We start from the raw sequence: 72,089 nt of genomic DNA on the forward strand, positions 1-72,089 counted from the left end.
CAACAAAGGCTACATCAAAGGTTAAAGGAACTGACCAAAGTGTTGCCTCTATTGAGCAACCTACCAAGGGTCATCAAGCCTCACAAGCCATTGTTTTAGTTCAACCGATGAAAGGTAAAGAAAAGAAGATGAAAAAGCATAGTTTCAAATTGGATTTGTCAAAACCAATAGTGTTGCCCAATGTTGATATATCCAAATTAAAAGGGAAAGCACTCATTGAATTCGGTGAACTATGCAAAGCCAAAGCCGAATAGGAGAAGCAAATGGCTATTCAAAAGAAAAAGAAAGTACTTCAGAAGGTGAAAGCACTCTTAACCGATATGCTACCTAAAGCTATAGTAACCAAAGATGCAGTCATCCACATTCAACTAGATGAACTCCTAACAAAGATAGAGACATCTAGAGTAGATGCATCCGAATATTTGAGCAAGTTAAAAGACAAGGAACTCACTGCAAAAATGATTGAAGAGGTACAGAAAGCTATTGCCATTGGCAAAGTTAAACTTGTTGAATTTATTGTTGAGTTGTCCCCTCAACTCAAGCACATTCTTTTTTTATTTCAGAAACTCTGTACATTCTCTCTATTCATTAAGGACATAAAAAATAAAACAGAAGTCATTGAGAAAGAGATCACCGATCTCTCTAATAAGTTGACCACTGAGCCACATTCCATTCAAATTTTTTATACCAAGCTACAATAGCTCATGGCTCAACAATTGGAACTAAGGAATGAAGAACACAAGATAAGGATGGACATAATGACACTTAAAACATTATTCCTTCCTCATCTTTCATCCATCCAAGAGCAGATCAACAAAGCTACCTCCCTATCCACTTAGCAAGAGGGAAGCACCTTAGATGGACTAACCTCATTGTTAGCTGAAATTACCACTCAGAATTCACTTATGGACAGTGTTAAGGATGCCCTCTCTATCGTGCTTTCCGATGCAAAGACAAAGTACAAATCCATTTTTGACCAGTTGCCACCACTGAATGGTAACTAAGTTTAGATGTTTGTCAAAAAGGGGGAGTGAGTATAGCATTAAAGTATACAGGGGGAGTATATACCGAGCAAAATAGAGTATTCAAATGCAGAGTCAATTTTGACAGGGAACAAAGAACAGAATAGTGAACCGAGTAGTTAACACATAACATTGATCATCGAGCATGCAAAATCAGAAGTTTTGTACAACATATTGATAAGGGGAGTATATCTGAATATACTATTTCATTAACTAATGTATATACTATTTGTTTAGTCAAATTTTGCATGTATATAGATTTTTGTGTTATGACTTTGAAAGTAGTTTTGTCAAACAACCCAACTAATGTCAAAAGGGGAGATTGTTACTACTTATTAAGTTGCCATTAGCTTTATATCCAAAGTCATTCTATATACTCTAGTCGGTTACCTCTACCGAAACATTCAGTCGGTACGCACAGAATAGTTGGTTAAAGAAGAAAGTATTCATAGAGCCCAGTATACACTAAGTTGTCTACTGAGTAACATTCCATGTCTACCAAGTAGCAACAATGATACACCGAGTTGATATACATCGAGTGAAACATTTTACCAGATTCATTGAACCTAGACACACATGTGGAAACATGTTACAAGATTGAGGAACATAGAACCCTTATCACATTGGAAATTGCACTTAAGGACTATGTATGATTTTGAGGTCATCTAATTAATTAAATATTTTTGTATGGTTATTCATTTGATAAATCATGTTTGTAAGATCGAAGCAATGAAACAGATCACCGATATAAGAGATCTATATATACAACATGGACTAAGGATAAAAGTGAGACAGAGAGAGAGAGATATAGAGGTGTATGAAGCAAGACATGTGTGATACATAAGAAAGCACTGAGTATTATGACTGTTACAGAGACACAAAGGTCACCGAGAAGGATTTCAGAGAACAGTCAAAGAATAGAGTAAATAGAAGGGTTTATCGAGTTACTTCATGGGTTACTGAGGTATGCTATAAGAAAGATAATATCATTTTGAGCACATATAATCTGCTATAACATTTCAGATATAAAGTTGCAGATATTTGTAATGATTTATTGTAATATTTTGAAGTTGTAAGAGAAACCTTTAATAGGGTAAAAGACTCTAACAAAGTCTATAAATTGTAAAGCCTTTAACCTAGTGCAACATTTAGAATAAGTGTTGTAAAATCCTTTAGCAAGGTAGATCTAATGATCTTGATACTCCTAACAGGGTAAGCTATCAGAAATAGCTGAACATGTAGCTCTAACCGAGCACTCTTTATTATTGCAATAGTGAAGTTGTGGGTGCCATCCCCACTGCAGTTTTTCTCTCTAACCAAGAGTTTTTGTGTGACCAATATATATGTGTTATGGAGTGAATCATGTATGATTCTTATTTATTTGTTTTAGCTTTATGTTATGTTGCAGTAGTTATTGGTTTATGCATAACAGTAAAGATATTGTTGTTAAAAATTTTTGAAGTACTGATTCACCCCTCCCCTCTCAATACATTAGATTTCCATATTGGGCCTAACACTAAGTTCATGGTTATCTTTTCATCATACAATATTTGTAGCACATCTTGCAAATGATTAATATGATCTACCCTATCCTTACTAAAAATGAGAATATCATCTAGCTATACCACCACAAATTTACCTATGAAGTCCTTCATCACCTCATTCATGAGTATCAAGAAGGTTCTTGGAGCATTGGATAAGCCAAATGGCATTACAAGCCATTCATAAAGACCCTCTATAGTCTTAAATGTAGTTTTCCACTCATCACCCTCCATAATCCTAATTTGGTGGTATCCACCTTTAAGGTCAATCTTGGTAAAGTATTTGGCTTCCCCTAAATAATCCATTAGGTCTTCTATTCTAGGAATTGGAAACCTATATCTGATGGTGATCCTATTTATAGCTCTAGAATCAGTACACAATCTCCAAGTACCACCTTTCTTTGGAGCTAACACGGTAGGGACAACACAAGGGCTAATGCTTTTCCTAATTAGGCCTTGGTCTAAAAGCTCTTGGATTTGCTTGGCAATCTCAAAATTTTGTTGGGGAGTCATTTTGTAAGCTGCCTTGTTAGGTAAGGATGCTCTGGGAAAAAAGTCTATTTGATGGCTTATGGTTCTTTTAGGATGTAAGGTGGCCGGTTGTCCATCACTCACTATGCCTTTGAACTTATTCAACAAGTCTTGAACCTCTATTGGAAAATATGCCTACTCTTTCTTGTCTTCCTCTTTAGGCTTCATTACTAGTGCAAACCCTATACCTTCATCTTCCTCAAGTGTCTTCAAGAACTATTTTTCACTCACAAAAAGAACATTAGGACATGCTGCCCTCTTTTCACCTTCTTCAAGGATAGATTGGATCTTGAAAGTGACTACATCTTTCTTGAATGATTATGCATTCTTGGCTCCATCATTAATAGCTTGTCTATCAAATTGCCATGGTATTCCCAATAGAAGATGTCATGCATCCATGGGTAGGACATCACATAATACCTTGTCCTTATACCTCCCAATGGTAAAATCCACCCATGCTTTCTCATTAACTAGGACATGTTGGTCTTTGTTCAACCAAGTGACTCTATATGGGTTTTTGTGAGGTATACTTTGAAATTTGAGCTTACTCACTGCCTCTTCTGACATAATGTTGTTTGCTGACCCTGAATCAATGATCACTTTGCAAACTTTGTCCATTATCTTTCATTTAATCCTGAATAAGGACCTTCTTTGGCTTGGCTTTTCTTTGACTAGTTCTTTAATCAAAGTTCTCCTTATCATCAAGTTGTCACCTACCTCTGATTATAAGGCAACCTCTGAAGTCTTGCTGCTTGAAAACTCTTTTTCAAGATAGTTCACTCTCCTTTTACCACCTTGTGATGATGACCCCTTCTCTGGACACCTATATGCTAGAAGACCAAGTTGATTGCAATGGTAATACTTCATTGTTGCAAAATATGAGGAACCTCTACCTTTTCCACTAGATCTTCCTCTAAATCCATTGTTTCACCCCCTTCCCTTATTTAATCCTCCTTTACTAGTGCCACTCTCTTGTTGCTCAATGAGTTTAGACTCACCTTGTGTTCTTTGTTCAGAACTTCGTCCTCCAAAGCCTCCCCTATGGCCTCTTCTTGGATGTTCCACCGTAGACCATTTAGGTACCTAGAAACTTTGACACTCTCTTCTTCCACCACATGAGATCTAAGGCTAAGTTTATGGAACTCCTTTATATAACTACTAACATCAAGGTCTTTTTGTCTTAATTTTTGTCTCTTCCTATTAATTTGCACTTAATAGTCATCAGGGAGATAGACTTCTTTGATTTTGACTAACATCCCTATCCAAAAAGAGATGGGTGCTTTGCCCATTTTATTTCTCTCATCTTGCACAAATTTCCACCATGTGAGAGAAGATCCTCTCATCCTTGACTTGGCTACTTTGAATCTTTGGGCTTCACTTATGCCTTCACATTCAAAATGGTTCTTCATTCCTTCTATCCATTCTAGGACCACTTCTGCCTCCATCTTGCCACTGAACAATGGCAATCCTTCTAGTGATTTACTACTTAAGGCCTTCAATGCCTTTAGGAAAGGTTCTTGTTCTAGGATAGGGTCAGGTTCAAGTACTTTGTCTATCTCTGACACTTATTTACCCTTCCCTTCTACTCCTTCAACCTTTAGCAACACTTCATCTACCTTGGTTTCAACCTCACTAAGCTTACTCTCCAATTCAAGCAACTTCTCCTTCAGGAGTCTATTTTCTTCCTCTTGATCATCCACTTTCTTTTCTAACTATGCATTGGTCACCATGATGTTGTCTCCTATAGATTCCACTAAGGACATCTACTCACCTAGCCCAAATCTTATAGGCTCTGATACCAATTTGATGGGGTTCACCTAGCTTGCTCACAATTCACCTTTGCTCAATTCCACCAACTCTCTAGGTATAGCTCTGCTCTAAGACCTCCAAGTCCTTCTCAATCTCTTCTAGGTCATTCTTCTTGTCAATCTCAAGGTGTTTTCCTCAAGTGTTTAACTAGGAACTGTTAGGTCCCGGAGACAACTAAGAGGGGGGGTGAATCAGTTGTCTAATAAATTCAAACCAAAAACCAATTAACCAACTTAATGCTTAATACTAGTAAACCAGTTAAGTATGCCGATAGACAGTGTTAACAGTAAATTGCTATACCAGTAAAGATTAATGCATGAAACATAAACATAAAGTTATCCACAACACATAACACCAATATTTGTACGTGGAAACCCTGTAAGGGGAAAAACCACGGTGGGAAACCTTACCCACAATCAGATGATACTATTGCAGATAGTAAGTGTACATAAATGGGGTCTGCACATGCAGAAAGGCCAACAACCTAGAGCTCATTGCTCAATCACAAAATGGGAGTCGCACTGACTACAGTTGGATGGTTAAATCCAATAAGAATGTACTGCACAAAATAGCATCTTCATATGCTGGATTCAGTACCGATGTAATGCTAATATGCTTCTACAAAAACTTGGCTTCACCTTCAAATGATGTCTTTGTGTATACCTCTGCTTAATCTCACATATACCTTCTCACAATTCTTTTTTGCATTCCACATTCGATCTTACAAATAAGATCTTACATTTATACCATAACCTAAGACCAATTTTTGTAGGTCGGCTCTACAAGATATTACAATAAATTTTTTTTACAAACAATATAATATCTGATGCAATAACCAATTAAACATGTCAGCTTAATGCATTTACAACAATAATAAATCATCTCCATAGCGTGCCATGTTGATCTGGAAAAGATAAACCTGCCGGTGTAACCCTATGTAACCTTGGACCTATTTGCCGGTAAAAGCAAATATGCAAATATGAATATACCAATAATTAATTCTTCAAAACAAAGTGTCCACATGATGTCTTCGACATTACCAAGTGTCTTCCATATCATTCCAAGTGTCGGTGATCATTATATCCTGTCAGTGAACCATATACCAGTAACTGTGCAATAGTTACCTGCTTGCCGGTGAATGTTGCTGGATCTTCAAAGTGCTAGTGTTCTAGTAGGTGTTGACATCAATAACAAAACCATACCAAAATACCAACAATCTGCCCCTTTGGCATTGATGGCAACACAAGATGGAAAAACCATCAAAGTGCCAAAACAGAAATGCCAAATACCAAAAACCAATAATCTCTCCCCCTGGGAGCAACATGTGTTTATCCAAAGTTTCATTTTCAATACCAATCTTTCTACCAATCTCTCCTCAAAAGATAATGTGTTTTTCCATAGATATCTCTCCCCCTTTGACATCAAATGCCAAAGTTACAAAAATCAAGCTCATATACAAAATACCAATCAATTCAATATACCAACTACTCCCCCTAAGAAGTAGCTTCCTCATCAAAGACCGAAGTAAAAGATTTGTCTTTCAATTCTATCGGTTGATGATAATCATCAACTCTCTAAGTCTCTACCAGTGGTGGTATGACTCCAAGCTGATCTCTGAGATATTCAAAAGTATCCTTAGGCAAAGGTTTTGTGAAAATATCTACAAGTTGTTCTTTACTATTCACATAAACCAATTTTATCTCCTTTTCTTCAACTTTTTCCCTTAGAAAATTCAATTTGATAGAAACATGTTTTGTTTTAGAGTGTAATACCGGATTCGTAGATATATCAATTGCTACAATGTTATCACAATATATAGTAATAGGTTCCTTTCATTTTACCTTTATGTCTTTCAACATTTGCTTAAGCCATAGTATCTGTGTATAGTTAGTTGCTGCTGCAACATATTCTGATTCTGCTGTTGATAAAGATGTACAACTCTGTTTCTTACTCAACCAAGAAACTAATCTCTTTCCAAGAAATAATGCTCCTCCAGTGGTTCTTTTTCTATCATCCACATCTCCTACCCAATTTGCATCTGTGTATGCACATAGATCAAAATTTTCATCTCTAGGATACCGTAATCCAAGATTTATTGTGCCTTGTAAGTACCGAAAAATCCTTTTTACTGCTGATTCATGATTTTTCCTAGGATTACTTTGAAATCTAGAAACAATACATACTACATTCATAATATCAGGCCTGGTTTGTGTCAAATATAGTAAACCTCCTATCATAGATTTGTATCTAGTTGGATTAACAGGTGTAGATTCATCCCTTTGAGATAATTTGTCACTTGTAGTCATAGGTGTCCTTACCGGTTTAGAGTTCTCCATCCCAAATTTCTTTAGTAATTCTTTCAAGTACTTGGATTGACTAAAAAATATACCTTTATCAGTCTGTGAAATCTGCAATCCTAAAAAGAATTTTATTTCTCCAATCATAGACATTTCAAATTCTTGTTGCATTTTAATAGAAAATTCCTTACATAATCCATCTTCTCCTCCAAAGATTATATCATTAACAAATACTTCTATAATCAAGATGTCATCATTAGTTATTTTGTAATATAATTGATGTCTGCATTTCCTTTAGTAAAACCAATCTTTAAAAGATACTTATCCAACCTTGCATACCAAGCTCTTGGGGCTTGTTTCAATCCATACGGAGCTTTTCTTAACCTACAAACCATATCATTGTCATCTGTCAAAGAAAATCCATCAAGTTGTTCAATATAGACATCCTCTTCAAGATCTCCATTTAAGAATGCACATTTAATATCCATTTGATAAACATTGTAGTCCTTGTGAGCTGCAAAAGCCAAGAATAATTTGATTGCCTCAATTCTAGCTACTGGTGCAAAGGTTTCATTGTAATCAACTCCTTCTTTCTGAGAATATCCCTTACACACTAGTCTTGCTTTGTTTCTGACAACCTTACCATCTTCATTTAGTTTGTTTCTAAATACCCATTTGGTTCCAATTACATTTTTATCTTTAGGTCAGGGAACTAATGTCCAAGTATTATTTTTCTCAATTTGTCCTAATTCTTCTTCCATAGCTTTAATCCAAAATTTATCTTCACATGCCTCATTGATAGATGATGGTTCAATTTGAGAAATAAGACACACCTCTTCATTTGCCAATCTTCCTCTTGTCATAACTCCTTTAAATTTATTTCCAATTATCTGATCCTCAGAATGATTTAATCTTACATACCGGGGTGTCTTAGTTTGCTGTTGTTCTTCAATTACTGTGGAATCCTCTGATGGTACCAGGGTAACTGGATCTTCATTCTGTACTAGTGGATTTAGTGTAGGTTCATTTGTCACAATTTCTATTGCCGGTTCAGAGTCTATATACCTTGAAGTTCCTCTGAATTGTTCATCAATCTTTACATTTGTACTCCCAACAATTTTCTGCAATCTTTTATTAAAACATCTATATGCCTTGCTCTTAGATGAATAACCAAGAAATATTCCTTCATCACTTCTAGGATCAAATTTGCCAATATACTCATCTCTTCTAATATAACATTTACTTCCAAAAATTCTGAAATACTTAAGAGTAGGAGTATTACCAAACCATAGTTCATGAGGGGTCTTACCGGTTTCACCTTTGATGTGAACTTTGTTGAATGTTTAGACAACAGTGCTAATTGCTTCTCTCCAATACACATATGGTAAATTTGCTTCAGATAACATACTTCTTGCTGCATCCAAGATAGTTCTATTTTTCCTTTCAACAACTCCATTCTATTGTGGTGTCCGAGGTGCTGATAACTGTCTTTTGACTCCATTCACTTCACAAGATGTATTAAAGTCTTTAGATGTGAATTCTCCTCCTTAATCTGATCTTAAACATTTGATTTTCTTACCAGTTTCATTTTCAACCATTGCTTTGAACAGTTTGAACTTTCCAAGTGCTTCTGATTTTTCTCTGAGAAAAGTAACCCAACACATTCTAGAATAATCATCAATAATTAGCATGAAATATCTATCACCTTGTAAGCTTTTAGTTCTAGCTGGACCACATAAATCAGTGTGAATTAAATCAAGAGCATTATTGGATTTTTCTGGAATACTTTTGAAACTACCTCTAACTTGTTTTCCAAATTGACATTCCTTACAAATTGTATTCTGAGGTTTCACAATTTTAGGTAGATCTCTAACTGCCTTAGATGTACTGATTTTTACCATGCAATCAAAGTTTACATGACATAGTCTCTTATGCCATAACCAACTTTCATCTATATGTGCAATCAAGCATGTCTTTTCACTATTATTCAAATGAAAGATATTACCTCTAGTCTGATTACCGGTTGCAATTTCCAAACCAGTTCTATTCATGATTTTGCATTTTCCATTTTTAAATTGTAACTGAAATCCCTTCTCAACTAATTGACCAACACTTAAAAGATTATGCTTCAATCCTTCAACATAGTAGACATTGTCAGTGTTATGCTTACCATCAAGTGATATTGAACCCTTACCTTTGATTGAACAGGCTTTGTCATCTCCAAATCTTACTAAACCTCCATTGTATTCTTGAAAGTTCAAGAATTTACCTTTGTCTCCTGTCATATGATGTGAGCATCCTAAGTCAATGATCCATTCATCCTTTAATTCAATTTTAGCTTCTAGGGCTCGTCCTACCGGTTGAGCAGTAGGTGCCGGTTGATCTTCTATTATAGCAACAAAAACCCATCCATTGTCTGTTGGATCCTCATCAGAATCATCAGTTACACCTTCATCAGCAATGTAACAAGATTTGTCTTTGTTCTTCTTAAATCTGTATCTCTGATATTCAGGATTAGGCTTATATGTTCTTCTAGCTTCTTCTCTTAGTCTAGCATGTCTATCAAGGAATCTCGAAGCCATATGACCAATCTTATTGCAGTTGAAACATTTAAAGGGTGCTTTACCTTCATACTTACTTCCAACTAGACCTTTTGGTATTTTTCTTGCAAATAGTGCTTCAAGCTCTTCAAGCTCTTCATTCTCCTTCCTAGTTTCTTCAAGTTCTCTTGCATAAATAGCTTTCCAGTCTGATTTGTCAAATGATGGAGCAGATGATGTTGATTCTTTAAAGGCCAAATCTATCTTTATAGTAGCAACAGGACCAAACTCCTCAATTTCAAAAGCTGAGAGTTTTCCAATCAATTTATCCCTAGTTACTGATGTATTAGGCATTGTTCTCAACTCATTTATAGGAGTAACCTTCATTTTATATGCCAGTGGAAATCCTTTTAAGATTTTTAAAACAATTTCATCCTTACTCAAGGTTCCTCCACAACATTTAATACCTAAAACAATTTCATTTACTCTTTCCATAAAAGCAAAAATTCTTTCATCTTCTTCCATTTTCAGATGTTCATACCTGACTCGGAAGCTTTCAAGTTTTGCAATATTGACTGTGGAATCTCCTTCATTCAGTATTTCCAAATGATCCCAAATAGCTTTAGCAGTAGACCTATCTGATAATCCCATGATTTGTTGATCTGATAATACGCTCAAAAGTGCTTCTCTTGCTTTGCAATCATTCTCCTCATCTTTAGCTAAGGTAGTTGGAGCAGTCTAACTAGCTACAACAATAGTATAACCATTCTTTGTAACTTCCCAGATGTCTTTAACAATGCAATTCAGATGTGTCTCCATCCTGATCTTCCATATCCCATAGTTGGTTCCATCAAGTTTAGGACTGTCCTTCCTGAAATAATTAGTAGTCATTGGATCTCCTCAAGTTGTTAAACTTCTGCAAAAGAGGACTAAGCTCTGATACCAATTGTTAGGTCCCGAAGACAACTGGGAGGGGGGGTGAATCAGTTGTCTAATAAATTCAAACCAAAAACCAATTAACCAACTTAATGCTTAATACCAGTAAACTAGTTAAGTATGCCGATAGACAGTGTTAACAGTAAATTGCTATACCGGTAAAGATTAATGCATGAAACATAAACATAAAGTTATCCACAACACATAACACCAATATTTGTACGTGGAAACCCTATAAGGGGAAAAACCACAGTGGGAAACCTTACCCACAATCAGGTGATACTAATACAGATAGTAAGTGTACATAAATGGGGTCTGCACATGCAGAAAGGCCAACAGCCTAGAGCTCATTGCTCAATCACAAAATGGGAGTCACACTGACTACAATTGGATGGTTAAATTCAATAAGAATGTATTGCACAAAATAGCATCTTCATATGCTGGATTTAGTACCAGTGTAATGCTGATATGCTTCTACAAAAACCTGGCTTCACCTTCAAATGATGTCTTCGTGTATACCTCTGCTTAATCTCGCATATACCTTCTCACAATTCTTTTTCACATTCCACATTCGATCTTACAAATAAGATCTTACATTTATACCATAACCTAAGACCAATGTTTTGTAGGTCAGCTCTACAAGATATTGCAATAAAAACATTTTACAAACAATATAATATCTGATGCAATAACCGATTAAACATGTCGGCTTAATGGATTTACAACAATAATAAATCATCTCCATAGAGAGCCATGCTGATCTCGAAAAGATAAACCTGTCGGTGTAACCCTATGTAACCCTGGACCTATTTGCTGGTAAAAGAAAATATGCAAATATGAATATACCAATAATTAATTCTTCAAAACAAAGTGTCCACATGATGTCTTCAACATTACCAAGTGTCTTCCATATCATTCCAAGTGCCGGTGATCATTATATCCTGTCGATGAACCATATACCAGTAACTGTGCAATAGTTACTTGCTTGCCGGTGAATGTTGCTGGATCTCCAAAGTGCTAGTGTTCTAGTAGGTGTTGACATCAATGACAAAACCATACCAAAATACCAACAGGAACCCTACCAATTCACAATGTTTCCCATGTGCTCATTATGGTTATCTTGGCTTCAACTTGTCAATTTGACCTCCTACTATTGTGAGTTGATGCAGAGGTGTGGAGGTGTCTTCTAAAATTATTTGAATACCTTTTGGGTCCATTTGAGGTTTGTATCCATTTTCTTTCTTACCGATTTCACCATTTTGCCTAGAAAAGGGCTACAAGGAATGAGCCCTATTAGGCCTCCAAAATCTGGTTTTCTAGGGCTTAGAGGAAAATGGTTCAAAAGACCCTACAACAAGGTTTGATATTCTTCAATGATACACCCATCCCCAAGTTATTTTTGGTTTTTTTGGTTTCTCAACCCACCGTACAATGCCCTAACCCAAAAATGAGGGTTTTGAAGGGTTTCTAGGCCTCCTAACTGACAGTGACTGGTCAAGTTTGGAAAATGAGCATCAAATGGTTTTTTCAGGGCTTCCCCTTGCATAGGAACTCTTTATGAACTTCATGGACCCCTCCAAAAGGTTAGATTGTGGTTTGGCAATCACCCCTGCACTTTACACTCCAAATTCACGCTGTCTCCTCTAGCCGGGTTGCTCCTGGACTCGCGTAGAACAAGGTGACAGACATATCAAATTTCATCTTCGGAACTTGTCCCTGCATATGTACACTATACAAGTGGTTTCCTTCCATTTCCCAATAGGCCATGATGGTAGCATGGAGGGATTTCATGGGCCAACCATTTTACACAAAAGTGCTATTTATAAGCCAAAACTGGCTGTTTGCAAACAAAGCAATGAAAACACTAATACAACCTAAGTTCAAAGATTGAAATGAATCTAATAACCCTAAAACACACCAAATAAACTCAATCCATTACTGGATCAGTGGATTCAATCCATGTGTATTCACAATATGAGAAAAATAAGCCAAAATGATGTCAAACAATCCGAAAATGAGTAGTTTCAGATTGTTGATCTTACAAAAACAAAACTCCAAACTTGGTAACTGTGCAAGAGGAGGTTTTTATAGTCTTCCCCATGGGTGGAGGAATTATAGGGCATTGGGCTATTCCTAATTCCATCGCTAAGCAATTTAGGACAAAAATTGTCATGACAACTTTCAAAAATTGTCATGACAACTTTCAAAAGTTGTCATGACAACTTTTTGCAACTTTGCAATTTTTGCACTTTTTGCTTTTCTAATCTATGAAACCCATTCTAAGTCATTACTCATGAATTTTTAAGCATCCCTAAGACTATTTTAGACCTCCCTAATTCTTATACCAAGTTTTTCCACTTTTGACCATCAAGAAGGTCAATGCACAAAATGAAAACCTAGGAAGGAACTAACTCAACTAGGCCTACATTTTACTCAAAACACTCACTCTTGGACCCTCCTGAGTCCTTATTAAATACCTAACTTGGCTAAGGTCAGTACAAGACAAAATTGAGAAATACATATAAGCCTAAGTCCTAGGTGCTCCTGCACCACTGTGGTGCGTCCCTCACGGGTACACCCCTTCTACATGCAGCCCACCTTCCATTCAGCCCTGCGCCTTGCCCTTCAGTTCAGCCCTGCATACAACCATCCATGAAAATGTTGAAACATTAGCATATTTTCTTTTATTAAAGAAAACCCTAACCCAATTTAAGGTTAGGGTGAAAAGAGAGTAAATTAGAAAGGATGCCTAATTATAGGGATAATAAAAGAATAAAATATTAATAAGGGTTTCAAAATTTGAAATAAGATATTGGGGGCGAAAATTCCCCATTAAAAATAAAGTAATTTTATTATAGCTTAGGGGGATTTATATTTTATATCATAGGTTAATTGATTTTATAAGAGAATAATTGGGGTTTATATATATATATATATATATATATATATATATATATATATATATATATATATATATATATATATATATATATATATATATATAATTTTCATTATCATTTATTAATGGGTATTTTAATTATAAGGATTATTTAAACACCTAATGGGGTAATTTAATTGTATATGATTTATTTATATTTATAAGGGTTGATTTAATTATAAAAGCTTATCTATAGGAAGATTTATTTTCTAAGTTAACTTAATAATGTTATTTTGATGACGTTGGAGACGTTTCAAATATCTGCCTATTTAATTATTATTAGTGCAATGAATTGTATTAATGTTAATTTAGTGAATTTTGGAGTTATTTAAATATTGTAAGGGATTAATAATAACTCATAATATAATTAAGATTGGAGGATTTTAATTGGGCAAATTAATTAATTATAAAGGTTGTGATGACTTTATAGGGTTAAATTATTAAGTTTAGATAATGGTAATTAGTGTAATTGTTAAGTAAATTAGAATATAATTTGTTTATTAAAATCTCTTAGGAGTTGGGAATTAGTCCTAAGTCTCCTAATTAAATAAAATAAATTATCTCTCACTTTAGAAACCCATTCTTAATGACACTTGAACTATCCTTTAGTGAAAACTAATTAAGTTATCTCACCTTTTGAACTTAGAATATCAAGTATTATAGTGTAGTTAAAAAAAATTGTTGTTGCATTTTTGCCCAAAAGTTTGGGTATGAAAATTGGATACTATCTTTATTATTGTTCTTTGATTTGGATCAATTTATGAGATGTTGTGAAATTGATGTTATGTGTCTGATGTGTATTTCCTTTCATATACTTATATATGCATGTGGTTTTGGACTACTGATGTGTGAAATGAGATGTGCAAGAAATTAATCCATGTGACCATGGAAATACATGGATAACTAAGGCCAAACCTATGTGCGATAGTAAAGCCAAGGTTTGTTTATTTGGAGAGACAATACCTCATATGTGATGTGTTTAATTTCATATTAGTGAATGCTTGAGTGTATGTTCAAATTTGTAATTGTTAATTTTAATTATTCCCTAAAAAGGACATGTCAAGTGCATTTTGTGATGTGTATTTTATGGTTTCAGTTGACACTTGTGATGTGTTATGAGTTGGCATATGACATGTCCTTAGGAGAGAAATTGTAAACCCTATGCATTTTTCAAATATCTTGTTGTGGTCCCAAAAGATAACTTCGTTAGAGTCTTTAGTTTGGTCAAATCAAGTTTGACCCGTAGATAAACTTTAGGCCAGTTTTTGGGGGGTCAAACTAACTCCTAGGGTTGAGGTTAGGTCACTTTTGAAGGCCCACTTGATATACCTATGGGTAAGCAACATTTTTAGCCATGTAACCACTCACATGTGAATGCCAAGTCACTTCAAAAGTAGGTTTTCCAAGATGGACGAAAATTCAACTTTTTGAAGATTAACCTTTGGTATGACAACCTTTCATTTCAGTTATTGATGCACTTCCCCACCTTACACTTACCTTTTTAGTTTCCATTTTTAGAAACCATGTAAGAGGTTGGGAAGACCAACCTATGGGATCTCACATCCTTTCCAAGGAAGTTGGAAAGTGTGAGGAGAGCCTACTTAGGGAAGAAATTCAAACTTGGAATTTTGATCACCCACTCTCCAATCTTGGAGACTAAGTTTTTGGAGTAGGAATTTAGATTGAAGAAAGAAATTTTGGCTAAGTAAGGATACTTGTAGGGGGAATTGGGCAGCTCTTCTACAACACACATACCATTGGCAGGAGTAAAGGTTGGTGTAATGCTTCTCATATTTTAGTTGCATGCATGTTGCCTATGTGATATTATGATTTTTGTTTGTGAAATGAGTGTGTTTCCATATCTATGAACTATGTTTTTGATTTGTTAGTTTATTTTCATTTGGGATTTCTTCGATTTATGCTCATGGAAGTCAAGACTAAACTCACCCTTGGGAGGGAAGAGTAGTCTTGGGGTGAAGGGTTTTGGGACAATATTTGGGTGTAGAGTCTCTCTTCTAGGAAGAGAGGGATAAACAAGAATCTAGGATCCTTGCTGCTGTTATTTTGTATTAAATTTGGGGTTCATAAGGGGAGTTTTGGCTTGAAGCCTTAGGGGGTCATAAGATATGGTTTTGGTCATGTGAGAGAGTAAGTAGGAGGTCATTTTAGCCTTGTGAAGGCATTTGAATGTAATGGTTTTATTGCAGATCTCCCCTTAGATTCTTGGTCCACCTTCACCCCTTTTTTGAGTCACTTGGTGACTATGTGCTAGCCTTGGGTTGGGAGTTAAGTGTGAATATGTTTTCCCTTGTGAAATCTGAAAGTGTGTTTGTGTTTTGAGTATGCTTGTATCCCATTTGGTACTTGGTTATCCTAGCTCGAGGGTGGCCTCTTGTAGGCCTAGGTTGGGAGGTGAGCCTCCATGGTCACAACCAAAGCTACATTTGCTTGCAGGTTTGCAACTTGTTTAAAGGATGGAGAATAGTAAGACTTCTAAGTGGATGTCAAGTATGATTGCAAGTGCACCTTATTGTTCATTTTCCTATTTAATTTCTCCTATTATATATGGTTGTATTTCTGGAAAAATTGTAAGGAAAAAAGACAATGGAAACCTTATATTCATTATATTCAAAAAAATGTATTACTTCCCCTATTTTGTTCATTCAATAACATGTAAAAAAAAAAATAGTTAAAGTTGTAGTTCTATTTTCACCTATAATTTCTTATTAAGGAAAAGAAATGTGTAGCATTGTATATAAATAGATTGTAGATTATCTCTATATTCAGTTTTTGGTGTTTAAATCTATTTAGTAGTTAGTCTAAACATTTAGATTTAAACGATATACTTTTCATTTCATTTATTTATTTAATAGCATTTCTTTATGTTTAAATCTGCAAGTAGTCAATCCATTTGAAGAAAGATTTTTAAATTAGAAAATTTGTAAATTCAAGTTTATCTAATATGAATACTGTAGACACCTAAAAATGTCTCATTGATCATGTACTAATTATTCCTCTAATTGATTAAATAATTCTTTAATTATTTAATTAAGTTAATTAATCTTATTCTTCTATTTTATATTTCCTCATCATCTTACTAATTATTCTATTTTCTATTTCTATTATCATTTAATCATTTTAACTATTTTTTAATATTAATTAAATATTTATTATTTAATTAATTCTGATTAATTCCCCAATTTAAATAATTTTTATTATTTAAATGAATTGATTTTCAATTTCTATCTCTAATCATCTAATCATTCAACCCTTTTCTAAATATTAATTAAATGTTATTTAATTAATTGTGATTTAAATCCTTTAATTAACTAATTAATTCTTCTAGTTCTTCAAATTCTAATTTCATTTAATTTATTCTTCTAATTTTATCAATTTTAAACACATGTGCATGGTTTCAAAAATCAAAGTGAAGTTCTAAATATATTCAAATACTAAATTGAATTTAAAATAAATTCAATTATTTGAATAAATCTCATGCAAAGATTAAATTGAAAATCTAAGTCAAAGTGCAAGCACATGCTAAATTAATTAATTCAATTATCTCTCCAACTCCTATTTACATCTTTTAGTTAGCTTTTTCTAAATAAAGTTTTCTTTGTCATCAGTTAAATTTCCTCCAATCACCCTTTTTCTTCCCTCGGTTAGCTTTTTCTCAATCAGTTGACTCAATTAATCAATTCAATCTATTCTATTTCACCTCTAAATCAGTAGTTCAACTATCAATTTTCATGTGAGCTCACCTGAGTTCCACCTCTTGAGCAATATGTTCCACCTTTCAATCAATCTTCTCCAAAAATCTATAAATTGAGCATTCAATCTCCATTTTCAACAATCACGAACTTTGAATTTGTGTCATTTGCAAGTTGCCAGCGCAATATCTGAGCCACCATACCATAGAGAAGAGGAGAGAAATGGAAGTTATACGCATTCACAGAATAGGGAGTTTTGATTGAATTACTTTATAATTCCTATTTTGATTTGATTGTGTTATTTCATTGTCTATTTGTTTGAATTCTTTGATTAGATAGGGATTCATGATTTCCCTTTACTTCTAATTGATATTTTAAAGATGAATTTTACATACTGACATTTTGGTGAACCCGATGTGAACAACAACTAATTAACCTTCTTTGTTTTCTGTGTTATTTTTGTAGATCATAAAGATTTTTTCCTTTTTTGTAGGTTTGCACGAATTTTGAAAAAAAGATTTCTTCGTCACGCATTCGCGGTTGCATCATTATGCAATCGCATAGATAGAACTACGCAATCAACCTTTCAGGATCATGCAATCGACCTTTCAGGGTCATGCAAGCGACCTTTCAAGATCACGCAATCGACCTCTCACAATCATGCATTCTCTCTGAGATTATTACGCATTTGTTAGGAAAATTGTTGTTCTATTATTTTTATTCTTATTTCCTTTCTATTCTCTGATCTGTGTAATTCTGCAGGAAATTGAGTAAATTTGGAAATAGATTATTTTTATTGCATGTTTTTGTTATAACAGTTTATGGCACATAAGGTGCAATTCAGGATTTCAAGTGTCAGAAGGACAAAGGAACAGAGAAGACAGGCTAGAAGCTATTAGAGAATTCTCAAAGCAAAAAAGAAAATACAAGATTATGAAGATCAACCAGCCATCGATAGATACAACAACTTAGTTCTCTCATATCAAGTGAAATATGATTTGGTTTATATTGAATGGATGATGAGAGATCTAGCTAGAGCCTCACAATTTGTTTTGTAGGTTTCTAATCAAATTTAGCTTCAATTTTTTATTTTTTGTGTTATCTGTCTATGTGTCATGCAATCGCCTTGTTATCATCACGCAATCGACCTGTTAGGATCATGCAATCATTCTGTCAATATCACATAATTTATTTGTCAAGATCACACAATCAATCTGACAAAAATACCCAATCGCCTATTCAGGGTCACGCAATCGTGCAGGTATCATCATGCATTCATTTCTGTTAATTTTGGGTTCTCTATTTTTTGTTGATTTAATTTTACTACTAATCATCTATTTGCAGTCTATGGCAAATTTATAGAAAGGATCATATTAGTATTAGATTAATTGCACTCATGCTCTCACACTTCAGTTTGGGCTTAAAATTAACATTAGTTAAAATTGACATGAATGTATAACACTTCAGTTTGGGCTTAAAATTAACATTGATTAAAATTGACATGCATGTATAACACTTCAGTTTGGGCTTAAAATAAACAATGGTTAAAATTGACATGCATGCCTTCACATTTCAGTTTGGTGTTTAAAATTGACATGCACATGCATATATAACACCTCAATTTGGGTTTTAAAATGAATGTGAATCAAGCTGCATATAGATTAAATCACATTTGATTTTCTTAAAGGAAATAACTTTTATCGTGTTTGGGGTGGACCTACTATTGCATTAACTACATTTCCATCTGCCTGCAGGGTCTTGGGAGAAAGGATGCAGGTTACAATGACACTCAATTTTATTTTATTTCAAGTAGAGGGGTATCTTTGACTAGGGATTTCATCAACCCATAGAGGTACTTTGAATTGGGATGCATTGGGGATATCATCTCTCCCAGCGTACTCTCAAGCGGGTTTTTTGAACCGCTATACAAACATACTGGTCAGGCGGATAGAGTGTTGAGTGAATTCAATGTATGTGGGGGCCTTCCCTGCACCGATAAGCTGAACTAAAGTCTTAAGTGACTTTCTCTGCGAATCCATCGTTCGATCAAGATCCCTCAAAACTTTACAATAAGAACCAACATAGTATCCCAAAACCCTACATTCAGTGATTCTAGGAGTGTGGATCATACCCCATAGATACCCTTCATGTACCTTGCATTATGATAAAGAAATCCCTTGATTATAATATCTTTGGATCTTCGGGGTAAGAGAGACTAGATTGCCTAAGAAGTGTGTGCCGTAGAGTGGAGCCAGTGCTACCAGAGTCTCTATCTGTTCATTTTGTTTTGGTATTTTATTGTAAGGGCCTCATTTGAATGGTTTCCAACTTCCAGTCGAAGCTTGTATTATGTGTCTTTATATGTATCATTGTATCAGACCAGTATTGAGTTAGTCATCTGGGCTATTTCAGGCCCTATCCTGTGTATCTCTGAATTCTTTGAGATTGTTTGAAAAACCAGTTCAGTCAACTATATTTACCTCCAAACAATTATTCTCATACTTGAAGAAACCACGAAACTTGTCCTATACACAAAATTATTGAAAACAAAGTCCATTTTTTGAAACATCAAAACTCAAAGGTTTGTACACTTGTGACCATAGGAAGTCCTTGCATAATCCTCATTTACATCCTAAGTCCTCGCATAATCCTCATTTACATCCCAAGTCCTTGCATAGTCCTCATTTACATCCTTATTATCATCCTTAGTCCTTGCACAGTCCTCATTTACATCCTTACTATCATCCTAAGTCCTTGCATAGTCCTCATTTACATCCTTATTATCATCCTTAGAAGTTTCATAATCTCTATTTATGTCCTCATTATCGTCCTCCTATATGTCCTTGTCTAGACTTCATATACATCTGTCTTAGTCTGTCATCATTTGCATAACCATCCTAGGAAGTCATACCCCAAACATCCAAATCACAATCAAAGAATCAATAAAACTCAACCTCAACTCAAACAAGTTTGTCAAGTTCAACAAATCAAACATTGTCACATTCAGAGAAATGGAGAAAATATCTTACATGTTGTGATCCTAGGTCCAAACCAAACAATAAAACATCATGGATTGGCATTATACATTTTATAGGGAAGGTGGAGGATTCATCCCTTCCATTCCTATTCCATCACCATCCATAGAAACCTTAGCTCAACAGATCAAGACTTTGCAACAACAAGTGATAGACATGACTAGTCCTAACAACCATAGGGGCTGGTTAGAAAACATGATGAGAGAAGTGATGACCATAAGGGAATCAGTATCAATCCAACCTTCTTCTTGTGAGACCATTCAAACATGCCAACCTTCATTCTTCAACAAAATAATTCCTACCTCAGTTCAACCAACATTAGAGTCATGTAAACCTTCTTTTTCTTTAAACCCACTATATCAATCATACCAATCATATCAACCCAACATTTGAACCTCATTCAACCAAATTCAAATACCATTCAACCAAAGTCCAAATAAAAATTCACACCAACCCAACATTAAAACCCCTTTCAAGAAAAATCAAGCCCCATTCAACTAAAGTCCAAATCAAAATTCACACCAACCCAACATTCAAACCCCTTTCAACCAAAGTCCAAATCAAAATTCATATCAACCCAACATTCAAATTACCTCTTTCAACCTAAATCAAATCCCTTTCAACCAAATCCTAAATCAACCATATTTATCCATCATTTCATCATCCACTAAAGTCACACAAAGCCAATCCATTCCATCTTTATCTAATAACACAACCTCCCAATGGCTATCCATCGTACAAATCCAATCTAATTCAAGTCATGATTCAGAGGACCTCATTCAAAATCCTTCTTCATCAGACCAAACTGTTGAAACATTCCAACAATCTCCCATGTATCTCCAAACTCCTTCCCTATGTCAAGAGGATGATCCAAAATCAGAAGAAATAAGTCCTAAAAAAATAAAGATCAATAACAACCACTTCCATCCTACCCAATTTTTGATCAAGATCCCACCGACCAAGAATCTTATGATGATCCCCTCTCTCTTTTCTATTCCATTCATAATCAAACCCATTCATCTCAAGAACAAAGTGTCCTTTCAAGTCCCATCCAAAATCCATCTCCTAATCAAGATCAGGGAATCCCTTCCATCCTTCCTAATAACCCCTTTCCAAGACAAGAACAAAGCATGCCTTTACCTTCATGTCCTAAACAAGATCCCATTATTTCTCCAAATCCTAATTAAGGTCCCTCCATCCCTTCATCTCCATGTCATAATCCTCTGAGTTCTTCATAATATTCCCTCTCAAACAAACTTACCATTTCTCCTAGTGATCCCAATCCCTCTACACAAGTTGTTCATGAACCCCTTATCAATGAAATCACCAATCTAGATCATACTACATAGAGAAACTTGTCAACAATTGTATGTGTTCCATCATCAAATGCTAATGAAAACAACACCCAAATTGTTTCATCACCTTCTTCATGCACAAACATAACGCCAGTTAATGAGATCAACACCTGCCTGGTTTCATCATCCTCTTCAAGTGTATGAATAAAAATAGGCATAACACCCACTCATGTCATAATTTCGAAACCAAAATCAATTTATCTCATACACCCACACTTGATAGACTGGGGGCAAGAGAATCTACCACCATTGGATTGCTTTGAAAATGATAAGGCTATAGCTGAATTCATGGGTTCCAGAGATGGATTTGCCTTTGATGATCCACAAAATCCAAAAAACTAAAGAAATCAACATTGGAGATATTGAACATGTACACTTAGCTAAGTCCTTATATCCTATTGGAAAATACATCTTTATCTGACTTTTCAAACAAAGGCCAATGAACTACCTACATAAAACTCCTTGACCCTATGAACAACATGCACCTTAAATGATATTATACCTAAGGGCTGGGTTAGTTTAGGTTTTACTTCCCACATTGCATATCATTTTATTCAAAACACTACATCACATATAGTTTCTTTCCAAGCACATCATATTGATTTTCATATAGCAGCATCAATAAAACACAAGGCAATTGTCCAAGTTTATCATCTGTTTTCATTTAAGAGAAGCAAGGGTCATCTCTTTTCTTAGATATTTGGGCATGAAGTCTTTGAGGTCCTAAGGTCATTCATTTTCAACATTACCTTGTGATGATGCTTTACCTATGGTTGGGTAGTGATTTCACTATTTGAGACTTGTTAACCCAAAATCTATCAATTGCTATATCTCAAACACAATAAATCTCTAATTTATTCGAGACACCTAGTTGATCATATGACTAGTAAAAAATCTAAAATTCTACTTTAGCACCATTGTAATTGTCACACCCAAGTAGGTTTCATTACTTACAGGTCAAGGCAAAAAAATAATAAAAGGAAAAGAGCTATGTTGAATATTCATCTTAAGGCAAAAGGGCAATGACATATAACTGAAATATCACGCATACAAGTGCGAAAAAAAGCTTGACTATGGGAACATGCAAGTAACTCCATCAGGGCTATAAATGCCTACCAACAATGGAGAAATATTTGAGAAATTACAGTCTATAACCTCATCGGAGCTCTAAAAGCTTGTTGGCAGCGAGGCTCTATTCAGGATGCTTTTGAAGTTAAGATAATCCATGTAGCTAGTCATATAGAATGCTAAGGATATTTAGTGAATACAAGAGAGGGAATTAACTCATCTGCACACACATGGGTAAAAGAAGATCAAAGTTTCAAGAACCAATGGGGAAGTTTTTCGCGTCTCCATCTATAAATCCTAGTCACTAAGTCTGTTAAGTTGAATGTTCTAAAGGACCTTAGGGATCGACTGACCACTTATCTATGAAATGTTTTGCACCTCCAATTCAATTGGTGTATTACAGAAGGCTAAACAAACACAGTCAACCTTGTTCAAATATGCATCTTCATCATGCATATTGCATTAACATAGGTCATGTCAAAAATTCATTGTCTTCACATGCATTTTGCAGATCATCATGTCATACAAGTTTGCACACTGGGGGCATAATTGAAAAAATACTTTAAAAAATCATATAAAACATTCGAAAACACATAAAAATCCAAAACATCTTCCAAAACATAAAAAATCCAAAAACATTCAAATATGATCTTGAAAAGATACCAAAAACATCTGCAAAATGTCCTGAAATAAATCAATCAAAAACATTCAAATATCAATCCACATAATAAAAAAACATCAAAAAATCTCTTGGAAAAGAACTAAAAAATAAAAAAATCAATCAATCAAAAAACTTGCAATAAATTATCTTGTGAGAAACAAATACCCTAGAAGATATCTAGCAAACGCTTCGCACGAAGTTAACAAAGGATACGACTATCTAGTCAAACATCTGCAAAACTAATCAAAATGTCTTATCAGTCGTATCATGTCCATATCAAGTGATCATTATCTTGTCTTAAATAGAAGAGGATACACTTGAAATCAAATAGATCAGTCTTAAACGGGGTCCGCAACTTTCTGAGATCAAACATTATCAACCATCACATCGAGCAACTGAGAATGAAGGCACAAGGTCAGTATAGCTGCTGAATTTTGTCTGGGTCAGTCTTTATCTTTTATCATTTGGTGACAGATTATGTTCCTATGCTACTCAGGGATGTCCACAAGTGACTAGAGGAGCCATGATGGGCATTATATTTTTCTTTTTTTGTTGTTTGTAGTGTGAACCAATGAAGTTCTATGGAAATTGCTCTAGTGGGTCTTTGTGATAGGAGCATTCAACTATTGAATGCCACACATACCTTGACCCCTAGTGTATTTTCCAAAATGGAGGGGTTCACTCCTTTTCTGCTACGTGTTTGTTTCTTCAATGAGATATCTTTACATCTTGGTTTCTTATACCCTAATGTGCTAAGCTCCATTGTTCAATAATAAGGCTCAATGATGAATATATATGGTGCAATAAATAATGACATAGGTTCGTGAATCAATTATTCTCATTTCATCTCATTTGCTTATTGCTAGTTTGCTGATTCTTCTCTCATCATCTCTTTCTAAAACATTTTCTATCATCTAACATTATTATATTTCATTCTAAGGATCATTCTCTCATATTCTATGTCAATATCATCTTCACATCACCTATCTCTATCTCTAATCAACTAACCATTCTTCTATCTTTCATCTCACATTCTTCTTTTTTTTCGAGAGATCATTCATATCTTTAATGCATAAACAATCTCTTGAGGGGGCATTACACCCTAAGTACCACCAAAGCATACTGGGGCATAATTTTTTGTTTTCTTTGTAACAATGTCATTTCGACATTGTCTCAAAGAGGGGCAAATGTAGACACCTAAAAATGTCTCATTGATCATGTACTAAGTATTCCTCTAATTGATTAAATAATTCTTTAATTCTTTAATAAGTTAATTAATCTTATTCTTCTATTTTATATTTCCTCATCATCTTACTAATTATTCTATTTTCTATTTCTATTATTATTTAATCATTTTAACTATTTTCTAATATTAATTAAATATTTGTTATTTAATTAATTCTGATTAATTCCCCAATTTAAATAATCTTTATCATTTAAATAAATTAATTTTCAATTTCTATCTCTAATAATCTAATCATTCAACCATTTTCTAAATATTAATTAAATGTTATTTAATTAATTGTGATTTAAATCCTTTAATTCAAATAATCTTTATTATTTAATTAAAGTCCAATTCTAAAATAATTAAATAGTTTCTTTAAATTATTTAATTAACTAATTAATTCTTCTAGTTCTTCAAATTCTAATTTCATTTAATTTATTCTTCTAATTTCATCAATTTCAAACACATGTGCATGTTTTCAAAAATCAAAGTGAAGTTCTAAATATGTTCAAATACTAAATTGAATTTAAAATAAATTCAATTATTTGAATAAATCTCATGCAAAGATTAAATTGAAAATCTAAGTCAAAGTGCAAGAACATGCTAAATTAATTAATTCAATCAATTAATTAATTAAATAAATTATCTCTCCAACTCCTATTTCCATCTTTTTGTTAGCTTTTTCTAAATAAAGCTTTCTTTGTCATCAATTAAATTTCCTCCAATCACCCTTATTCTTCCCTCAGTTAGCTTTTTTTCAATCCATTGACTCAATTAATCAATTCAATCTATTCTATTTCACCTCTAAATCAGCAGTTCAACTATCAATTTTCATGTGAGCTCACCTGAGTTCCACCTCTTGATCAATCTGTTCCACCTTTCAATCAATCTTCTCCAAAAATCTATAAATTGAGCATTCAATCTCCATTTTCAACAATCATGAACTTTGAATTTTTGTGTCATTTGTGGGTTGTCAGTGCAATATCTAAGAGCCACCATACCACAGAGAAGAGAAGAGCAATGGAAGTTATACGCAGTCACGAAATAAGGAGTTTTGATTGAATTACTTTATAATTCCTATTTTGATTTGATTGTGTTATTTCATTGTCTATTTTTTTGAATTCTTTGATTAGATAGGGATTCATAATTTCCCTTTACTTCTAATTTATATTTTAAAGATGAAATTTACATACCGACATTTTGGTGAACCCAACGTGAACAACAACTAATTAACCTTCTTTGTTTTCTATGTTATTTTTGTAGATCATACGAATTTTTTCCTTTTTTGCAAGTTTTGTAGTGTTAATTCTTGTAACATCGGTTGTAACATTTTTGATACATCAATTAAATATATGTTAACATAAGTAGTATATATTGGTATTTTGGTTATGTTGATATGATTTTGTCATTGATGTCAACACCTATTAACACTTATCAACTCTAACACTTTGGAGAATTGGCAATGTTCACTGACAAGCAAGTGACTTATGCACAGTCACCGGTATCTGGTACACCGACAGGATATATTGTCCACCAGCACTTGGAATGACATGGAAAACATCTGGTTATGTCAAAGACATTGTTTGGACACTTTGTCTTGGAGATTTGTTCATTGGTATATTCACATTTGCATATTTGTTGTTACCGGCAAATAGGTCCACAATAAGCACCGATAGGCTTATCTATTCCAGATCAGCACGACACGCTTTGGAAATAATTTTGTTGTTATTGTAAATGCATTAAGCTGACATGTTGAATCAGATATTGCATCGGTTATTGATTTACTTGTAATTATTTTATGTTAATATCTTTTAGAGCTGACCTACTAAAATTGGTCTTAGGTTATGGTATATATGTAAGATCTTATTTGTAAGATTGACAAGCGATTGGGAAAAGGAATTGTAAGAAGGTATATGCGAGATTAAGCAGAGCTATACATGCAGACATCATTTGAAGGTGAAGCAAGGTTTTTGTGAAGGTAATCAGAACTACACCGGTACTAAATCCAACATACAAAGATGTTATTTTGAGTAGTACATCTTTATTGGATTTAACCATCCAATTGTAGTCAGTGTGACTCCTATTTGTGATTGAGCAATGAGCTCTAGGCACTTGGCCTTTCGACATGTGTAGACCCCATTTCTATACACATACTATCTGTAGTAGTATCATATGATTGTGGGAAAGGTTTCCCACTGTGGTTTTTTCCCTTACAGGGTTTCCACGTACAAATATTGGTGTTATATGTTGTGGATGTTATCATCTTTCTGTTTCATGCATTAATCTTTACCGGTACTACAATTAACTGATAAACTGTCTACTAGCATAAAGTTTGGTTTACCGGTATTAAGCATTAAGGTTGGTTAAGTTGTTTTTGGTTTGAATTTATTAGACAACTAATTCACCCCCCCCTCTCAGTTGTCTCTGGGACCTAACAGTATACACGTTAATTATAAACTATAAATAAATATCAAATTGTGGTAAGTGCCACCGGTCACACCCCATCATTGTTATCAGGCTGTGAATATTATCGGTTACACCCATTAATGTTTGTGGGCTGGGTTAAACAAATCATGATATGTTTGTTAATGTGTTGAGTGGTACGTAGGGAGAGATGTGTCTTCCCACGTGGGAAGACATATCTCTTCCCTATGTGCCCTCTCATTCACTTTGATATATAACATGCATACGATGGGGAGGAGGACAATATAGAAAATTAATAAGTGTTGTGCTTCTTGTATACACCTAAAAACGGTCTGAAGATAATTAATTGAATAAGCAATTATTTAATTAATCCTCTGTCCCAATTTAATTGAATTCATTAGTAATTTGAATAAATTCTCCCACTCATCTACTCATTAATAAATCTAAGGATTTATTTAATAAGTTCATTTCAATAATCCCCTTTGATTAATTAATTCAAATTAATTAATTCTCCTCATCAAATTCATTTCTTCTAAATCCTCTAATTAATTAAAACAAATCAATTTATGAGTTGGTGAAAGTTAATTAGCCTTTTCCTATTATTTGAATTTTTAAAATTCAAATTCCCCACATGCCTCCTAACTTCTAACCACCTAACCTAAGCACTCCTAAACCTAACCCATTCCATCTAACCCTGGGTTTAATTAACTCCATCCTAGCTTGCACATCCTAACCTCCTATGGTGTGGATACTCTCCCCTTGAGACACATGGCATTCTTGGGCCACATGTCCCTCCTCTTAGACACTTGCCCTCTCATGAGCAAAGCTCCTTGACACTTGTCACCATAGAGATGGAAATTGTCCCCTTTCATCCAACCTCTCCTCCAACCAACCTCTAATTCTCCCCTTTCATCCAACCTCTTCTTCAACCACCTCCAATTTCACCCTTGATATCTTCATATTCAATCTTGACCATTGATTCCCGCCACCTCACCCCTAGCCTTGGAAATCCTATAAATATCCCCCTTGTTGGAGCACAAATCATCCCATCTCATTTGCATCTTAGGCATTATTACTATAGGCATATTCATAGTAGCATTATCATTTGAGAATTGTTATTATAGGCAATTGCATCTTAAATCTAGCTTAATTTGCTTATTTTCTAGCATAATTGTTGAATCATGTATCTTAGTCATCATCATTTCTAGCTTAAATGCATCATTATCATTTCAAATCCTCCATCTAGGTGTAGTCAAGTCACTGGAAATGCTTATCTAGATCTGAGAGCAAATCCACACTCGTATCTCTTAGGAGGCGATAGATTGATTAGCCATGGTTTTATCTTTCTTTGTTTTAAATTTGCTAACCATGCTTGTAATGATCTATTGAGTGTTTTATGTTTCAGCTGTCACACTTCACAAGCATGACATTTTGGCACCCACTATGGGGCTGGAATTATCGTTTTTGGCCTCTCAAGCTTCATCAACATTCATCTCTGCTCAAGTCTGGTTCAGAATCTCGTACGAGCTCATTTACTGGCTCGTACAAACTTCTTTGTGAGCGGGGATGACAATCCATCCTGACTCATACAAGCTTCTGAATTATTGTACGAGCCTATTTCTCTTTTGTATGATATCAGAAAGATTGTTGTACGATTGGGTAAATCATGTCATACGACTTTCTGCTTCTATTTTTTTAAATAGACTGCATTTTAGGGTTTTCAGGTTTTAATCCGATCATTATTAATGCTAACCCTAGTTTGTTTGTGAGCTTTTTGGAAGCCTAACTAGTTTTACAAGATTATTGTCAAAGATATGCTAGCCAACGACTTATTTCAACCAAACACATCATGATTACTAATGGATCTATTTTGCAGGTTTCCTAAAAAGAATTCAACAAAAATTTGTGTATTTCTTAAATTTTTCTGGGCACACTTGTCTTTTTCTAAAGGAATGAACAATCATGTATTTCATGTTTTTTTATGATAGACGAGTATTCTCTCACCTTTCTTAGGTGATCAAAAAGCTATACTCATACTTTGCTTTCATTAGTGCATATCTTTAGCGGGCCTGCCCTCCCGAGGAGCTAATAACTCTTAACCATTAAGGCCAGTGAGAGGGGAATGACCTAAGTGGGAATGACTAATGCCAAGTAATCCAACCCACTATAAAATAAATGTGATTTGATGAAAATCAAATCAATGATAGTGCTCAGGAATAGCTCTCCTCCATACCTTCGGGTATATCAAACCTTGGTTTTCAAGGTTGGGAGATCTCTTAATTGAGTATTATACCCCGACGCACCGAATGGATCCCTTACTAGTTCTGTTTAAATTAGAAGCTAACCGATTCACCTCCAAAAGGGGGATAATATTTGTGCAAGAGAGATAGTAACTCTCCCAAGACACTTTCCATATCATGCCCCCATTAGCATTTGGAGTCAAATAATACGGTGTTGATAATCCATTGCATGAGACTCAGTGCCCGTATTCTGATTATCTATTGGGTGTGTACCTAAGCTTGCAAGCAAAGGATTTCTCTCTCAGCCAACTTCTTGTTGATATATGGCAACTGATTAGAAAAGTAGTATACACTCAGCACGTATTCTCATCGAGGTCTGGGGCCAGGTCAGACCCCAAGAATGCGGGCAGTAGCTTGCTGCAGGAGTTCGGGGCCGACAGCCCCTGAGAAATTTTTTTTTGGATGTTTTTTGTTGATGAAAACCAACATTGTAATAAAACCTTAAAAAGGATGAGTTTGTTGGTTGCCCTAAAAATGCATGTTATAAGTGGCTGGGATGCTTAAGGCATTGAGAGGTTGATGTACTATTTTTGCTGGATAATAAGAAAGATTGGACGATTGTGTATGGTGGACGTAACCCATTCTGGGTGAACCACATTAAATCTCTGCATTATCTATGTCCTATTTTATTCCTTTATCTTTTGTATTTAGATCTGGATATAATTGTTAGTTCATATTTGCTCTGGATCTACTTGAAACCCTAACAATTGGTATCAGAGTGAGGTTTTCTATAAATTGGCAGGACTTTTAGATTTGAGTGGGATCAATGGAGGGTTCCAAATTCAAGGTCGAAAAGTTTAATAGCCAGAATTATCAGTTATGGAAAATGCAGATGGAGAATTACCTGTATCAAAAGGATTTGTGGCGGCCATTGGAAGGAAAGGCAAAGAAAGCGACCACAATGTCAGATGAAGAGTGGGACATTTTAGATAGAAAGGCACTGGGATCCATTTGATTGTGCCTTGCACCATCTATAGCTTTTAATATAACAGAAGCAAAAATAACTATAGATTTGATGACGACATTGGCTAAGTTGTATGAGAAACCCTCGGCTTTGAATAAGGTATTTCTTATGAAGCATTTATTTAATTTAAAAATGAATGAGGGAGGATCTGTAGTGAAGCACTTAAATGAATTTAATACAATTATCAGTCAATTGTCTTCGAAAAAAATTACTTTTGCAGAAGAGGTTAGGGCTCTCTTGATTTTATGTTCTTTGCTAGAAAGCTCGAATAGCTTGGTTATGGCTGTAAATAACTCTGTCTCTGGTAAAAATACTTTGATATTTGATGATATTGTTGGTGTTATCCTAAGCAAGGAAATGTGAAGGAAAAGCATAGGTGAGACTCCAACATCATCAAGTAGTGTTTTGAATGTGGAGAACCGAGGAAGATCAAAGGAAAGAGGAAAAGCCTTGGGAATGAGAAGTCACCACGGAAGTCAAAGAAAGGACGCTCTCAATCTAGAGGAAAGAAAGATTGCTGGTACTGCGGAAAGTCTGGTCATCTAAAGAAATACTGTTGGTCTTAGAAAAACAAAGAAGGAGACAAAAATGAAAATGACAATAAGGAAGCTAATATTGCAAGTAATACTATACAAGATGCTTTAATCTTATGTTTGGATAATGTTAATGATTCTTGGGTAATAGATTCTGGGGCTTCATTTCATGCTACACCCCATAGAAAATATTTTCTAGATTATGTTCAAGGTGATTTTGGATAGGTATATTTGGGTGATGATGAGCCCTATCAAATTGTTGGAAAAGGAAAGATAAAGATCAAGTTGCAGAATGGAAATGACTGGTTTTTGCACGAGGTAAGACATGTTCCTAATTTAAGAAGAAATTTAATTTTTGCAGGGCAACTAGGTAGTGAAGGTTGCATAGTTACCTTCTTAGATAGTATCTGGAAGGTCACTACAGGATCATTAGTAGTAGCTAAAGGTGTGAAGGTAGGCACATTATATCTATGTACTGGTAACACTTACTCTACCCTAGCTGCTACAGATAAAGTTATGGCAGGGACAACAAAAATAGATGTTGCAAGAATAGATTCGATAATGTGGCACCATAGGCTTGGGCACATGAGTGAGAAAGGGATGAAAATCCTTCACTCCAAAAATATATTGCCAGGACTAAAGAAGATTGATTTAGAGTTATGTGAAAACTATGTTTATGGTAAACAAAAAAGAGTCAGATTTCTCAGGGTTGGGAAAGAGAAGAAGAGTGAGAAGTTAGAGCTTGTGCATTCAGATGTATGGGGACCGGCTCAGGTATCATCTCTTGGTGGCTCTTATTATTATGTTATTTTTATTGATGACTCAACCAAAAAAACATGAGTATATTTCCTAAAACAAAAATCAGATGTTTTTGAAACTTTTAAGAAATGGAAAGCATTGGTTGAGAATGAGACAGGAAAAAAGTTGAAGTGTCTCAGATTGGATAATGGAGGTGAGTATTGCAACAAAGCATTTGAAGATTACTACTCCTTAAATGAGATTAAAAAGCAGAAGATAGTTCCAGGAACTCCACAGGAAAATGGTGTGTCAGAGAGAATGAATAGGACTATCATGGAACGCGCGAGGAGCATGAGATTGCATGCTGGATTTCCCTTACATTTTTGGGCAGATATTGTACATACTGCTATCTATTTGATAAATAGAGGACCTTCAACCCCTTTGGATGGTGGTATTCCAGAGGAGGCATGGACTGGTAAAAAGGTAAATTATTCTTTTCTGAAAATCTTTGTTTGTGAAGCTTTTGTCCATGTTGATAAAGAAAACAAAACCAAGCTTGATGCTAAATCTCAGAAATGTACCTTCATTGGATATGGGATAGATGAATATGGCTATCAGTTATGGGACTTTAAAAATAAGAAAATAATTAGAAGTAGAGATGTTATATTCAATGAGAAGGTTATGTATAAAGAATAGATGCAGGAAAAGAAGCATGAACAGGACAAACAAGAATATGTGGTGTTGGATGAGATTCTTGAAAATGAAATGCCATAGGTACCTGATTCTCAACAACAACAGATTGTCCCACAAACTCCTGCAAGTGTTAGACATTCTACAAGGTCAAGTAGACCCCCTGAAATATTTTCTCCTTCTTTGTATTCTATTTTATTAACTAATTCTGGTGAACCAAAAGAATATGAAGAAGCAATGTAGGTGGATGCCAAACAATAGTGGGAGCTAGGCATGAAAGAGGAGATGGACTCCATGATGAAAAATAAGACTTGGGACTTAGTCCCTTTACCTACAGAAAAAAGAGCCTTGCCTAACAAATGGGTTTATCAGCCGAGAAGGAGGAAGGAGGTCAGAAAAGATATAAGGCCAGACTTGTGGTAAAAGGTTTTGCACAAAAAAAGGGTATAGCTTATGATGAAATATTTTCTCCAGTTATAAAAATGACTTCAATTAGAACTGTACTTAGTCTTGTGGCTACAGATGATTTACATCTTGAACAATTAGATGTCAAAACAAATTTTCTCCATGGATATTTGGAGGAGGAAATTTACATGTTGCAACCACAGGGATATGAGGTCAAAGGTAAGGAGAATTTGGTGTGCAGGTTGAAGAAAAGTTTGTATGGCCTAAAGAAAGCACCCCGACAATGGTATTTAAAATTTGATAGTTTCATGGCTAAACACGGTTATCATAGATGTCATTCTGATCACTATGTATATTTTAAGAGATTGGATAATGGCAGTTATATTATCCTGTTGCTTTATGTTGATAACATGCTTGTTGATGGGTCTAACATACAACATATAAATGATCTTAAACAGAAATTAGTCAGGTCATTTCCTATGAAGGATTTGGGTGTAGCTAAGAAAATTCTTGGTATGAGGATTACATGGGACAGGAAAAATAGAACCTTGAATTTGTCCCAAAGTGAGTATATAAAGAAGGTGTTGAAAATATTTAACATGCAAGATGCAAAAGAAGTTAGTACACCTTTGGCTAGTCATTTCAAATTGACTAAGGAGATGTGCCCAAAGGCACAGGAAGAGGTAAATAAAATTTCTAACATCCCGTATTGATCAGCTGTTGGCAGTCTGATGTATGCAATGGTTTGCACAAGGCCAAATATTGCACATGTAGTGGGAGTTGTGAGCAGGTTTATGAGTAATCCAGGTATGGAACATTGGAATGCTGTGAAATGGATTCTTCGGTATTTGAAAGGAACTACTACGAAGGCATTATGTTTCAAAGGATCTAATGCTGCTCTGAGTGGATTTGTTGACTCTGATCTGGCAGGTGATATTGATTCATGGAGGAGTACTATAAGGCATGTTTTTACTATAGGGGGAACTGTAGTTAGTTGGATTTCTAGGCTGCAAAAGGTTGTTGCACTTTCAACCACTGAAGCTAAGTATGTTGCTACTACAGAAGCCAATAAGGAGATGATTTGGTTACAATATTTTCTGGAGGAATTGGGTCAGACACAGGAGGATCACCCATTGTATACTGATAGCCAGAGTGCCATTCATCTTGCAAAGAACTCTACTTTTCATTCAAGGACAAAGCACATTCAGCTCAGGTACCACTTCATCTGGACTATTTTGGAGGAGGGTCTGTTACGGCTTGAGAAAATTCACACAAGTGAGAATCTTGCTGATATGTTCACAAAGGCAGTTCCGCAAGAGAAGTTGATTTCTTCATCAGTTTCTATTGTTCTTCTTGATTGATAATTGTGGAATTTATACTTTGTTAGTTTCCCTAATAACACATGTTATAAGCGGCTGGGATGCTTAAGGCATTGAGAGGTTGATGTACTATTTTTGCTGGATAATAAGAAAGAATGGATGACTGTGTATGGTGGACGTAACCCATTCTGGGTGAAGCACGTTAAATCTCTATGTTATCTGTGTCCCATTTTATTCCTTTATTTAGATCTACATATAATTGTTAGTTCATATTTTCTTCGGATCTGCTTGAAACCCTAAAACTTCCTTAGGGTTTAGCATGCTTTTGGTCACTTAACATATCATGTGTTTGTTGTGTATTCATCCCTAAATTGAAAAATTAGACATCTAAAACTGGAAAACATAAGCAAAACATCAAAATTCAGTGATCAAAATTTGACCAAGCAAACATATTTTTCTCTATCCTATTCTTTGTCGTAGAGGAATTTATCTTTTCGTATGGTTCAAAAAAGTCTGTCGTACAAACTGGTGATTTGTCATATTGCTTAGTATTCTTTGTCGTACAAGACCTCTATTTTATCATTTGGCTTAGAGGGAATTGTCGTACAAGCCTCTGCTTTTTCAAAGGAAATCCCTAGTTTGTCATATGGTCTTATATCTATTGTCGTCTAAGGCTGCTTAAACTGTCATATGAGTCTCTATTTCTGCTAGTCCAGAACTATCTTCTTGCATGCCTTTTTCAGATCTGTCATTCTTGCTTGGTCAATTTACAGTGAGCATAAACACCTGTTATCTATCAATCTATGCTTGGATTGTCTCCTTTGTTCTCTTGGTCAAGTTATCATCTATCAAATCAGACTTTAGAAATATACACCTCAAGATTTTCAAGTAGTCACCCTCAACAAGTTCAAGATTTAAACATCTCAAAGTGCATCATCACCCTCTTTGGTAAACTATTCACTCAAACATAGTTTCTCATTGGGATATATCATCCTTTATCATGAAACTACAATGCTTGGTCAGAATAATATTGTCCCATATCATAGGATATATCATTCCTATTGGACTTTGTTTTTACCAAAAGTCATCATTGCACTCCAAAACTGAAGATCAAAAAACTTTCAAACTTTTAAACACTTGAATCATCTTTTAGTGTCATATCACTCTATCATATCTATCTTGATAGATGATCACTTATCAAAATGACTTTTAGACAATTGAATACTAGCACAATATCAAACACATGTGTATGCCCATTTTAACTAGAGCGCAGAGACATAAGATCGCTGAAATGGAAATGAAAACTTTTGAAATAGCTTAAAATCATAGAAACATGACATACCAAAACAAAATACAAAGAGACATAACAAGCCAACATATCAGAGAAATCAAGCAAGTCCAAAATCAAAATCCAACTATGTCAAAACCTAACAGGGATTCAAATACATATCCAAAAAAAGGTGGCTCTTTTATGCAACTCTTAAAGAGATCCCTAAGAGATTTTGATGAGAAAGATCACAATAATGTACCTATGTCTAGCAATGGCTCATCCCTCCATAAGAAAATTGACCCTCCAAAGGAATCTATTCCTACACCTCTTAAAAGCTTGCAAGAACCTTCCATAGCATCCTCACCAAACAATACACCCAAAGATTAAGTTCCCCAAGGGATATCCATAATGGCCATCAAACCTATTTTAGAGGATCCTATTCATAGTTTATCTCCTTCATATCTAAACAATGATTCCTTTCAACATCCACATAATGCTCCCTTGCAAATTGAAGTCCTCATTCATAGAACTCTCGTTAAATGCATCCTAATAGATGGAGGAAGTAGCTTGAACATTTTCTCATTGAGTCTTGTCTGTGCTCTAGGTTACTCAGAAGATACAGTTTATGTCTGGAAAAAGATAAACATCAAAGCACATAATGAAGAAGATCATTCCTCTAAAGGAATTGTGGTATTACCCATCAGTGTGGGACCTTTGCAAAAAGACACACCATGCCAAGTTATATACTTGGAATTACCATACACCATACTCTTGGGAAGACCATGGATACATGACATGCAAGCTATTCCATCAACATGCCATCAGTACCTAAAGTTTCCCTACAATGGGGAGGAAATCACTATCTTAGTAGACTCCAATCCATTTTAGTGTTGTAATAATCTAAAATCAGCTCAAGAGGTCATTGTTCCACATAACAGAGAGGTAGAAGCTTCAAGCACACAATCCAAGGAACAATCATTTGCATCAATTTTGTCAAGTATGGAAAAACAAATGCAGCTAAGAGATTGAGGGAATAGAGAACATTTGCTATCATGGAAAAACAAACAAGAGCAATTTCAAATTGAAATGGAAGAAGGAGCAGATATAGGAGTCAATGTAGTTCACACTTATGCAGAACAAACGTTAGGAACTAGACCACTTGAATCAGAATCACATTCAGTTGACTTGGACTTAATTGAGGACAATTAGGAGCTACTTGCAAGAGGTCATTCTGATGAGAGTATCATTCTAGACATTGAGATACATATTGAAAGCTCTGACATCTCTATCATGACCCCTAATATCTTTGAAACTATTCAACCTAAAGATCCTTCATCCTTAAGCTATCCTGAACCTATGGACTAGGAAAATGAAGGGCATACTAAACATTGATACCTTTCCTAATGACCATGCCATATCCTTATATCTTAATGAAATCAAACCCACAACAACTTTCACCAAGGATTCTGCTAACGTATCTTCGAGTCAAGTGGGTGCCAAATCTCCTAGTCGCAAAAGTGAAAATAAAGAAAAGAATATCAATTCTAATGCTGAAAACCATTTCTTGGCAACATTAGATCAGGAAAAAGTATAAATAAAGGATGCATCTAATGGTGAAAACCTCCTTGAGGCACCATAAAATGGGAGATTTGACACCATACCTAAATTTTATCAAGAGAAGTTATCTATCCTAATAGAACCAACAGAGGCAGTTATCATTGGCACAACTGATCTACATCCAGCAATCTCTCTATCAAAACTAGCAAGGCAGAAATATTTGAAACTCTTCAAAAGATGGAAAATCAATTTTACCTGGTCATATACATACATTTTAGGGTTCAATCCATATCTTACAATACATCACCTGAATATCAGTCCAAGAGTAGGCATCAGTAATAATAGAACACTATCAGGAGTAGGCATTCTATTCATCACACCACAAGGTCATACAATTCCAAAAGCATACAAATTAATCTTTCCATGCACCAACAACCCAGTAGAGTATGAAGCTTTGGTTATAGGGATCAAAATGGCTATAGAATGGAACATTACACAACTTCAAGTCTTTGGAGACTCTCATCTCATCATCAATCAAATGAATGACAATTACCAAACAAAGGATGAAAAATTAATCCCTTATAAAAAAGATGGTTGATGATGTCAAGAAATATTTTATCGACATAACTTTTCAGCAAATTCCAAGGAATGATAACAAAGCAGTAGATGCCATGGCAACACTTGCTTCTCTACTTCAGACACAGGAAAATCAAGAGCATTACAAATTGCTGGTGGAAGAGTTGTTTTACCTTGCTTATAATTGTCCTGATTCCCAAAATATCTATCACCTTGTTGGAAATGATTCCTCCCACTATGGCCAAATTTACATATACCTAAAAGATAACACCCTACCTCCTGACTTATCGAAGAACCAAAAGAGAAACTTTATTCGCCAATCCTCCCATTATACTCTCGTTGCAGATACCCTATTTAAACGAGGTCTGGATGGTACTATTTTAAGATGCCTCAAACAAGAAGAATCTAAGAAGCCCTTACATGAAGTCCATAATGGCATTTGTGGCACTCATTCAATTGGTCTTACCCTTTCAAAAAAACTCATACGCTTGGGCTATTATTGGCTGACTATGGAATGTGATTCCTTTTAGATAGCTAGACCATGCAAACAATGTTAGATCCAAGGAAACTTGATTCATGCACCAACATAAGAACTTCATACTTTAGCAACATCTTGGCCTTTCTATTAATGGGGTCTTGATCTGGTAGGAAAGATAAATCCTCCTTCATCCAATGGTCACAAATTCATCCTTGTAGCTACAAAATATTTCACAAAGTGGATTGAGGCAGTACCTCTCATCAATATCATAGGAAAACAAATTATTGTATTTATCTTGAACTACATTATCTATCACTATGGAATACCCATGACCATTATCACTGATAATGGGTGACCATTCAAGAATCAGGATATACAAGAGCTATGTGAGAAATTCAAGATCCAACATAGATTTTCCACACCCTACTATCCATAAGGAAATGGACAAGCTGAAGCATCAAACAAAACCATTTTGAAAATCCTCAAAAAGACAGTGAATGATACTGGCAAAGATTGGCATGTTCAATTGAACCCTGCTCTATGGGCCTACCGCACTAGTATCTGCACACCAACAAGTGCCACACCTTTCTCTCTTGTTTATGGATCAGAAGAAATAATACCAATCAAAGTAGAGATACCCTCTCTCTGAGTATCATTAAAAGGTCTTATCCCAGATGAAGAACAATGAGTATCTAGACTGCAAGAGCTAGAATTGATTCATGAATGAAGACAAAATGCCTTTGATCATTTAAAAGTATATCAGCAAAGAATGTGCCACAGTTAAAATCACAAGGTCAAATCAAGAACATTTCAAGTCGAAGAGCTAGTACTCAGAGAAAATCCACGTAACCAGACAGATCGAGAAAACAAATGAAAGTTTGAACCAAACTGGTTAGGTTTGTTTATGGTCACAATAATATTTAGATCAGGAGCATATCAGCTATCAACACAAGATGAAGATCAGCTCGATGAACCCATCAATAGCATGCATCTAAAGAAATTTTATGTCTAAAAAAGAAGAAAATCCAAAAACACTGAAAAAGCAGAAAAAACCAAAAACAGTGAAAAAGCAGAAAATCCAAAAACAGTGAAAAACCAGAAAAAACCAAAAACAGTGAAAAAAAAAACAGATATGAGAAAAAGTGCAATAAAAATAGATGGTGAAAACCTCGCAAATAGGCACTATCTATTCATGCAACTTTCCCCTTACATTGATCTTCCATCAACGTTGTCCATATCCATAATAAGCCTTTGTACATACGCAGGTATCGCAACTGATTTCTCGCTATGGTTTGGATCATTGGGTATATCATAAGGACTTTTTTTCTAGGCTTGGGGAAAAATTCTACAACTAGCTGGGGGCAAAATTCATGATCATTTTGAGCTTAATCAAACAGGTAAACCAATAGTTAGACAAAACTTATCAAGAGAAAACACTGAGACACATCCAACATTGAACATGAGATCACATTGTTAACCATCAAGCTATCACACATCAGTCTAAGCACATCACACAATTTTTTGGATGATATCTTTTGGATACTACTTTCAGCACTTTGGTTCAACTTCATTATCTTGATTTTTGCTATCATGATTTCTGAGTACCTCCAGGATGTCTTTGACTAGAGGAACAAGGAAGGGACATGATATTTTTCTTGTCTACTGTCTGTAAATTAATCATTAGTAGGTGCAAGTTTGTCTCAGGATATGATCATCAGAGTATCATTAAAGACATTTCCAATTTGCATATACCAATGGTTAAAACCTGCCTGTTTCACGCAAGCAACACTGAGGTCATCTTGGTTTAATTATACCTCGATGCTTGTACTAACTTACAATATCAAAATCCAAGAAAGAAGTGCTCAGGTCATCATGGTTTAATTATACCATCGATGTTTGCACTCACTTCCCACATTCCAAAAGCTCAATGATGACAAAAAGCAATAACCCAGTGACTGGTCTGATCATACCTTTCCATTTCATTTAGCATTTAGCTTGCATTTCATTCTTGCATGGGATCCAAAAAAGCTCATCTTATCCAAGGTCAAATCTATCACAGGAATCATCAATGTATACACAATTAGAATGATGACTCATCTCTCTCCAGATATTGTTAACCCAACACAAATCTTATGCTACCCCTTCAAATGCACCAAAATCAGCATATCTAAATCATCCTACAACCTGATATCAACAAAATGTCATTTCTTTAACCAATCAACCTTATCCATCCTATTAATCAATCGCACCTGATCTATTCTTATCTTATATAGGATGTATCTTTCCTGAAACCAGACATTTTGATCAAGTCTTATACAAGATATATCATTCCTAAAACTAGACACTTTTGATCATCTTTGTCTTATACAAGAGGTATCTTTCTTGAAACCAGACTAAATCTAGATCTTATCAAACTAATCAAAATTTATCAAACTCTATCAATCATCAAGAACCACACCATCGTGATCAAATAAATCGCACTTTCATCAATTAACGTTGCAAAATCAAATCTTTTCTAATCGGGACATCAATTTTGCCATCATTCAATCACTCCAAAAATCAATTATCTCAATTCATCTCCCGAGGGGGAATCATCGTACCACACTTTATCAATCAGTGTCTGGGGTATCCTATCAAACCAATATCATCATCAAAAGGAACTTAATCTTTGAATCAACACATCATCACGCCTCACTTCAAACAGGGGCAAAATGTATACACCAAAAAATGGTCTGAAGATAATTAATTGAATAAGCAATTATTTAATTAATCCTCTATCCCAATTTAATTGAATTCATTAGCAATTTGATTAAATTCTCCCACTCATCTACTCATTAATAAATCTAAGGATTTATTTAATAAGTTCATTTCAATAATCCCCTTTGATTAATTAATTCAAATTAATTAATTCTCTCCATTAAATTCATTTCTTCTAAATCCCCTAGTTAATTAAAACAAATCAATTTATGAGTCGTTGAAAGTTAATTAGCCTTTTCCTATTATTTGAATTTTTAAAATTCAAATTCCCCACATGCCTCCTAGCTTCTAACTACTTAACCTAACCACTCCTAAACCTAACCCATTCCATCTAACCTTGGGTTTAATTAACCCCATCCTAGATTGCACATCCTAACCTCCTTATCCTAACCTCCTATGTTGTGGATACTCTCCCCTTGAGACACATGGCATTCTTGGGCCACATGTCCCCCCTCTTGGACACTTGCCCTCTCATGAGAAAATCTCATTGACACTTGTCACCATAGAGATGGAAATTGTCCCCTTTCATCCAACCTCTCCTCCAACCAACCTCCAATTGTCCCCTTTCATCCAACCTATTCTTCAACCACCTCTAATTTCACCCTTGATATCTTTAGATTCAATCTTGACCATTGATTCCTACCACATCACCCCTGGCCTTGGAAATCCTATAAATATCCCCCTTTTTGGAGCACAAATCATCCCATCTCATTTGCATCTTAGGCATTGTTACTATAGGCATATTCATAGTAGCATTATAATTTGAGCATTGTTAGTATAGGCAATTGCATCTTAAATCTATCTTAATTTGCTTATTTTCTAGCATAATTGATGAATCATGTAGCTTAATCATCATCATTTCTATCGTAAATGCATCATTATCATTTCAAATCCTCCATCTAGGTGTATTCAAGTCACTAGAAATGCTTATCCAGATCTGAGAGCAAATCCACACTCGCATCTCTTAGGAGGCGATAGATCGATTAGCCATGGTTTTATCTTTCTTTGTTTTAAATTTGCTAACCATGATTGTAATGATCTATTAAGTGTTTTGTGTTGTAGTTGCAGGTATCACACTTCACAGGTACAACACTTCCTTCATTCACGCAACTGCAGTTCAAATTTAAATTCCAGACTACATCTTTATCTTTTCTATCCTCTTGAACACATAATTTATATAAACTTAACATGGTATCAGAGCTAAGTTAAGGAAGATCAAATTTAATTTTGTAACGATCTTATAGACATTCACCTGACTATTAGTAGATCAAATTCCTATAATCCTAATGGCAACCAAAGTTAGGTTTTAAGATCGGCTAGATGGAGCATCAAATTTTGTATCTTGGAAATTTAGGATCATGCTTGTTTCGAAAGAAAATAAAATTGACTCCCATGTCAAGAGTGAAATTCCTGAACCCTCTAATGGTACGGAGAAAAATTAGTGGAGCAAGGATAGTGAGAAGGCTCTTAAGATAATTGTGGATTCAGTGAGAGACCACATTGTGCCAGTTATTTCTAAATATGAGACAGCTTTTTAGATGTTCAAATCCCTAGCTGACATTTATGAAATTAACGACACTAACAAGGCTCTCACCTTGAAGAATCAACTACACCATATAAAGATGAATAAAGGAGAGATAGTTACATCCTATTTATTGAGGATCACTGAGCTTAAGGATCAACTATCCACTATTGGATATCTAGTAGACAACAAAGAACTTTATATGATGGCCCTAAATGGACTTCCTACCTCGTGGGAATCGTTCATTCAAGGAATCAGTGCTCGTTCTAAATTTCCTAAGTTTGATAGATTGAAAACCAATTGCATTCAAGAGGAATCTCAGCTTGTCACAAGAGGAATAAAACAAAACAATGGTAATGAGGACAATCAAGTTCTAAACTCTAATTCCCACAAGAAAGGAAAGAAGAAGAACTTTAAGAGAAAGAGGGACAACGACTCAAATGGAAAGAGGTCTTAAAAGAATAACAGAGACATTTCTGAAGTACAATGTTTTAGATGTGTCCAATATGGGCACTATGCAATGAAGTGTCTAGACAGGAACAAGCAACAGGATTCAATGGTAGAAGTTAAGAAAGGGAGTGATTCCAAGAGACTAGTCTTCTACTTAGCTCTCTCTAGTCAAGTCACCTCCAGTTCCAACACATGGGTGATTGATAACGGAGCATCTCGACACATCACTGGATTTTGTGAGCACCTAGATAAACTTGTGGAAAATTCAAATGAAGAAGTGATAGTTGGTGATGACTCAAATTATCCAGTTATGGGAATAGGAACCTGCAATGTCAATGTATTGCCCCGCCAAGAAACCCCTAAGGGTTTAAGTTAAAAACACTCAATTAGAGTGTAAATTTTTTTTTTTTAAATAATAATTAAGAGCGTTAATGAAAAGTTACAATATTAAGATAGATTGAAATTATCTCAAAGTTATCTCTAACTAGATAACACAGCGGAAGGCTAAAACGATCCTAAGGAGTTTCCTAACGCGATTACATGACCTTACACCTAACTCAACTTGCGTCATTAGATCCATTAAACTGGATATCTTAATTACGAGAATAAGCATAGATCTTGATTATATATGTGTTCAATGGTTTGACATCTTATAACTTTAGGAAGCGTTCATTTACTTTGGGTGGTTAGGAGGCCATTGAGAAGTTATTTATTCATTGCACTTTAATTCATAATTACATTAAGAGGCCTCCAAAAAGGTTCATGCGTTTAATATAATGAAGTTCATTCATTTGGGTTTAAGGTAACCACCCACAATCGATATCTTTCTTAAATATTAAAAGTATGGTTAATCAGACGAGATTCATTCATTAAGGATTAACTACAATTAATAGAGTGAGGTCCCTTCATTTGATTTCATGCATAGCCAACTAATGAGTTGTAGTTCTTATATGAAAGATAAAATGTGAGTAGCCATAGAATTCATTTGAAGTGTTGATAATGCAAATAAATGGACTAATTTCATTAAGGTGGGTGTGTATTAGCTCACACGAGAGCATTCTTTAAATTAAAATATCGTTAGCTAGATGATATTCATCATTTCAAGATTTGAATGATAAGATCATAGTGACATCCTTCTATTAGGATTAAAAATACAATTTTCTTATTGCATATCACTCTTTTTTTTGTTAAATGAAGTTAATATGGGAGAGATACTTTTACTAAGATTTAATGTATAAACAACTAATCAATCATTTTCCCATTTTAGTTCAATTTTAGCAACCATAAGGGATTTTGTTTTATAAGGGTTATAACATGGATACCTAGTTGAGTCCACACAATTATCAAATAAAGCTGGTGAGGATTATTGGTTATAATTACAACATAAATGACTAAATATATTCATCTAATATAGTGGAATATAATTAACATGGCGTTGCTCATTTAAGAAGATAAAAGTAATTACCTATATGTTGATCATCCTTTAGAATCCAACTTAGAAATTATAACGTTAATTCTATCTTTGTTTTCCCATACTCATTTGTTCAATTTGCATGCTTAATAACAAGCTAATCCAATGATGTAACCTAGCAAGATTCTTTCCACTATTACTACGTTTGATTAACCTTATCAAAATACTTTTTCCACAACTTTAATTACAATGTTTTAAATACTATGCCATCATCATAATTTACAATGTTTTATGAACCTAAATAACTACATTTATCCAGATGAATAATGTTATGCACTTAGATTTGAATTCATTAAATTTCCACCATACACTTATGCAAGAATACAACCATCCATGGTAATTTAAAGCATAAAACAAAGTAAGCTAAAAACATCGCATAACACAGATATGATCTTGGAGTTCACCCCTAAAGGGCTACATCTCCGGGTCTGCTCAACTGCAAGACCCCTCTGGCATTTAATATAGTTAAGGTTACATATTTACATGTCTTTACAACTCTACCCTTTAGGCAAACACATACACTATTCAACATCTACCTCGATTGATTATTACATAGTGATCCCTTTTAAAAGCAGGTCAAATTGAATCATAACAAAAAAGAACAAACCAACCTAGATTCTATTCTTTGACGGTACCCTAACTAGGGGTTTGACCGACTTATGACCAAACACTAGCATATCAAGTCTCACTATTACCTAACCAAATTTTACTACAGCAATTTAATCTGCAAGGACATCATCCGGAAGAGGCATTCGTTTTTCCATATCATTTCTATCCATTAATGTCGATCAAGTTTATGGTTTTGTTAGATTAACTTTTATTTAAAACTTCACATTAATCCATCATTAATACTTAGCCCATGTTAATAATGTGTAATACTTGAGCATGACATAATCAAAAGAAATCAATAACTATAAATGAAGTATAAATTTACCAAGTGATGGTTATCTAAATTCAAATATTATTTACTAATCTGGAATTAAATAATATAATAGAAACTGAATTTAAAATTAGATAATATAATAGAAAACTGAATTTAAAATTTCTTAACTAAATTTAACTTCACTCATTTATTTAACTTCACTAATTAATTTATATATAATAATAAAAAATAAAAAAAAATGTAAATTAATAAATAAATAAATAAACTTTTTCAAAATAAAAAAAGGAGGGAAGGTACCCACGTGGGCCCTCCCCCTTGGCAGCCCAACTACCATTGGTAGCACTGCTACCAAATGGTAGCAGGCCGCTACCTTTGGTAGCGCTGCTACCATTTGGTAGCAGTCCGCTACCTCTGGTAGCGCTACTACTAACAGGTAGCAGTTGCTACCAGCAGCGATGGGGGGGGGGTTTCAAATTTTATTTTATATTTTATATATATATTTTTTTTTAATAGTTTTCTACAATATACAAATTTGTATCAAAAAAGAAATAGATAAGAAAAAACAAATAACAAATCCCCAAATGCATATCACACAGTCTCATAGACAGGGGTTTAAAACATTTTCCAGCAACCTCTCCATTTTGTATATTTTTTTTTTGAAGAAACTCACATTCCAGAAACCTCCTATTTTGAAAGAAACTCATAATCCATATATTTTCCAGATTTCTCATAGCAAACAACCAACTGGGGAACTATATTTTTTTTTTGAAATGATCAAAACAACCAAAACAAAATGTAAAAACCCTCATTCTCCATTTATTGCAGTCACAACCCCTTTTTTTTTTCTCCTTTCATTTTCCAGAATGTTATGGATTCCAAAATAAATAAATAGAAGAGTAGAAGATTTACCACCAAATCCAAAACAATGTTTGCATTCCATTTTCCACTCAAGATCCAACAAATAACAAGAGGGTGGGTTGGAATCCTACCTTCAAACGCATTTCGGGAAGAATATTTTTTAAGAAGAGCTCCAAAATTTGCTGCTCTAAAACTCCATCTCTATCCAAAATCCCCAATCTCTCTTGTAAAAACCATGTTTTTCCAAAAAAAAAAATGACCAAAAGCCAAGAACCCCCAAAAACATTTCCCAACTAGTTTAAAAAAATGAGAAACCCTATTTTTGCCCTAATTTTCAATTTCGAAATTAGGCATTTATTTTTTTTTGAAAATAAAAGAAACATGAGAATGGAAATCATTATTTTCCATTACTCAATAAATCTAACTTGTTTTATTCTCATTAAAATTAACACGCTTCTGTTTCTTATTTAATCTCTAATTTTAATGTCTCAATATCAATTTAGGCCTACTTTTCTATTTCGGAACTATTGACCGGGTAAGGCGTTTTGATTAATTTAATTTTCTAAAAAAAAAATCAATCTTTTTATACTATATCAACTATACAAGTAAAAACGAAATAATTCCTTTTAAATAATAATAATTTACCCTTTTTCTTCCAAAATGCGAAAATGAGTAATTTATTTCTATCTCCCAAATGACTTTAAATTTTTCCTTTCCAAAACACATAACTCATTAAATTCATTATTTTAAAATTAGCTATTAAATTAACTCGCTATAACATAATAAAGCGACATTTTTAAATAAATGACTAATCTAATGCAAGAGTCTTATTTATTCTAATTTCTCAACTACAAATGCGTAAATGTTACAAATGCGTAAATGAACACACTAACCCAAGTTAAATACCTTAAGCTTGCTACAATAATAATTAAAGCAATCCCTTTAAATTAACGATTACTCGTATAGAAGAAACTACCTATTTACATTTCTATATCACTAATGTGTACGTTTACTCATTAAATTGAATTTAATACTTAGGATAACAAACTCCACTTACCTCGCGCAAGGCACGCAAATCGAGGAAGTCCTCCAAATCTCTCGACATGCATCCCAATGAAAAGAAAGCCCCACGAATCCACACACGATGCTCACCTAACCATGGCTAAGGCAAGACGAGAGTTATATGACCACCAAATCCGAATTCTAAAGATGAAGGAGGCATACTCAACCTTGCAAATCCCAAAGGAGATGAACCTTGCCCTACGCGGTGTTGTACCTGCAATCTGCTGCACCCATGAATTCATACAAGCATGCATATACATATACATATTCAATGAAGGCGTTAGCTCAAGATTTATCACAAGGGTTAGGAACAATTACATTTATACGAGAATCGATGCAAAAGCACAATAATAAGTATGCACAGTTATTTATATTATCTAAACTACACATTGCATCATGGTTAACCTACCATTCAAGGATGCCACATAGGAAGTCAATCAAGGTCAAACGAGTTTTTACCAGTCCGACTAGGGTATGGGTATTACAGTCAACCTAAAGTCAGGCATATCCTTACAGCTGATTGGAGTTCTATTTGTACCTGGTATAAAGAGAAACCTTGTCTTAGTTTCTACACTTGAAGATAAGGGTTACAAATTAATCTTTATGGAAGGAAATTTACTTGCTTGGACAGAGAACTCCACCATCAAGAAAGCCCACACCATTGGAGTAAGACAAGGGAGCCTCTATAGACTTTGCACCACTCCACCTTAATCCTTGATTCATGAGACTCTAGATTCGAATGAAATTCGGCATAGAAGATTAGGGAACCTTCATTTTCATGCCCTACCTAAGATAGAGAAGATTGTGATTGGCTTACCCAAGCTAAGTCACAGTTTTGAAGGAGCATGCAAGGGGTGTGCCTTGGGAAAGAATACTAAAGGGTCTTTCAATTCTAGCAACAGTAAATCCAAAAATGTATTAGAATTAGTTCATTTTGATTTATGTGGACCCATGTTTGTACCCTCCTTAGGATGATTTTTATATTATGTAATATTTGTAGATGATTATTCTAGGAAGACCTGGATATATTTTCTGAGGTACAAAGATTCAAAAGAAATCCTTTCTAAATTTAAGGAATTCAAAGCTCTTGCAGAAAACATGAAAGGTAAGAAAATCGCAACCTTAAGAACAAACAATGGGGGGGAATACACTTTTGATATGTTTAAAGATTATTGTATAAATATTGGGATTAAGAGGAAGTTAATTGTACATTATAGCCCACAACAAAATGGGGTAGCTAAAAGAAAGAATAGGACTATAGTAGAAGTTGCTAGGGCTATGTTGTTTGACCAAAATATAGAAACCTCATTTTGGGTTGAAGCATCTAGGATAGCTGTGTACATTCAAAATAGATGTCCTCATTCTCTTCTTGATAATAAAACCCTTGAAGAATCATTTACTAGTAACAAACCTGACATAAGACATCTTCGGATCTTTGGGTGTCCAGTCTATATTCATGTTCCCAAAGAAAAGAGATCAAAATTAGAACCTTCTGGAAAGAAAGGGGTATTTGTTGGGTATAATGAAACCTCTAAAGCTTATAGAGTATACAAACCTAGACAAAGGCAAAATTGAACTAAGCAGAGATGTCATCTTTGAAGAAGACATAGCATTCAGGAGGTCCAAAAGCTCTAATGAACTAGAACACCAAGATCCTCCTACAAGCATGGATGATGATCCCACCCCTAAGATTTAGAGGGAGACCCCTGAAAACGCTGATCATGAAGTTCAAGAATTACCTTTGGAAGAACATTATCCCAAAACTAGGAAGAGACCACTTTGGGCTTAAAAGATGCTTCAAGAAGCTAAAAATTATGCTGCTCCAAAGGGGACCTTCAAAGAAAGTAAGAGACCTAACCTATTTTCCATTTATGTTTCCTTGATGAGTGAGACCATTGATGTAGAACCTTCCTGTGTTGGAGATGCTCTCAAGCATCAAGTTTGGAATGATGCTATGTTAGAAGAGTATCAGTCAATTATGAAAAATGATGTCTAGGATATTGTACCTAGGCCTAAAAGCAAATCTGTGGTATCTTCTAAATGGCTCTTCAAAATCAAACATGCAATAGATGGTAGCATTGAGAAACACAAAGCAAGGTTTTTTGCCAAAGGTTTCTCATAGAAAGAAGATATTGACTATGAAGAGACATTTGCTCCTGTTGCCAAATACACTTCTATCCGAGTAGTTTTGGCTATTGCAACATCTAAAGGATGGAAAGTCCATCAAATGGATGTTAAGACTACTTTTTTGAATGGTAAGATTGAAGAAGAAGTTTATTTGGAGTAACCTGAAGGTTTTGTGATTCATAAGGCTGAATCACATGTTTGTAGATTAAAGAAAGATCTATATGGACTGAAACAGGCCCCCAGAGCATGGTATGAAAGAATTGATCACTATCTCTTAGAATTAGGGTTTTCCAAGAATGAAGCTGACCCAAATCTCTACTACAAGGTAATCAATGGTGAATTATTAATTCTTATTCTTTATGTTGATGATCTACTAATCACAGGAGAGGATAATTGCATTTCTCAATGTAAGAAAGAATTAGCCTCTGAGTTTGATGATATGAAAGATTTAGGAATTCTTCACTACTTCCTTGGATTGGAAGTTTGGTGGCAGGCAGATGGTATAATCTTTAATCAAGGAAAGTACACCATTGATATACTCAAGAGATTTGGAATGATGGATTGTAGATCCATAACCACACCTATGGAGACAAATCTGCACAAGCTAAAGGAAGTAGCTGCAAAATTAGAGTTTGCAGAAAATTATTGGATCTCTGATGTATTTGGTAAACACAAGACCTGATATATGTTATGATGTAACTTCACTAAGTCGGTCCATGTGTGAACCTAGGGAAATACATCTTGTTGCTGCAAAACATATTCTGAGATATCTTCAAGGAACTATTGGTTTTGGTCTGAAATATAAACATGTAGACCTTAACCTACACGGATTCATTGATTCTGATTAGGAAGGAAGTGTAGTTGATAGGAAAATCACATCAGGATGTTGCTTCAGTTTAGGATCAGGAATGATCTCATGGATATGTAGAAAATAGTCTTCAGTTGCTCAGAGTTCTACAAAAGTTGAATACATTGCAGCCTCCATGGGAGCAAGAGAATTAGTATGGCTCCAGAAATTGCTTGTAGGACTGTTTGGTCAGCCCTTAAATCCCACTGTCATCTATTGTGACAATCAGAGTTACATCAAGCTTTCAATGAATCCAATATTTCATGACAGGTCTAAACACATTGAGATTCCTTATCACTATGTTAAAGATATGGTGGAAAGGAATGTGGTTTGACTGAATTATATTAGTACAAGTGATTAGATTGCAGACATTGTTACCAAGCCTCTCTCCAGGATCAAGATTGAACACTTAAGAGATAAACTTGGTATGGTTGAAAATGTTATTTAATTTTGAGATAGAGTCTCATTTATTCTGATATACTAATATATTTAAAGATTTTTAATATGTAAACTCTTTTATTTGTCATGTGTGTGACTCCATGAATTCATGGGCCCTCTATCAATATTATTGAAGGGTGACGACTTTTCAATAATGAACACTTGTTTCAAATTGATTTTGTAAGGTGACGATTTTACAATTATCAATTTATCTATCTTGATGGATATCACGTGACTTGATATATGTGGACATGTCATGATAGTATATATATATCTGAGACATTATGGTAGATATCAGCTGGTCGATATCATTAAATAAACCATAATTATGATAGAGATATCCATGGTGAATATTATGAACATAATATTCGTGGACATGCCATGAATCATTATCAGTATGGTAGGCATCATGTGACTTGATGCCAGTGCACCTACCTTACTTGATAAATATGATTTATGGTGAGTATCACGAGACTTGATATTCATTGTTGAACAATATCTCTAAATACCACTATGGTGTGATATCTCTTCTCTTCACAATCAATGGATGAATTGTGATGTTTTATCTAACATGAAATGTGTCCTCCCTAGTTAAGAGGTAGTGTTAATTCTTGTAACATCGGTTGTAACGTTTCCAATACATGAATTAAATATATGTTAATATAAGTAGTATACATGTTAACTATAAACTATAAATAAATATCAAATTGTGGTAAGTGCCATCGATCACACCCCATCATTGTTATCGAGCTAGGAATATTATCGGTTACACCCATTAATGTTTACGGGCTGGGTTAAACAAATCATGATATGTTTATTAATGTGTTGAGTGGTACATAGGGAGAGATGTGTCTTCCTACGTGGGAAGACATATCTCTTCCCTACGTGCCCTCTCTTTCACTTTGATATATAACATGCATACGATGGGGAGGAGGACAATACAAAAAAATAATAAGTGTTGTGCTTCCTTCATTCACTCAACTGTAGTTCAAATTTAAATTCTAGACTACATCTTTATCTTTTCTATCCTCTTGAACACATAATTTATATAAACTTAACATGAACAAGTTATGGTGGTCAAACATATGATTTTCTATTTTTTTAAAGTTCTAGTAAAAAAATAATAACTAATTATTTACTTAGGAAAAATTTTGAAAAAAATGTGTGGCACATGCAAGCATGTGTCCTCTACTTATATTTAAATTTTCATTAAAAGATATTATGTTTTGCTTGTGCTTAGGTTGGTTAGGCATACAACTATTTTTTATCCTTTTCTTGAAAATTTAGTAATACTGCATTGAAAATTCAAATTTTCACCAAATAGACTTTTTTTTTTTAAAATAACTAGTGGCTTAGAAACTACATTCAATTTGTTGCAAATTATGTTCTTTGTTAGAAATTTTGTTCTTATATATTTTTTAAATTATGCTGATAACTTTTTAAAATTTTCATCACCACTTAAGGGCCTAGTTTGGACCTTGATAATCTTGCACATGCCCATTAATTAAATAATTTTATTATTCAATTAAGTTAACATTATTCCTTTTATCACTAATATTCAAATAATTTTGAATTATTTAATTATTTGAATTCAAAATTTTCCCTCTATTTCCTCTAAATTAATTAAATAATTTTAATTTTTAATTATTTTATCCATTATTAATCTCATGCACATTAATTGACTAATTTTTAATTATTTAATTATTTAATTTCTATTTATTCTTCTAGTTAGCTATAATTAAATAAAATTATTCTTGTTTTATTTAATTTCTTTTCTAGATACATTTCTTCTAAAACTAAATAAAAGCAATCTTTTTCCATCATGCAAATTGAATTAAATAATATACTTATCTAATTCTATTAATATCTCTCATGCACTTCCACTTCTTCAATTCAACTCACACTCACTTCCAGTCTATTCATCAATTTTCCTCCATACATCCACTTCACTACATTGGACAATATGTTAGCTCCCCAAATTTATCTCTCTTGTCATCTCAACATTTATGTCCATTAATATATTTAATTAATCTCAACCATTGATTGATATCAAGTACTAGCTTTAAATCTAGATTCATTATCATCATTGCAAAGTTCTAATCATTGTGTTACCATAAGGTTATTGTTATTGTAGAATAATCTATATTTTAACTACTTTAAATTGAAGAACAATGACATTAAGAAAAATATTTGTGTCAAAGTAGAATTATTGTTTTTGTTTTGTTCCATGCATTAATTTTATAGTTCATTGAGTTGTTTGTAATTAGGTTTTCTACACCTTGCATATTTTTTATATAGTTTAATTTATTATTATGTGTATGTGCATCTAGGGGGACCTAGATGAACATGTATCACTAGGAGTTAACATTCTTGGGCCACTTTATGTATTGTATGTAACATTGGAAAATATATGTAATGTAGGTCTCACATTGGGAAAAATGTATTTAATTTGATAATTGGAAAATATTAATAAAGTGAAAACTTAGTATCCAATATTAAAGGTGGGGTCAATGGTTTTGTAATCTCATGTTTTTAGTCACATGGTTTCATATAATACCACTTGGTGGTTTTTTGTTGGCTTATTTCTATAAAAGAAAACACAAAGGTAGTTGTCTAAGTTTGGCTAGTTGGAGTTTTGAGTATTCTTCTGAAGAATGCATATGTGAAGCATGCATGGGATGTGTGGTTACATGCTTGGACACATGAAGGATGCAGTGAGGAGATTTTATGTTTAAGAGGTGTTCATGGAGGCTCTGAAGATGTAATCTAATGTTATGATGTTGAAAAGTACATTGAGTATGGATTCTTTTGGAGGCCAGGTTTTTCCCTCTTGAGGGTAAGGTATATCTTGTGTCACCTTTCGATTGTTATGTTGTATATTCTCTTGCATATGGATTCTAAATACTTGTTGCATAGATCTCTTTTTTGGGTTATGTGGAAATTTTTATTTTTTGGCTACAAGTTTTCTTTCATGAGTGATTTGATCTATTGTGAATTGGGTTTCGTTGAATTTCTTATTTTGATTATTCACAATTTTTTGATCCACATTTTGGCATGCTTGGTGAGACCCATGTCCTAAATAACTAATATTTTTTTGTGAAAAATTGGTGATTTTGAAGCTACATGTATGGATTTGTGTTTTTGTTTAAAATTGTTGCATTATCGTCAAATTATGTTGCATTTTTGCATCAGCAAATGATGCTTGTGTTATATTTATCTATACTTCTATAAAATTTTACTATGCATGTGTTCTTTGACTATTTTTTTTTCTGGGAAATAGATTCTAATTACAAATATATTTTTTACTTTTCTTGTAAAAATTTCAATTTTTAGCATATCTATTTGTTTTGGCAAAGCACTAACTAACAAACTAACAAGATCCAGTATTTTCTCAAGTTTGCTATTTTTTTGCAGAAATCCCACACAAGACAAGTTCATGCTTTTGTATCATCTTGTTGCACTATTGTTCAATTTTTCCATGTTTTTGCATACTTTTGATGTGCATCTATTAGTTATAGTTTCAATTTTGTTTTCTATTTTTGCACTATTAATCTATTTTTGTATTTGTTTATTTTTGGTTAATCAAACTTGAGACTTGGCTACTAATCTAATTTCTATAGCTTGGAATTCATTGGGAGAAGACAAGTTAAAAGGAAGACTACTAATATATCAATTGCAAAGTTTTATTTTTAGTGATTTCTAGATTATCTCACACTTCAATTTATTAAGGTAAATAAATGTGTTTGCCATTTTTTGTAGGATTATAAGTGTGTGTGCTCTCCCTGCTAATAGATAGTGTCTGCCTAGAGATAAAAAACACTTTATATCTTTTTTCTTTTTTTTACCCAAGAATTATTAGTTGTGTATGCTCTCTCCTTTCTTTTTTATGCAAGCTTAAGGATTAGAAACACTAGTATCTTCATTTTTTATTTTTAGTAGGAGGTATACCTAAGGATATCATCATCCCAAGGGTGTTCTCAACCATATTTTTGCTAGCAGCAATCAAGAAGGAAGACTGAGAGGGGGGGTGAATTGGTCTTCACCGAATCACAACAAATTAAACTCCAAAACATAAACTAATAAATTGTAGCAATAAATAGATAAACAAATTAACAGCACAACACACAACACCAAGATTTTTTACGTCGAAAACCTGGTTAAGGGAAAAACCATGGTGGAAACCTACCCACAGTAAGATTATACTCTACTGTAGTATGTGAAAATATTACAATGGGGAATGCACATGCATTCAGGCACACTACCTAGAGCTCACTGCTTAAAAGATATATTCCTGGAAGGCTAAAACCCTCAAGGAAGTCTCACTGACTTTTCAAACTACAATCCAGAAGAAATGAACTACAATGATAGCATCTGCAAATACTTGATGATAGTTTTGGTTAAGCATAGTTGTCTTCTCTGCAACACCAAACAAATCTCAACACTTCATTGAATGATATATCCTTGTTCACACATTCATCTCTCTGATAATGCAGACACAATACTGTTGGCAATATTACAAGGATATTGAGAAGGTTGTTGATGATTATGGACATAACTGATTAAAGATGTTTTACTATCTTGATATTATTATTTTGTCATTGATGTCAAGAAATTGATTTTCTAATTCAGTATGATGTTGCCATATCTTAAGAAATCTGATATGAAGATTATAAAGAAGTTGGTAAAGACACAGGAAAGAATATGATTAATAAAGGGATAAGTTATTCAATGGGCAACTCTACCGAGTCAGACAATGATGAGATCTTGATGTTTTAGATTGTTCTAACATCATACATATTGTTGTAAAATGTAAAGGTCAATACTATACTATGTTATCAAGCAAAGAACCTAGTCGGTAAACCCTAAGGAACCTAGTCGGTAAACCCTAAGGTTATCGCAGTCGGTTAATGAAGACAGAATGTCTACTGAGTAAAGTTTAGTATTCACCGAGTTGTAACCGAGCTATAACAGAATGCATTAAATGTTTACATGTGGTATTTAAGGAAAGATGCTGATGAGCTAGAGCAGATCAATGATTGGCAAGCCATAGAAAAAGTTTGTTAACAAATCTAAGGCAATGGAAAGTCGGCAAGAAGATCTACAGCTCAGATTGAACCGCATTACCCTAACACAAGTTCCAAGATGAATGTGCAAGTTCCGAGGCGGAGTAAAAAAATTTCAGATCGAAAGATACAATGAACCTGGACAAGATTGAAGATCTGATGGCTATGATTGATCATGGGAAATGTGATCAAGGAGATTAAGTGGTTAGAAGATTGTTTATAAATAAGGAACTGTTGATAAACAATGTATGCGGGCAAGTGTATGCACAGGGATGCTACATAGTGATTACCGAGCACAGAAGCTTGAAGACCTATTAGAATAATAGAGTATTGATGCCCAGCAGATAGACAAGATTAGTTCTATGTCTAGATTGTATTGAACAAATAAGAATCTGCTTTAGCATTTTAGATGTGAAGTTGCATATAGATTGTATTACTGTTATTTTGTGAAAGTGACAGGAAATCTCTTAACCGAGTGGACTTAATAGTCTTATATGTAAATCCTCTAACAAGGTGACATTCTGATTGAGTGTTTAAAATCCTTTGACAACCTGGTCACTTCTAACAAAGTGAAGATCCTAATAGATCTGAGGGAAATCCCTTAACCGGGTCACATCTAGCAATTCATTTTGTAATCTTTAACAGGATTTGCTTTTAACCGAACATACTCTAGAAGAGTATATTTCTTAGTGGGTCTGAAATCCCACAGTGGTTTTTCCTATTTGGGTTTCCATGTTAAATCTAGTGTTATGAGGTTTATATTGTTCATATGCTTTTGAGTTTGCATGTTTGACAGTTTTTGATTATATGACTAATATATGTTACCAAGGTTGAATCTGATGTTTTTATGGATGAATAAGTATGTATGATTCACCCCCCCCTCTCTCATCTTGTTGGTTGTTGGATTTGTACTTATATTAAGTGTCAGAACTATCAAATACTGACACATAAATTACATAAGCATCTCACCTATATATACAAATCATCAACCTTGATAACAAGTTCTACTAAACCCTCAACCCTCAACTCACATTTTTTTAAAATTACATTGCACGATACAAAGATTGACCACCGGACCAATATTATGATTTACATTACATAGCATGGACCTAATTAAAATTCCCAAATGATTACATCCACCATAAATCCCGCCAAGATCAATCACAACACGCTACACCAGAAATACCGCATAACATGAAAATCATCATCGGTTCATAGAAATCACCAAAAACTCACACAATGATCAATGCAGATCGCCAAAAAAATAGGACACAACTAGGAAAAACCAGCAAAAATGTTAGAATAATTCAAAATAGTTGAACCAACACCTCAAATCTTCATCGGTCAGCGTCTCAAAGCTCAAGAACACAACCAATCAGCAACTATCATGAAGAAAGATAACTTGTGGAACACAAAATCACAAACCATCTAAAATGAAGATACACAAGATCATCCCAAACAATAATACAAAGTCTCAGCACAAGATCTGATCACACCAAAATATACTAGAGGAAATATCAGATTTTGCAAAGTGATCAGCAAAACCAACCTACAAAACTGGATCAAAAACTCTTCCCAAACTCTTTGAAATAACTCACAGGAATATGTTGACATTAATTAAAACAACATATCCTAGCAGCAACAATGAACAACCAAATCCAATAATATCCCCAATAATCCAACAATCTCCTCCTTTGGCATTGATGACAACATATGAATGTGAAAAATAGTCAATGCAAAGAAAGAAGATATTACCAACAAACTCCCCCTAATATCAAGATAGATAAAGCAACTTTTCACATGATCTTTCTCCCCCTTTGACAACAATACCAAAGATCTCCAAAATAGAAAATTAAACTCTCAATACAAAATCATGAATTTGTCTCCCTGGGATACACAACCAAATCAACATACTACTCCAGTAGAGGAGCAGTACCAACTCATCAATCCGGATAAAAGAATAAGGCTCTAAATTTCACTGGATCAATGCAACTCAATGTGTCTAATTCCCATCAGGAGGGGTGGATACCCCTAACTTGTCTCTCAAATAGACAAATGTATCTGCAGGCAAAGGCTTACTGAAAACATCAGTAATTTGTTCCTTTGTATATACATATTCTAGCTTCACCTTTTGTTCATTGACTTTCTCTCTCAAGTAATTATATTTAATTGATATATGCTTAGTCTTTGAATGTTGCACCAGATTCTTAGACATGTTTATAGCACTGGAATTATCACAGTATATAATAGTAGGCTCATCATAAACAACTTAGATATCTTTTAACATTTGCTTCATCGAAACTATCTGAGTGCAATTACTAGCAGCAACAATGTACTCAGCTTTAGTAGTAGATAAAGGTACCAAATCTTGTTTCTTGCTAGCCATTAAACCAACTTCTTACCTAAAAAGAATGTTCCATCGATAGTACTCTTTCAGTCATCAACATCACTATCCCAATCTACATCAATGTAAGCACACAACGTGAAATCATCATTCTTTAGATACCATAAACCATAGTCCTCAGTTTACTTTAGATATCTAAATATTCTCTCAACAATAGTGACATGACTCTCCTTTGGATCAACTTGATATCTAGCAGTCGTACACACAACATGCATAATGTAAGGTCTAGTCTGAGTAAGATATAGAAGTCCACCAACCATAGATCTATACAAACTTTGATTAGCTTTTGGTGATTCATCATTTTTAGACAATTTACAACCAGTCACCATAGGAGTTCTAATTGGTTTGGAATCATCTAGTCCAAACATCTTCAACAATTCTTTCGCATACTTAGTTTGAGATATAAAGATACCTTTTCCTATCCATGCAATCTACAAACCTAAGAAAAATTTCATCTCACCAATCATAGACATCTCAAATTATTTTTGCATATCATCAACAAACTTCATACTCATATCATCATCACCACCAAAGATAATGTCATCAACAAAGACTTAAAAAATCAAAATTTTATCATTTTCAATCTTAAAGTACATATTACTATCAGCAACACCTTTGATAAATCCCAATTTTAGCAAGTACTTGTCTAACCTAGCATACTAGGCTCTAAGAGCTTGTTTCAATTCATAAAGTGCTTTCTTCAACTTGCATACCATGTCTCCATCATCTAACAATGAAAATCCATCAGGATATTCAATTTAAACTTCTTCTTCTAGATCACCATTCAAAAATGCAAATTTGACATCCATCTGATATACCTTGAAATCTTTATAATCAACATAAGCAAGCAATAATCTAACAACTTCAATTCTGGCAACCAGAGAAAAATATTATTCATAATCAATCCCTTCTTGCTATGAATATCCTTTGTAGATCATTTTGGCTTTATTTCTGACTACTTCACCAACTTCATTCAATTTGTTCCTATAAACCCATTTAGTACCAATAACATTTTTATCCTTAAGTTTAGGCGGAAGTTACCAAGTGTTGTTCTTTTCAATCTAATCTAATTCTTCTTCCATGGCTCTTATCCAGTTATCATCTTTACAGGCTTCAACAACATCTTTAGGTTCAACTTTATAAATTAAACATACTTCTTCTGTAGCTAACCTTCTTCTAGTCATCACACCTTTACTCTTGTTACCAATAATCTGATTCTCATAATGATTCAATCTTACATACCTTGGATTTTTCTGAATGTTCTGATCTTGAGGTTCCTGCACATCATCACCAACAACATCAACATCCAGATTACAGTCTCTACTAGATCATTATTCTTAGGCTCTTTAGGTTGAATGGGAGCTAAAACAACATGTTAACCTTCATCATAATCCCTGATCTCCTTCCCAGGGTTTTCATCCATGTTAACATTTGCACTCTCAACTATCTTTCTCAATCTCTTATTATAGCACTAGTATACTTTTCTATTTATAGAATATCCCAAAAGGATACCTTTGATATGAACTCTATTGAATTTATAGATTGCAGTGCTAATAGCTTCTCTCTAGTAGACCTTCAGAACATTTCCTTCAATCAACATGGTTCTTGCAGCATCTAAAATAGTACAGTTCTTCTTATCAACAATCCCATTCTGTTGTGGGGTCCTAGGAGCAAATAGTTTTCTTTTGATTCCATGCATCTCACAAAAAGAATAAAACTCATCAAAATAGAATTATCCACCTTTATCAGATCTCAGACACTTCTATTAGATAGTTCAAATAACCAAAAGACAACTAAGAGGGGGGGTGAATGAGTTGTCACCAGATTACCAGAACCTTAAGCAATTTAAACTTTAATACCAGAACCCAAAAGATCAATACCGGAATGCTTAAACCAAATACCAAAATATAAGATAAACCAATTAAGCATAAACAATAATCAAAGAATAAATACCATCCACATGATGTAGTACCCCTCCTTCATCAGACTCTTTTTTTATGTTTTGATTTACTTCAGTTGACTGTTCAGTGGAACATTATTGTATATTGATTCATATTTTATGTGATGTTATTACATGTTTTATCTAGATTTGTGGTGTATGATTTTATGCAGTATCTCAGTGCTTATGATTAATGTTATTTTATGAATCATTATCATGGATTGGCACTCTTACCTTATATGTGTGATGTGTTATTTATATGTTGCATGTTTGCAAGTGTATTGGGATGCGAGGACATGATTTTCCTTCACTCACTTTGGTGAGACAACGAACGTCATGATTCTCCTTCATCATTGTGCATGTCATGTCTACTTATATATGTAAATTTTTCTATATGCACGTGTGGATGCTTTGGTGCAGGACATTGCAGGTACTAGTATCGGGTAGGTACAGGGTATCGACTTCACCTAGTTTCACAAGTATGAGCGTTCCTTATATCTCTGATGGGAGTGGAGGAGATAGTTGTTGGACCCTAACCTAACCCATAGTTACACTCATGTGAGTGTTGTCAGTCAATTGCCTTTCCCCATCTGGTTGGTATGCGAGTCATAGTGCTTTGGTTTGGTCATTTGTGAATCATCATTTGATCATTCTTGGTTTTGCATGCTTTCGTTCGTCTGAATGGTTATTTAATTAAATGGATGATGCTATCCTATGTTGGTGTAATTAGTTAATTATTATGCTCTGAGATTATTGATTTAATTAAATTAATGATTTGCTAGACTAAATGGTTAAATGGCTTATTTTATTGTGTAAAAATGCATTGATATATTTGTGGAAGGAGATAAATAATTGCCTAGCCATTTAAATGTTAAATGCTCATGTCGAAAGAAAGTATTTTTGGAAATAGAAAATAAACAAAGCTTTTCCTTTTTACCTTTCCTTTTGAATTTTTCGTTTTAATTGTTGGAAAAGAATTAATTTTGGATAAAAGTAAATCTAATTGCTTTTTAATTTTAAAAAAAATATTGAAATCTGATTGGATGGAAAAACTTTCAACCTAGAAAGTTTAGGTTGAAATATATTTTTCCATATATGCCTGGAAATTCATTGGAATAGGAGGCAAAATTTTTGGAGAGAAATTTGGTAATTCATTTTGGAAGGAGGAGCTGGAATTTGATTTGGGTTGCAAGGATTGGGATTCTTCCATCATTTTGCTTGCTAGTTTGCTTCAAGGTTGGATAATCTCTTCTTGTTTCAAATTTAAATTTGAATTTTTCAGTTTTCTTCCTGTGTGTTGAAATTATGCAAATCTCCTTGTAAATTCTCGTGGAATGATTGGAATGGAAGAAAGAATGCCTGTGGTTGTTGATTTTGTGAATCTCAAATCATATGTTTTCTTATAGGAAATAAATGGTTCATTTCTCTATTTGTTGTATGTTGTGTTCTTGGAAATCAACTTCTTGAATTGCTTCTTCTATTTGGAATATAATGAATTGGATTTAGTTGTTGTGTGCTTCCCATTATCTTATTACCCAAGATTTGGGGTTCTTGTGTGATTCTATTTCACCTTTTACCATATTGGTAAATATCCATTTGAATTATGGATCTTGGCACGGTGTGTGTGTTCCCATGATATGATCTGGAAGTGAATTGTTTTTATGTTTTGAACGATTAGTATCCTTTTGATTTTTAAATGCTTTAGAAGTATGAATTTTTTTATTATTATGGACTTTACCTTACCCCATGGCGGGCTAGTCCCACCACATAGGTCAGTAGTGTTTGCTATCGTAGGTAGCAGTACTACCGGTCGGTAGGGCTATTACCAATCAGTAGAAGCACTACCGGTCAGTAGGACTGCTACCGGTTGGTAGCAGTGCTACCAGTCGGTAGTGGCTACTATCGGTGGTAGCAGCACTACCAGTTGGTAGGAATGTTATAGGATGTTAGAAGTGCTACTAGTTGGTAGGCCTGCTACCGGTCGATGATAGTACTACTAGCAGGTAGTGTCTGCTGCCTCGGCAATAGTACTATCGTGGATTGGCCTCCACCCCCACGTAACCTTGTACCCATAGCGGTACAAATTCCTATGTGTTGTGAATTTAATTTTTATTAAATGAAATATTGTTAAAGTGGATTTTTATGTTAAATAAAAATAGTGATTTTCAAGTGATTTTTATTAAGTAGATTATTAAATTTATCTATGGAAATCAAGGCATTAATCAGTAATTCAAATTGGTTAATTTGGATATATTCTGGAAATGAATTAAATGCCTGTTAGAAATTCATGTTTTTATTCAGTTGAGTATTTGATGTGAATTTTATCCTTGATGGAATATTGATTTGGAAATTGAATAGATGTGAATGGTAATAGAGTGTTTTATTTAATTTTCAATCAATGATGTTGCAAGTACTTATGATGCTGATTTTCTCAAAGATTGTCTGAGTGTGGACTTAGTGAAATTAGCTTTCCTTGCAAGAGTTGTATTGTGTTATTTCTGGTTTGTGGTTCAGTCATCCTGTGGTGGTGTATTTGGTACCTTTGACCAAGTGATATGTGATGACTTCATTGTCTTAACCATGTAGTGTCTCTGCCTTATGGTTAACCAACAACCAGTATGTCCTTGTTTGACCACTTGTTTATGGATAGTGGTGTTATGGATGTCTGCTTTGCCATAGGGTCCTCGTGGAGTGACCATGTTTGTTTAGTGTCCTTTGAGAGAGTGGCTTTTGAATGGGGGTTGCACCCAAAGAGGTAGGCAGGATGACTCATCGAAAGTCAAATAATAACCTATAATCTAATGAATTGACTAGGTGGGTAGTTCATAATATTAATAAGATATTGTACCTCGCGCATAGGTGAGTGCTTGTACAGGGCTCATAATGTAGTGAGAAGGCTTGGAATGGCAAACTGACCACCTTGTCTTCACGAAAGGCTGGTAGGGTCCACATGAGACTTAGTTGGAGCCAGAGGTTCAGGAAAGGTTACCAGGATAATCCCAGGAAGGGTGCTGGGACCTATGGAGGTCGACCATGGTAATCATCAAGCTATGTGATGACACTCTCTCTTTAGGTTCACTTATGTATTTGTGATATTGAGTCACCTAGTTTTTGTGGAGTCATATTGTGTTGTCATGGAGTCTTATTGTTTTGTCGACTATGTCATGGTTATGCTTGTTTGATGGTCCTCAACTATCTCCTAGCATGGTGGGGTGATTCCATTTTGGGATTTACATGGTCGGGTGGTAGTGCCACTTCCCATCAGATGTTCGTGTCTGTACCTTCATGCGAGGAATGGCTTCATAGGTGTTCTTGTGGTTCATGGCTCATGCTTCTTCTCATGTTTGGAGATTATTGTTATTTGGAGACCTATGTGGTCATTGTATCATTGAACTTTTGTAACCTTGTTTTTGGTTAAGTTGTATCTTTATATTTATATTGAGAAGCCATGTATTGGAAGAGCAATGTAATTCTATGTTTGGGATGTTTTTATTAGTTTCCTTTATGATATGTGTAAATGTTTATTGAAGAGGAATTATACTGTATCCTTTCAAGCTTTCTATGGTGTATCTATTATTGCATATGGCTTCTTCTGATCATTGAGTTAATGATGGATTATTGGATTAATTGTATTTGTAGAATTTAACTTTTGGTTTTAATTCTTTGTTGGTAACCCTTAAGGAATTCTGGTGTAAGTCTTTCGCTTGTGTTATCATGCATGTTGCGTTTAATGCACTTATTGTGTTTATACTTTTTTTAAAAAATTGTTTCACCCCGGTTGTGGGTTTTCCTTTGGGATTCCTGGTGGGGCATTACATTTGGTATCAAAGCCCAAGTTTCAACACTGGGTACTCTCAGTTTGTAGTGAGCCCATTCACCTTGAACTTTTTGTGTAGGTTTTGTGGTGTGATTTCCTTGCTTCTTTCCTTGCCTAAACTGAACTTTTCTCTCTTGTGCAGTGTTAGGGCATGGCTAGGAAAGCCAAGGGAGGTGGTTGTGTTGGTAGCTACACCTAAGGCAGAGGAGGAGGATGGGGTCAACATTTTGACCGCCATAGTCCTTCGCCACCACCCACTCATGTGAGTGTGGATTAGGATCATTCAGTTCATGGGGAGGGACCGCATTTAGGAGAGCAGGTTCCCAAAAGGGAAGAGTTGTGGCAGATGTTTTAGGAGGTGCTAGCTAGACTAGGCCCTAGGCCCATGGTGGATCATCCCATCCATGGCTGGGTAGAGGAGTCACTTCAATAGATTCCAGAGAGAGAGAGATCTCCTAGAAGGAGAGAGGTCCCATTGGACTAGGATCCATCTATCATGGGGCACATGAGGGACTTGATGAGGTCCAATCCTCCTTTCTTTGATAGTAATGGTATCGGTCTCGAGGCAGAGACCTGGCTTATCAGTTTAGATCATTGTTTTGCCATGTATCCATATGGTATCAACACCAAGGCAAGATGTGCGATCATGCGTCATGAGAGCTTCGCATCTATCTGGTGGAGATTAGAGGAGGAGAGGATCGGTGTGAACATTAACACCACATCTTGGGAGATCTTTCTAGAGAGATTTAGGGCACGATTTCTCTCACCCCAGTGGAGGCAGTTGCGTGCAGATGAGTTCTATGCTTTGTGCCAGTTTGGGTTGTTAGTAGATCAGTTTGAGCACAAATTTTATGAGCTCAAATAGTATGTGGGGATCGACAATGATGAGGCTATGCTTGTTCAACACTTCTTGAGGGGTCTTAATGACCACATCAGTGGAGGAGTAAGATTTTTTGAGCCTGCTTCAGTAGAGGTAGCCGTGGAAAAAGCTAGGCTAGTGGAGAAGAACCTTAGCCATGCTCATGGTGGCCAGTCTGGAGTTCAATTAGGGAGTGATCCTTTCAGTGGGTCTAGAGGGAGAGGGAATCAGTCCTAGACTATTGTACCTCTTAGGGTTCAAACACTTGCTAAGGGTGGTCAGCAGCAGCACCAGCCACCGAGACCGAAGCAATCTCAGCATTAGCAAGGTGGCAACTCTCAGTTTCATATGAGAAGGAACTGGCAGAGGGGTAGGTAGACCTTTCCAGGGCAGTCCTCTCAGGGTGCATCTCAGGCCCCTAGTGGGGAAAGATTTCAGCAGTCCAGTGGGTCATCTAGGAGAAGAGGACCTGGTAGAGGAGCTTGCTTCACCTATTGTCAGTTTGGCCACAAAGTTGCTCAGTTCCCTCAACATCCTCACCAGACAGGTAGCTAGAGGCCAGCCACATCAGAGCCGACAGTGGGGAATGTAGGTAGATCCAATAGAGTATTTATAGTGGTGGATGAATACTAGGCTGAGCATCAGAGTACCATGATTGAGACCACAAGTGTGTTGCATGGTATCCCTATCTCTGTACTTTTTGATTCTAGTGCTTCAGATTCTTTTATTTCTTCATCCATTATGGAGCGGTGCGGGCTCATTTCTGCTAAGGAGGTGGATAGGTGGCAAGTAGAGTTGGCTACCGGTGTGTGAGTGTTTTTAGATGCCTTCATTCCTAGTTGTGTGTTGGACCTAGGACCCTTTGTCACTTGAGTTGACCTTCGAGTCATTCCTTTGGGGTCCTATGGAGTGGTGTTGGGGATGGATTGGTTATCATTTCATGATGCTTGTGTAGACTGTCATCTGAAGATAGTAGAGTGTTTAGATGACCATGGTAGTAGAGTGGGGACTGTTGGAGTTCAGCAATCGATATCCTTACGTATGATTTTCACTATGCAACTTAGGCGGTGCATGTGTCAAGGGTGTCAGCTTTATGTAGTTTCTCTTGAGGATGTGGATGAGGGAGAGAGTTTAGAGATCTCTCTTGATGGTCACCCTATTCTTTGAGTGTATGCTGATGTGCTTCCTTTGGATATTCCCAGTATGCCTCTGAAGCGTGACATAGATTTTCACATTGACTTAGTTCCTGGTGTCGAACCTATTTTGAGAGCTCCTTATCGAATGACTACTCAGGAGTTGAGTGAGTTGAAGTTGTAGGTTGAGGAGTTGTTGGCCAAGGGGTTCATTCTTCCTAGTGTTTCTCCTTGGGGTGCGCCGGTTATCTTCATGAAGAATAAGGATGGTTCTCTTCGATTATGCATTAATTATCGACAATTGAATAAGGTAACCATCTAGAATCGATATCCATTGCCTCAGATTGATGATCTTTTTGATCAAGTGAAGGGAGCCAAGGTGTTCTCTAAGATAGACCTGAAATCGGGGTATCATCAGTTGCGCATTCATGATGCAAACATTCATAGAATGGCTTTTCGTACTCGTTATGGTCACTATGAGTTCACCGTGGTACCATTTGGGTTAACGAACGTGCCTTCAGTGTTCATGAGTCTTATGAATGGGGTTTTTTGCACCTACCTTGACCACTTTGTCCTTGTGTTCTTGGATGACATATTGATTTATTCTAGATCTATGGAAGAGCATGAGGGTCACTTGCATCAGGTATTGCAGTGCTTGAGGGAGAATCAACTTTTTGCAAATTTGGTGAAGTGTGATTTCTTCCAGTCAGAGGTGAGCTATCTTGGTCATATAGTCTCAAGAGAAGGTGTATCCATGGATCCTTCTAAGATCCAAGCCATTGTTTATTGGCCAGCACCGACCAATGTTTTTGAAGTTCGATGTTTCATGGGTTTGATCGGATATTACCATTGCTTTGTTCAGAGATTTTTTCGGATAGGCCATCTGATTACTTCTCTTTAGAGGAAGGGGAAGAAGTTTGTTTGGTTAGAGCAATGCGAATTGGATTTTCATACCTTGAAGGAACTCCCTTTTAGTGCTCCAATTTTGGCAGTTCCTGACCCATCCAGAGATTTCATGGTATGCACGGATGCCTCTTTAGAAGGTATAGGTGCGGTGCTTATGCAGGATAGATGTGAGGTTACCTATGAGTCTCGCAAACTCAAGGAACATGAGTTGAACTATCCAGTTCATGAATTGGAGTTGGCAGTTGTAGTGCATGCATTGGTTAGATGGAGACATTTCCTATTGGGGCATCAGTTTGAGCTGCATAGTGATCACTACAGTTTGCAGTATATTTTCACGCAGCTGAACTTGAATGCTCGATAGCAAAGATGGATGGAATTCCTTTGCAGTATATTTTCACGCAGCGTGTATGACTTTGAGGTTCATTATATTTAGGGGAAAGAGAATGTAGTGGCAAATGCTTTGAGTCGTGGGTGGCATGAGGTTGCAGCATTGTCCCTTGGTGTGGACTTGAGTGAGAGAATTCCTGGAGTTCTTCCTGAGGACACCTAGTATTAGGATGTTAGAGCCATGGCGGAGTCTAGAAGACCATTGGAGGGTAGATTTTCTGGATATACTCTTGAGTCAGATGGTCTTCTTCAACATCTTGGATGGATCTATGTACCTCCTTTGGAGGGTCTTCGTGTTTTGATCATGACTAAGGCCCATCATGCACCTTATTCGGCACACCCTTGTGTCAAGAAGATGCACGTAGATCTTAGATAGATATATCATTGGGCTGGTATGAAACATGACATTGCTGATTTTGTGTCCAAGTGCTTGGAATGTCATTGGGTGAAGGCAGAACATCAGCACCCTGCAGGGCTTTTACAGCCTAATTTGATACTGGATTGGAAATGGGATATCATTTCCATGGATTTCATTGTGGGGTTGTCTGTTTCCTCACATCTTCATGATGCCATCATGGTCATTGTGGATAGATTTACCAAATTTGCTCATTTTGTTCCTATTCGATCTTCTTATATAGCAGTAGTGGTGGCACAAGTCTTCTTGGAAGAGGTGGTGAGGTTGCATTGGATCCCCAGGCAGATCATTTCTGATAGAGACCCTGTCTTTACTTCATTCTTGTGGACCTCACTTCAGCATGCTTTGGGAACCAGTTGAACTTTAGTTCAGCTTATCACCCAGAGACTGATGGTCAAACTAAGCGTGTGAATCGGGTTTTGGAGGACATGCTTCGCATGTATGTTATGGATCAGTAGCCATGCTGGGAGGAATATCTCTACCTTGTGGAGTTTTCTTATAACAATGGATATCATAGCTCTATAGGCATGTCTCCCTTCTAGGCATTGTATGGTCGTCCTTGCCATACTCCTTTGAGTTGGGATCGGTTGGAGGATAGGGTGCGTTTAGGTTCATATTTTCTTTGTGAGATGGAGCAGCAGGTTGAGCTAATTCGTGGGCATTTGGTTGCTGCTCAGGACAGGTAGAAGAAGTATGTCGATGCCCATAGAGTCGATTGCCAGTTTTCAGTTGGCGACCATGTGTTCTTGAGAGTGCATCCACAGAAGAGTTTGATCCATTATGGAAAGGGTTCTAAGTTGGTGCCTTGTTTTGTAGGCCCTTTTGAGATCCTCAAGAGGATAGGATCGGTTGCCTACCATCTTGCCTTGTCACCAAGTCTATCCTGCATCCACGATGTCTTTCATGTTTCTGTTCATTGACCTTATTATCCTAATGTGACCCATGTTCTTGATTGGAATGCTTTGCAGGTCAAGAATGGACAACTTTCCATGGAGCCCGTGCACATTCTTCAGCATCGGGACTTGACCCTCAGGGGTCGTACCATCGAGCAGTTAAGGGTCCTATGGGATCCAAGTGATGAGACCTCAGCGACATGGGAAGATGCAGCGAAGATGAGAGAGATTTATTCTTATTTGTTTTAGGCTTCCAGGAGTAAGCCTAGGCTTGAGGGGAGGATGTAGTACCCCTCCTTGATCAAACTCTTTTTGTATGTTTTGATTTACTTCAGTTGAATATTCAGTGGAACATTATTGTATATTGATTCGGATTTTATATGATGTTATTTCATGCTTTATCTGGATTTGTGGTGTATGATATTATGTAGTATCTCAGTGCTTATGATTAATGTTATTTTATGGATCATTATCATGGACTGACACTCTTATCTTATATGTGTGATGCGTTATTTATATGTTGCATGTTTGCAAGTGTATTGGGATGTGAGGGGATGATTTCCCTTCACTCAAACCGGTGAGACAGGGAACGTCACGATTCTCCTTCATCGGTGTGCATGTCATGTCTGCTTATATATATATGTATATTTGTCTATATGAATGTGTGCATGCTTTGGTGCAGGACATTATAGGTACTAGTACCGCGTAGGTATGGGGTATTGACTCCACCTGGTTTCACAGGTCTGAGCATGCCTTATATATCCGATGGGAGTGGAGGAGATAGTTGTTGGACCCTAACCCGACCCATAGTTACACTCGTGTGAGTGTTGTCACTCGGTTGTCTTTCCCCGTCTGGTTGGTATGCAAGTCATAGTGCTTTGGTTTGGTCATTTGTGAGTCGTCATTTGATCATTCTTGGTTTTGCTTGCTTTCGTTCGTCTAAATGGTTATTTAATTAAATGGATGATGCTATCTTATGTTGGTGTAATTAGTTAATTATTATGCTCTTAGATTATTGATTTAATTAAATTAATGATTTGCTAGACTAAATGGTTAAATGGCTTATTTTATTGTGTAACAATGCATTGATATATTTGTGGAAGGAGATAAATAATTGCCTAGCCATTCAAATGTTAAATGCTCATGTTGAAAGGAAGTATTTTTGGAAATAGAAAATAAACAAAGCTTTTCCTTTTGACTTTTGCATTTTAATTGTTGGAAAAGAATTGTTTTTGGATAAAAGTAAATCTGATCGCTTTTTAACTTTAAAAAAAAATATTTAAATCTGATTGGATGGAAAAACTTTCAACCTAGAAAGTTTAGGTCGAAATATATTTTTCCATATATGCCTAGAAATTCACAGGAATAGGAGGCAGAATTTCTGGAGAGAAATTTGGTAATTCATTCTAGAAGGAGGAGATGGAAATGATTTGGGTTGCAAGGATTGGGATTCTTCCATCATTTTGCTTGCTAGTTTGCTTCAAGGTTGGATAATCTCTTCTTGTTTTAAATTTAAATTTGAATTTTTCAGTTTTCTTCCTATGTGTTGAAATTATGCAAATCTCCTTGTAAATTCTTGTGGAATGATTGGAATGGAAGAAAGAATGCCTGTGGTTGCTGATTTTGTGAATCTCAAATCATATGTTTGCTTATAGGAAAGAAATGGTTCATTTCTCTATTCATTGTATGTTGTGATCTTGGAAATCAACTTCTTGGATTGCTTGTTCTATTTGGAATAGAATGAATTGGATTTAGTTGTTGTGTGTTTCCCATTATCTTATTGCCCAAGATTTGGGGTTCTGGTGTGATTGTATTTCACCATTTACCATATTGGTAAATATACATTTGAATTATGGATCTTGGCACTGTGTGTGTGTGCCCGTGATACGATCTGGAAATGAATCATTTTTATGTTTTAAATGATTAGTATCCTTTTTATTTTTAAATGCTTTAGAAGTATGAATTTTTTTATTACTATGGACTTTACCTTACCCCATGGTGGGCTAGTACCACTGCGCAGGTCGGTAGTGTCTGATGCTGCAGGTAGTAGTTCTACCGGTCGGTAGTACTGCTACGCGGTAGTAGTACTAATGGTCGGTAGGACTGTTACCGATCTGTACCAGCACTACCGGTTGGTAGCAGTGCTACCAGTTGGTAGCGGTTGCTACCGGTCGGTAGTAGTAATACTGAAAGGTAGTGTCTGTTGCCCCGGCAACAGTACTACCGTGGGTTGGCCTCGACCCCCGCGTAACCTTGTACCCATAGCGGTATAAATTCCTATGCTATGAATTTGATTTTTATTAAATGAAATATTGTTAAAGTGGATTTTTATGTTAAATAAAAATAGTGATTTTCAAATGATTTTTATTAAGTAGATTATTAAATTTATCTATGGAAATCAAGGCATGAATCAGTAATTCAAATTGGTTAATTTGGATATATTCTGGAAATGAATTAAATGCCTGTTAGGAATTCATTTTTTTATTCGGTTGAGTATTTGATGTGAATTCTATCCTTGATGGAATATTGATTTGGAAATTGAATAGATGTGAATGGTAATATAGTGTTTTATTTATTTTTCAATCAATGATGTTGTAAGTACTTATGATGTTGATTTTCACAATGATTGTCTGAGTGTAGACTTAGTGAAATTAGCTTTCCTTGCAAGAGTTATATTGTGTTATTTCTGTTGATATGTGGTGACTGATCAACAAAGTATTGTACACTCAGCATGTATCAGCAAAATTTTTTGTCATTTTTGTTGATGAAAACCGACATTGTAATAAAACCCTAAAAAGGCCGACTTTGTTTGTAGCCCTAAAAACACATGTTATAAGCAGCTGGGATGCTTAAGGCATTATAAGGTGGATGTACTATTTTTGTTGGATAATAAGAAAGATTGGATGGCTGTTTATGATGGACGTAACCCATTCTGGGTGAACCATGTTAAATCTTTGTGTTATCTCTGTCCTGTTTTATTTCTTTATCTTTTATATTTAAATTTGCATATAATTGTTAGTTCATATTTGCTTCGGATCTGCTTTAATCCCTAACAATTTCTGGTCTATGGTTCAGTCATCCTGTGGTGGCATATTTGGTACCTTTGACCAAGTGATATATGATGACTTCATTGTCTTAACCATGTAGTGTCTTTGCCATATGGTTAACCAAGAGTCAATATGTCCTTGTTTGACCACTTGTTTCTAGATAGTGGTGATATGGTTGTCTGCTTCACCATACGGTCCTTGTGGAGTGACCATGTTTGTTTAGTGTCCTTTGAGAGAATGGCTTTTGAATGGGGCCTATGCCCAAAGAGGTAGGCAGGATGACCCAACGAAAGTCAAATAATAACCTATAATCTAATGAATTGATTAGGTGGGTAGTTCATAACATTAATAAGATATTGTACCTCACACATAGGTGAGTGCTTTTACAAGGCTCATAATGTAGTGAGAAGGCCTGGAAAGGAAAACCGACCACCTTGTCTTCATGAATGGCTAGTAGGGTCCGCATGAGACTTAGTTGGAGCCAGAGGTTCGGGAAAGGTTACCAAGATAATCCCAGGAAAGGTGTTGGGACCTATGGAGGCCGACTATGGTAACCATTAAGTTATGCAATGACACTCTCTCTTTAGGTTCACTTGTGTATTTGTGATATTGAGTAGCCTGGTTTTTGTGGAGTCATATTGTGTTGTCATGGAGTCATATTATTTTTTCAACCATGTCATGCTTATGCTTGTTTGAGGGTCCTCATCTATCTCCTAGCATGGTGGGGTGATTTCATTTTGGCATTTACATGGTCAGGTGGTAGTGCCACTTCCCATCAGATGTTTGTGTTCATACCTTCATGCGAGGAATGGCTTCACAGGTGTTCTTGGGGTTCGTGGCTCATGCTTCTTCTCATGTTTGGAGATTATTTTTATTTGGAGACCTATGT

Source organism: Cryptomeria japonica, chromosome 2 (genome assembly GCF_030272615.1).
Source record: "Cryptomeria japonica chromosome 2, Sugi_1.0, whole genome shotgun sequence".
Taxonomy (NCBI): domain Eukaryota; kingdom Viridiplantae; phylum Streptophyta; class Pinopsida; order Cupressales; family Cupressaceae; genus Cryptomeria; species Cryptomeria japonica.